Source organism: Magallana gigas, chromosome 7 (genome assembly GCF_963853765.1).
Source record: "Magallana gigas chromosome 7, xbMagGiga1.1, whole genome shotgun sequence".
Taxonomy (NCBI): Eukaryota; Metazoa; Mollusca; class Bivalvia; order Ostreida; family Ostreidae; genus Magallana; species Magallana gigas.
This window is the reverse complement of record NC_088859.1, coordinates 40,792,310-40,864,398: the sequence shown is the minus strand read 5'-3', so window position 1 is coordinate 40,864,398 and position 72,089 is coordinate 40,792,310. Positions and strand designations below refer to the sequence as shown.

The window sequence follows — 72,089 nt, the reverse complement described above, 5'->3', positions numbered from 1 at the left end:
TCTTTTCTTTGGTGGTTCTTATGTGGTATGAAGGTAGCTAGCATTGATGAAAATTACATAACCTAATGATGTTTTTCATCCTTAAGTTACAAATAAGTACGAATATTTCTTCTGGAATGACTGCTACCTTAACCTCCTGTAAGAACTATGGTAGAAAGCATTTTACTGCTTTTATTTATACATATTCCTTGTCATCTCTCTTTCATACTTTAGATTTTTACACCCATGTTATATGGTGAGAATATAGAATTGCCACCACCAATTTTTTAAAATGATTTTAAAAAGTTTGCAATAATGATTTGTAATAATCAATACTTTATATTAAATGCCCAGGCACAGAACAAAAGCCAACAGAGACCAATAAGGACTTAACAGATGAATTAGAGGAGACTACAACTGTAATTATTTCAACTGTAGCTTCTGTTACTGAGAAAGAGGAAAACAAGTCTTCCTCAATAGTGTCTGTCCCAACAACACACATAAAAGACAATGATAACAAAACATTAACTCTCACCCCTAAACCTTCAAAAACTAGTACACCATCACTTGTCACCCCTATCCCAACAAAGTCTACTACTGCCACGCCATCACCTGGCAAACCTATCCCAACAAAGTCTACTACTGCCACGCCTTCACTTGTCACCCCTATCCCAACAAAGTCTACTACTGCCACGCCATCACCTGACAACTCTAACACTATAAAGGCTCCTACTGCCGCGCCATCACCTGACAACTCTAATACTACAAAGGCTCCTACTGCCGCGCCATCACCTGACAACTCTAACACTACAAAGGCTCCTTCTGCCACGCCATCACCTGACAACTCTAACACTACAAAGGCTAAGACTACCACACCATCACTTGACAACCCTAACCCAACAAAAGCTAGTACTACCACACCATCAAATGTCAAATCTCAAACTCCAAAGGCTAAGACTACCACACCATCACTTGTCACCCCTAACCCTACGAAGACTAGTAACAGTACTTCCAAACCATCAAACGCCAAACCCAACCCTACCAAGGCTAGTACTACCAAATCTCCAACCCCAACTAAAACAACAGTCAAACAAGAAGACAATGCACGTACATCTCTCCCTACTTCACAAGATTCTTCTGAAAATAATGATGGTAACAATGAAAATATAAATGACTTAAAAGATCAGAAGACCAGAAGACCTTCAGAAAATGCAGGTATTAATACAGGTAAGTGTAAATGTCTTTCCCAATATGAAATTATTTATTGGTCTATACCTCAAATGTCAGTTTGTTGAAAGTTTGATGTTAATTTTTAACTGGGTTTTTCAAAGGAAAAATGTGGTTTATATTGAAATGGTGAAAATGGTGGGTGGGCGGCTGCCAAAATGGTACCCTTATAATACGGATAAGTCCTCCTACAGTTTTCAAGATAAGAAATTGTTATTTTGTAGATCAATTATACATATATTAGAGAAGTGCATATTGCTTGGATTTTGTTTTATGATAATTTATGAAAAAAAAATATACATGTACCAGCTGTTGAACTTAGTCATTTTTTGGCAAAATATTGCACATAGGGTACATGTACCCTTATTGTCAGGATTACTCTCACTACATTTTTAAGATACAAAGTTGTTCTTATGCAGATCAATTGTACATATATCGGAAGTGTGCTTATTGCTAGGATTTTGTTTTCTGATATTTATGGAAAAAATACCAGCTGTTGAACTTATTTTTTTTTCACCAAAAATATTGCTTAAAGAGTACCCCATTTCTCTGGATAGGTAGTGTTGATCAGTTTAGGGTTGACAAATGGATTATGTGTGCTGTTCACACAGAAAAAAACCCAGTTTGCTGTCACATTGACAGCTTTTCTCTTGTTAGAGCTAATGCTTTAACTTTGGTATCTGTTTATGTTTTTGGACCACGTCTCATCTTTTGGTTACTGTTTTTTTCCAAGCATATTTGAGTGCAAATACAAATGTCAATACATTGGTACAATTTTTTTTAGCACATTCTTAATGGAAATTTAGCTATCTAAAATATGAAATGTAACATGGAGGGTGCTTTGTATACTTGTAAGGATCATGTTCTTAATTTTTAGGATGCCAGCATGGTAAAGGTTTTAGAGCAGTATAAAGTGGGCTAGAATCTTGGAGCTGGTTACTTATATAAATATATACTTGTCTTTTCGCATTCCATCCATCATTATGGGGAATTATGAGAACTATGTCTATTTTACAGGCATGTCCTCTCTGAATCCAGAGTCTGAGCCAGAAGGCCACTTTATGGCCTATTTTCTGACTGCAGTAGTCTTGTGTGTAGCAGGATATGTAATTTTCCACAACAAGCAAAAGGTAAGATAGCCAATTGCCCTTGTTTGTGTGTTGAATAGTTTTATGTCAGAGTACACTTAAGTCTATGTAACATTATTGTTGACCCGCAGCTGTTCCAAGTAATTACCGGTAATGTGAAGTTGTTTGTGTATTTTACATCTAGTATAAAATCATATATCTGGTAATTTTTGCAAAGATCCAGTTTTCGCTAAATTTGTGTCCTCTTTTAAATTGCAAATAATTGAATACACAAAAATTATATCCCAAATCATTTTGTTTAAGAAACTTTTACAATGATTATCACAAAAAGATGACACGCAAAATAAATATGTTACAGATATTCCCTCTTCGCAAATTTTGTGACATGCGAAACAAAACCAGATATACTGTATATCAATTAACTGAAAAAGTGAGAATCATACATCTTTGGTTTGGGTCTAAATGGTAGAGTGGTTGAGAATTTTTTCATCCGTAACTGACCTTAGATAAAAATTCTATGAATATCCCTTTCTTTCTATCTAAAAATAGATGAGTGCATGTCAGTAAAAACATTAATGAAGACTTCTGCTTTTTTGATTGGGAATTAATTACCTTGTTCAGTGCCCTCTGATGTGCAAGGTGCATTAAAATCAGATTATGAATGGTCAGTCCCATTTATAAAAGAACAAAAATAATGGACTAAATAAATATAAGTTCAATTTTGTAACAAAAGGCAAAAAAAAAAAAAAATGCTCACAAAAACACAATATATTGTTTCAAAATTAAATGGCATGTTTTAAACTCAAGTCATATTCTGACAGAAATAAGATTTTTTTTTGGTTTTAGTTTTTAATTAAACTCTAGTTTCATAATATTTTTTAATTAATTCATGAGTGTCTTCGAAAATTTAGACTCATTTAAAGTTTTAGTTAACTAGGACCCATTTGTGTGTTAAACCAAAGGGGGGGGGGGGGGGAGGGGGGGTTATGAATTATAAACTTTTCATTTGACAAAAATTTTAATAAAATTAAAGATTCAATTGAATATAATTAGATTGAAGTTAAACATATGACCTATTCACTATTATTGTGTAAGGAAATCATGTTTAATGATTATTCACTTGAAAAAAAAAGGTATGTTTTCTTTGGACCAAAATTTTATTTCTAGTGAAGTGCATTGAATGGTTATTTTGTTGGTCTCTCCGACAGATTGTGGCATTCATTGTTGAAGGTCGAACTGGTCGGAAATCTTCACGCAGACCGAGCAAAGGTGGCTACCGGAAGCTAAAGCCGAGTGCTGATGATATAATGCCTTCTCTGGAGAAGTCGACAACATCCACTAGTTATGTGTATTGAGACTAAGCCCATCTTGCTGTCATGAGTTTTTGTGTTTCAACTTTAAGCAAAATTTTGAAATTATGTGCAAAAAATTTCTCTTCAGTGTATGAGAATACATGGACAAAACAGATGAAAAAAAGTCGGTCTGAATAAGTATGGTGGTAGTTGTCAGTGTAAATGTCTTGCTTTGATTTCTTAGCATGCTTTACAGCAATCTTAATACAAGAACAGAGAAAATTACCAGCTCATCAAATGGAACTTTACTTTTGTGTTAATTTTCAATTCTTCAAAATAAACTATGTAACTGTGTAAGATAATTGTATAGACAAATAAGACATCACATCAATATCCCTTTTACAATTGTTATGCTCTTCTTTATTGTACTGTGGTAACTATTTTTCATAAACTTGTAAATATGGAACCAAACCTTATAAGAGTGGGAAAAGAGACGGTGATGTATGTGACAGAGTTTATATTAAGGATTGTGTCCTTTTAAACAGCAAGATGAGATTAAAATTCAGCTACCTGCAAAGTTTTCCTTGAAATGAATATTTGTGGTGTAGAGATAATCATTTCCTTGTTTGTATTTTTGTTCAACTGTAAATGTTCATACAAACTGTACCCTGTTCCAAGTTTTTGCTTCCACCACTTTTTGCTTGATATTTCATTAATCATAAATACCCTTGTGCTCAAACTACGTTCATCCACTAATATGAAAAATGTCCAGATTACCTGTTTTTAAAAGCGCCCCCTCTACCGCTTGAAACTTGAATACACAAACCAAAATACATGTAGAAAGTAGTGGATTTTGCATTGCATCAGCCATGAAATAGCCCAGATAATAACGTTGAAAAATTGTGCGAGGTATTCCGAGTTACTAGTAATACCTAATGGTGAAAAGATGTAAAAATTTCCCATTATAAATCTCCATAAAAAATTTGTTTTTATTCTAGTGAACTTCTATGAGTGAAAAATGATAATTTGTCAATGAAGCTATTTTGGATATTTTCCCTTTTATCAATTTCAACTGTATTTCTTCCACAGATATGTGTATTTTTATTAAAATCATAAAAACGTGATGGAAGCCATAACTTGGGACAAACTATATATATATAGTAGGTGTCAAATGTTAATGGATTTGACTTATTTTTATCTCCTTATGTATGCACCGTTGGACACTTGACCGTCAAATTTCTTGTACTAGGTGTTAGTCATTAAGGATTAATTGGAAACATTCTTTAGTACTTGGATGGTAGGAAATTGCACTAGTCCATAGATAAGGATATGGAACCATTAAATCCTGTTTTTGAGAAACCATTGTACCGGTGGTTTCTTTTGATGACTGTGATAAAACATTTGTGTAACTAACTATCGAGTTAAAAACTTGAAGTCTGTTGTGTTTCTGTATCAGTGGGAAATGGAATGTGTAGTTTGAATGTTTCTGAATTACTTGTCAACATACAATACATATTCCAGATGAGCAAGGATTTCTACAATTTCATTATTGTAGTACTGTATTATAAATGTATGTTATATTGATCTTATTAATGGTGTGTTAATGTAAAATATAAACTAAAAAATGAAATTCCACAAAACTTTGCGTATCAGTATTACAGTAAGAAGGCACTTTGGTAAGGTTTTTGCTATTTTATACCAGTAATCATTAGAAAGGCAAGATACAATTGCCCTTTATTAACAAAATCATGCTCAGAGTTTTATGGGTACAATGTTATATTACATGATTACTTTGATGTATATTACAGTTTCTATACGATATTGATAACTTTTACCACTTCTAAGCAGTATCCTGCAGTAAATGTAATGTTTCAAATTTTTTAGAAGTTCTGATTTCTGAGGAGGAGAAAAAGCCCAGCCCTGATATTATTTATTTTGTTCTCTAATCATAACATGTATTGGCATAATGCTAAATGTTATCAAAGAATAACTGTTTTTTTTATTTAATATCAATTCAATCACTATATTCTAGTGTGTAGGAAATGTTTGGTAACTTCATTGAAAATAATTAGTTCATTAGACGGGTTAAATTTCAGCCATTTTTGATATGCATAGCAGTTTTGGGGCTTTTTAAATTAAAATTTTAAATTATTTTTATATTTGACCAGATTAATTTACTTTCAATTATCAATGTTGCAGTGATATATGTATGATTTGTTTTTTTGCTGGGTCACAAACATTACATGTAGTAATTTAGTAATATTCAGAGTGAACGTTTATTATGTAGAGTGAAAGATAATGAGTAAAACTATTCATTATGTTTTTCTATTGGTGTATATATATTAGTATGTTATACGAACATATTACATAATTGTTGATCATTCCATTTGATTTTTTGTTCTGCACAAACCTATGAAATAGGTAACATTGCCTAGTGTGTAGATTTCATTTCAATTTTAGTAAATTATTACTTTAAGTACTACCGGTAGTTACTATTATTTCAAGACATTTTCATATCTGAAAAAAAAAATCAGAAAAAATTCAAAGGTTTAAATTATCTCCTATATATTTTGTTCAAGATAACAAGTTTGAATAATGATTTTTTTGCTTACTATTTTACCCAATGTTGTTTTTTTTTTATTAAGGAATTATATCAAATAAATCAAACTTAAGTTTAATGTTAAACTACTCCAGGTTATTGCAGTGAATCAGCTGCTAGTAATTGACTGGACAGTCTTTAGTTTCATGTTAAATTTGTTTGGTCCTTTAGAAACCTTATTACTTTTTTTATTATTATGGTTTATATAATTGCTAGTATATTTGTGACAACATGTATATGATGCTGGTGATGTAACAGCTTGGTTTCTATGCACATAAGGATTATGTAGGATTTATTTTTGTTCATTACCTTGAATTAAAATGATTCAAACATTTATTTTGCATTGTATTAATTGATACAGTTGAAAAAAGACTATTTTTGAAAGGGAGAATTGAACACAGTATATTCCCAGTGAGTCATATAATTATTGAGTGATGCATGTGTATTCATTATTCCAGCTTTATTTTTTACTGAATTGTCAAGAGTTTTGGAATAGGGTATGGCCTGGCCCTCAACTTAGTTAAATGTGTTCATCAACCATAGACTTTTTGATTTTAGTGGGATTTTTAAAAATGGAAATAAAAGAGTAAACACTCGTATAGATGATCTAAATGATGTAATCTTTATAAAATGGTTCTTTTTCGAGTTTAAATAACAATTCATTTTGCATATATATGGAAGAAACTAAACAGCTGTAAAAACGAAAATGGACTACATGTAGTAATACTGTAAACCAACTATTACAACCGACGACTTATTTAATTAACCCGAAATGAACTGGTTCGCGGCAACTAATTTTCGCGGCCTGTTTTTCATTACAGCTATACTGCAATTGTCAAATACTGGTCCGAAGCGAAATTTTAAAATATTAGCAACAATGAGGCTCTCGCGAAAATTTCTCTTACGCGAAATAAAGTTGGTTTACAGTACACAAATCTCTAAAACAGTGGTAGAATACTCAATATGAAATTTATTTAAATGATTTTAATATACATGTATGCATAAGAAATGCAACAAACAACTCAAATGGTACGTTTGGCACATGAAAAATAAAACAATTAATTTTACATTCTTTAGTTTTTAGTTCCCAATTATATTTAGAAATAAATAATAAAAAAGAAGTATTTTTAAATGAACACATCTGATAAAAACAGCACACACAATTCTTGTATAATTGTAAATGAACACAAAACCTAGACTTATTCTTTTAAATCTTTTTCTCTGAAAATTGTGTGTCAATACATCTTGACACTTCGCGTTGCCTTAAATATTAACTGTTGTAAAATGAAGTTTCCAGACTTTATATTAACACAAGTCAAAACTATTCCACAGTCAAAAAAGTTTACTAGTATCACCCACTATACCATCTTCGCTAGCCAAGTGTCCGATTCGTTTTTCTCATCTCTGAGACAAGATGTATTGACACACAAATACCCCACCGAAGTATGCATTGGACTAGTCAACAAATATTATACCACTTTTCCATAAGATGATTATGATAACAGTTACCAATAGTATTAAAAGTAAAAATATCAAAACTCCAATCATAATCAAACGTCTCCGATGCGCACGCAGCCAAAGTCTCTTTCTTGCCTTTGACGTCACTACAGCGAATTGATTGGTCTGAAATAGAAGTTGTTATTCCGTTAGCAATCCAAACGACCAATTAGTAGCTCATAAATACGACATTAACTTTGGTTTATAATGTTTTAATGTATTTAATTTCGCGTACGTGCATGCATGCTTTTTATAAAATCTATATAGTAATGAATTTTTTTTTTAATAAAATCAAATATTGAAAAAGGATGTACTTGACCAGTGTTAAGAATAATTAAAAAATGTTTTGATTTTTACTTTTCTATGCACCATAAATATGTTAAATTTTGTATTTATAAATGTTACCCCTCTGACCATTTTGAGTCATCTTTAAAACCATAAAACTATATAGATATATATAAAATGACTTGTTTTGCCTATGTTCAGATGAGGTAATAATGAATAGATGACAATCTTGAAATGACATTTTAAAACATTTCCAAATGTCTGTTCCATATCAATCTTGTATTGTTAAAACATATTAACAATCTACAAGTTAAAAATACCCCCTCTTCTAGCCTCTCCGATTTATCCACCAGAGTATCGAGTTTCCCCTCCCGGTCCCTGATCTTCACGAGGTTTTGGTGCATGACCTGAGTCACTTCGTCTACTTCTTGATGAAGGTCCTCTACTGTTTTCAGCGGCTGTCTTTGCTAGGATATGGGAAATTATTTTAAGCACTTATATTCGTTAACATACCAGCATACACAGATATAACTACACAGGCGTACAAGAGATTTTTCATTAACTCTCAGTGTATCTGGACTACCCCCTTGTAATTTTGTAAGATACCCCCGTTGTAATTTCATATTGAAAAGGCACCTGTTTTATCATGTGAATGTTTCATCTAAATGAAATTCCAAAAAAATATGAAATTCTAAAAAAAAAATATGAATGACCTAAACGATAGAATTTTTGGGGGGTTCCAGCGGATATGAAGGTAACATCGCTGCAGTAAAAATATATATTACCCGTGTTATCTTTTTATGCATTTGAATAATCACTACCTTCATATAGCTGATATATAATCCCACATAAAGCGTAATTCACTGTTTATATAAGCAGGTCGAGACCACTATATTATGTGACGTCGGCATAAATTTTCATACTAAATTAGGCATTTGTTTACTTTTATCGACAAACCAATCAGGTGAATGAGTTGCAAGGCATTGTGGGCTACTACAAGTTTCAGTGTATACAAAGCGTATTGAAAATATATACCATTTTGAATTGTCCTTTGGAAACTTATTTTGAATGATTTTTCAGAAATTATGAAATTAATATGGACAATTATGTCTGAACTTCAATTTCTATGCTCACATTTAAAAAATATTGCATTTGAGGACTTATATATCAACATTTTTAAATACCCCATTGTCAATGTTCAAAAGAGAGGTACGTCCTATTGAATTAGAAGCAGTGAGTACCGTTTTTTTTCACGTGATACCCCATATTTGGGACAACATTAGTAGAATGCGCGTTGATATTTTCTTCAGGGACATTCATCAGAATGCTTAACGGATAAAATACTATATGCTGCATAGCTTGCGCTTCTGCGTTTGTATATTTGTGCATTTCTACTACTGTGGCTATTCACGTATGTTAAAAGTGTACAGTTACCTGTATTTATTTCTAGTGTACAATGATAAAGTCACCAATACACAATTGTGCAGTTTTTTCTTATCAAAATCTGTTTGTACTTGTACGGGTATGTTTGTCAGTCGTTTGATACTGATCATTTTTTGAAGCAACAATTGATCAACTTAAACAACAGGTAATGGTACGTAATCTTTCCTTTTTTTTTCTTCTAAAGTAAAAATCAGGATGTACAAACATTCCGGCAAGCAATTAAATATTGTGAATAAAACAGACAAAAACCACGTGCGTTTTTTGAATCGTAAACACGTTGTAGACGGTCATGCATTGCAACTCATTCATTGGATTGGAGAATCTGTTTGCCGAAAATACTGTCACGTGTTAAATAATGCTATCCATAAAAGGTAATGCACCCGACCTGTGAAGAGTACGTAAATTAGTGTCGATCAGCTGAGCACGTTACATTTCACAGATGGAACAATCTATGTGAAGGCTACTATGTTACGTTTCAAATTACATCAACTTGGAAGTCCATAGACAGCCCATGCAAGTTCGTGAAGTTTGTTCGCTCATTACAGCTTGCAAGTAGGTTTTGATCGATCAAGAAATTATTCACGCAAAGACAATATTAAAAAAGTACAGAAATAGCTTCAATTAATTGAATGTAAACATCATTCATTATAGCTTTTTGATTTTAAGTTTATATTAAATTAGGCGATCAAGCATTTAAAGCAGTTTCAAAAGTTTTATGGATTGCTTATTCAATAGCGGACAGGTCGTTTAACTAGATCTTGTACGATCGCCTTCCAACTGGATTGCTACAGAGTACAAAAAAGCTGGTCTTGAAATGAAGATTCATGTGTATACACATGCATGGTACTATATAAATAGTGCCTGTTTGGGAGGGTAACTGTGTCAATTTCAACAGTTACCCTCCCAAACAGGCACTATTTATTTTATTATACTGAATGTCTTGATTTTAAAGAAAAATTTACTGCCTTTCTACAGAAATTAAGTGAATTCTACGGCGAACCGTTCGCGCATAATTTATGCGCATGTAACAATTCGTTGTGTTAACCGTTGCCAAGTGTGTTGCTAAAGCTGAGGGTAATAGAAGGGATTACCAACTGCGTCTAAACCAATCAGATTTCAGTATTTAACATGAGAGTATAATAAAACGATTTATTGACCTATATGTATGAGACATTGATTTTTTTTTTATATATGCAAGTATCTATAAATTTAAATCTTTTGTGATACAAAACTAACACGAAGCTGTTTAATAAGTACCTGAGTTTCCATTTCTATTTCGACCTTTTCTTCCTCATTTTTCTTTTTCTTGAAGCGTGTGAAGACTCGAATCTTTCTTGATTTTACCTAAAATACCAAACAAAAATTGTAAATATGTATTATGTTTTACAACATTCTTTCAAATCATGTTGCAAAAAATGCTTCGCAAATACAGTGAGACTTCACGTGGCTTGGACATTTTTACACTGTGCACAGACAAGTGCAGTCACTTTTTAAAATGGTCCTTTGTTTCAATAAGAGAATGTGCTTGTTTGATAAATAAATTTAAAAGTTTTAAATTGCTTTGTAGTTTTTATATTCAGAAGTTATTATTAATGAAGCGTCTACGAATGCCTTTAGTATTAGATTTAGTAAAACCGGAAGAATTGGAAGAAAACAATAAAGAAAGGATGTCAACTGACTGTTACTGCATTGTTGGAAAATTGACGTGTCTAGAAATAAAGTTTTAAAAAACAAAACGTAAATAGGCACATTTTACACTTGGACATAATGTATTAGACTAGATTTGGCGATTATTATTGTTTGGTTAACATTTCCTGACTAAAAACAATATCAAGCAGGGTTGTTTTTTTTTAATTAAATAAACTGAATTTCAAAATAGGAGAATTGGAGTCTGACATTATGATTATTTTATACAGTCCGTGATTTTTCGTAGGTCGCTTTAGGTTTCGACTAATCAATAAACGGGGTACGTAGATTTCCGTCTTGTCAATTTCCGGCCAGCTTCAGTCGTTGCAGGTTTCGACCAGTCGATAAACGGGGCGTATAAATTAGTTTTTATAGAGCTATGAGTTAACTAAAGTTGAGGGGATCATTCTAGGTAGATGTAAATATATGCAGATGAACTGTTTTTTGCTGCAAAAATGCGCTTTCATGATGATTCAAAATAATTTTCAATGTTACTTAATCCTCTATGGTAAAAAAAAAATTAAATTGTTCAATGATTTCTACTCTTTGGAATCATTTGCCAACTTTTAACACAGGACGACAATAATGTAATGTTTATTTAATCAGGCCATCATAATAGAAACATGAATAACACAAGGTAAGAAGCTACAATATTCTTCTCATGAAGAAGAAATAACATTTTAACACTAAATATTTCCGACAAGTAAATTGCTTGTACCAATAAGCAATTGATACTTGATTGATTGATTGATTGATTGATTGATTGAGTCTTAAAATTAATCTTTTCAATGCCACGTTTACTTAGGAGTTGGAGCCCAGAACCTATCTGCACCCCTCCCCTCCTACGCACAATCACAAAAAACCCATTCAAATCCGCGTTGCCATAGGTGTTTGCTTGGTCTAGAAAGACCCCTTACTGTTTAGAGACTTGAAAATCGACCCCCTGGTCAAATTGGAAGCCCCTAATCATCATCATGATTAAACAATTCACTTATTTGACACTATGTCTTATTCAACTCATTCTTCTCCACAAGGATCTTCAATATTTTCCACATGCCAGATTTTTTCCTGCATGCAGAATCTCTGTGAACGATCGATCGAGCACGACACAGCGAAATTTTATTCCCGATGCAGCAAGTAAAAAATCAATATAATTATTTAATATTTTTTCATGAAGAAATTATATACTTACCATATTGCAGTTTAAATGCTGCTATTTTCCAAGTCCCGCCGCAATGCAGATCGTGAAGGATATACCACAGGTCTAAAAATAGGACCTTTTCTGAAAAAGAAATTAAACAAGAATTATATAACAAAGATGATAGCGGATACAAATAATTTCATATAAAAGGATGGGTAGTTTCAAACATTTTAAACAGCTTTTCACTGCACCTTTCGCCACGTAAAATTATTTTTTCCTAGTCTTATTTATGTCATCAAAGGTTTTTTTTTACTTGTTATTTTGTAATTTTGATTGTTAAGTGTTTTTCTTCATATATAGGCTATGTTTTAAAACATGAAAACACTTATTCTTTGTTTACAACAGTAAAGACAATATTCAGGCTGGGTGGTCAACAAAACCATCAGATATATCTTAAATTCATAAAAATGATGTTTCAAGCAATATTTTTTTACGAACAAAAAACAAAAGTTAAAGGCCTTAAAATTAGCCCCTGATTAAATTGGAAGCCCCTTATCATTATGTTTTATCATTTGAATTATTTGATGGTTTGTCGTATAATTGTATTTGACCCAGTCTACTCCGCCTGAAACTTCTACATACATGTATATATATTGTCAACATGCCAGGAATTTTTTTATGCATGCAGAAACTCTGTGAACGAGGATCGCATGTAGCAATCTCTCTCTCTCTCTCTCTCTCTCTCTCTCTCTCTCTCTCTCTCTCTCTCTCTCTCTCTCTCTCTCTCTCAAGTTCCAAAAACAATCATGAGAAGAAAAATACGAAATTTAGGATATTTCAGGAACGTAGCATCATGAGACCCCCCTGCCCCCCCCCCCAACTTTTTTTTTTTACAGCGAACATTTTTCTAAAATTTACATTTAAAAAAATGAATTATGATTGAAATGCCCGTAATTTGTATGTATACATGTACTTGCATAACATCATATTCTATAAGAATGTTAAATTGATAACTTTCTGGTTTGACAAATAAAAAAAAATAGGAAGTAACAATGGTGTTTAAAGGGTATCTTGAAAGAAAATTATCGAAACGTAATTCACAGCAGTTTTAACAAAAATATTTAAAATGTTTGATCCAACAATTAAAGAAAAATAATAGCAAATGGTGAAATACAATGAAAATGTGAATTAACATTTTGGCACTTGAAAATTGAAAAAAAAAATCTTCTATATTTCTTTTTTAGATATGTTTAACATATTTAGTAAAGTATTTAGTTACGCCATAAAAATGAGAATTTTTTTTGGTCGTTCCAAAAGCCATTAAAGAAGTCGTGTCTGTTTGAATATCTGTTATGTCTGCAAACATAGTTATAATATTTAGTAGTATATAGTATATTGCGCGCGAACAATTGCAGTCCTGTAAACCGAGTGACAACCATACATAATTTACAAAAAAAAGAAGTTAACACACGTGGTTCTTATGTTGAACTCATTGACCGTAAATATAATAAGCAATATACAATAAGGAAAAATTTCACATAATAACTTCATCAGCATAGCGTAGGTAATCAGTTAGTCTGAACTTATTAACTAAGAGAAACGATTTTATTATTATGGTTTCTCTGAAATAAAAAAAAATGTAAAAAGATTTAACACAAACTTTTATTCATGTATTGATGTATTAGAAAATCGCTTTAAACAAACATTATGCAAATCTCTCCATGTCAAAAGCCGAGACCGTTTTATGTAATACAAGGAAGCTTGACTCTATAGATTATGAAAGTAGCACAAAAACCGTATTATCATCAATATAATCGAATGTCTTAAGTTTTTTTTCGACATAGGGGACAATTTACTTCTTCTTCTCAAGGCTGGAAGCAAGATGAAAGATGATGTATAAAGATTATAGACTAACATCCATTCATGTATTGTTCTTTTTACAAAATTACATCAAACAAATTTAATGTCATCCTCTCCATTTCAAAAGCCATGATATGTTTTACACAAAAAGCTTGATTTATAGTTTATGAATTACATGTAAGAGACAAAAACGTACTCTCAGTAATTTATAGTGTTTCACGTTTTTCCCGACAGATAGAAAACAACAGACAAAGCACAAGTGATTTTAATGTAGGTTAACCTGAACGGGCTTACATACTTTATAAAAAGAAACTCTCTCTTGACAATCAAAATTATTACACTGTATTTCGTATAAACTCTACTTGAGAGATAATCAATATCCACTTAAATTAAATATTTTTTTTATTGCGAAAGAACCTTATGACCATCTGATAAGAGTTATGTGCGTCCATTTTGTACATTTGAGGATATGTAAACTTTTCTTGAACTGGTTTGTTTCTGTCCGAAACTGACCAAAACTGTTACCAAAAGATATACAATGTAAAAACTATAAGTATGAGATTCTACAAGTTGTTTTGAATGCAAATTATGCATACAAGACCAGACCATACCTTTTTAATCACTTAAGGGTGATGTGCTGCGCAGTTCAACAGCTGTTTTAATGTATCTTGTATTTAAAATTGACAAATGTACATGTATTTTATTATTTATTATTTTTTGCAATGCATGAATTGTAATTTGTTTTTCTTCAATTTGTATGAATGAAGGTTGAACATATCTTGTTGTCAAGATGGTATATACAATAGGATCAGACACACGCTCTGTAAACTTAAGACGCTATCTCCTGTGAAATTGTTGACATTTACATTAATACGAAAAATGGCAATATCATAGGTCATAATAAGATACCATCAATGTTGAAATTATACTAAAGTAATATACATCGACGAACAAAAATACTATTTATATCAAGTTTTAGACATGAGATATCATATTAAAACCGTTATGATTTTAAAAAAAAATAGCTGAGCGTTAAAAAATATTTTCTGTAATGCTGATGGAGTTATCTCCTCATAACAAAACACGACCGTCGAAAGTGTGTAAATCTTCTATTCTCAAGATAACACTGAATAAATCATTTCGTGGAATATTATATTTTACACAAAAAAGTAATGATAAGCCTTTTTCATTTCTCATTTATCTTTATGATTTGCTGTGCAGGTGTGGTCAACATGTGGCCTGTTGCGACAAGTTATCTCAACCGATGCAACCAACAAAAATATACACAGGTTGTTGGGAAATCAGCATTATAATAAATCCACATTCTAGTGCAGAAGTTAATTAAAGGAAACAAAATAGTTTGATACATTTTAAACGTAAGTGTTTTCAACTTAAGTGCATAAAGGCTAATCCTGTGATTGGAAATAAATAACATGGAAACCCTTTAAAGTATAAAAAGTATATTTATTTGGATTTATCCAAACTACATTTGATATTAAGGTAACTCCATACTCATAAAATTCTCTGATGAAAGTTGAAAAACCGAACTGATTTCAACTTAATCTAAGACTTAAATTTAATCAATTATTAGAAAAAATATACATGTCATCACACTTTTTGAGATGCCAGATAAACATAAACTAAAGCATATTTTAGCATCAAATAACCGTATTTTTTTGGTTAAAAGTAAAATTTTTGCAGGCAGAAATTTGTTTATCTTGTTTAATTTTAATGTCAACTTTATCAGAAAATTAAAACTACAAAAATATTTTAAGATTAATCGTTGGGATAAGGAAAACTATGGCATTTAGACATACAACTGAAAGAAAAGTTAGAAAAAGAGTTATTTCCTCTTAGCATCGATAAAATGTATAAAAAATTGGAAATTTAGGATAAAATTAAGCTGCGAAAATATCTTGAACTTAACAATATTTCTAATTACATCTATGTGATTATATTCACATCAAATAAATAAAACTATCTTGCCCAAATTTTAAAGAACTCAAAGTTTTTCAAAAAATTATGACATCACAGAACACTGGATCTACTTTAACAAAAATGGAATATACATGTACATTAAGGCACGTAAGTTTTTAAAAAAAGTAATGTATTTGTTGCGATGTTGTTGCGTGTTTTAGGGGGAGGAATAGATTATCATACAATTCAAATATGCCAAAAGTTGCTCAATTAGACAACTGATCCCAGTGAATAAACTTTATATTACATTGAAAATTAGAAATATGAAGAGAGAGCCTCATAAGTACATGAAACTTTTAAAAAATGTAAGCTCATTTTGAATGTTACTACATGTAGTAAATGTCGACGGGACACGTTGATTTTTTAAAATGGATCCAGAAAATAAAGTAATATGAGTATAGAAAGTTAAGTACGTGACTATATAAAGGAGACCAACACTTCTAGAATGACTGGATTTTTTCTAAAATGCACTCTGTGTTTACATGTACATGCTCGTTAATGTCTGTGTGTCTCTGTATGATGAGTACTTTAAGATTTTTTTTAATTTTCGGAAATCTTCACGCCGACCGAGCAAAGGTGGCTACCGGAAGCTAAAGCTGAGTGCTGATGATTAAATGCCTTCTCTGGAGAAGTCAACAACACCCACTTGTTAGATGTACAGAAACTAGGCACATCTTGTTATTATGAGTTTTTGTGTTTCAACTTTAACAATATCTTTTAATTATGTACAATAGGTTTCTCTTTAGTGAATGAGAATGCATGGAAAAAATTAATCAAAAAAGTTTGTCTAAATAAGTATGCTAGTAGTTGTCAGTCTTAATACATGTATTCTAAGCATGCTCTACAGTAATCTTGACACAAGAACTGGAATAATTACCAATTCAACAAATGACACTTAATATTTGTGTAAATCGTCAATTCTTCAACATAATAAGCTATGTAACTGTATATGATAACTTTATAGACAAATTAAGAGAGCGCATCAGTATCCTATAAGAAAAAGCTCTTTATTATTGAACTGTTTTAACCACTAGTATTTTCTATGTAACTACAGTACCAATCAGACCCAACCTAACAGAAAGTAAACCCCAACTAAACCCTGGGTTTTCTTCTGGGTTTACTAGAGTGGACCCAGAGTAAACCCGAAGTAAACCCAGAGTGGACACAGAGAGTAAACCCCGATCAGAAGTATACCCTGAAATCAGACGCTACATGTGTATTCGGAATATACAAGGGGCAGGAAGCACAGGCAGTAGGATGATAAGTTAAAATACAGGTCTGCTTCACACTTCAGTGCGTATATTTGACTCCAAAAGCAATTCTCGAGTAAACCCAAAGTAAACCCAAAGTAAACCCCGAGTGGACCCAAATTTTCAAAAAGTAAACCCAGAAAGTAAACCCGGGGTTTAGTTGGGGTTTACTCTGGTGTTAGGTTGGGTCTGATCGGTACTTGTATGTAACCAAAATGTCATTAGACTTGGGAAGCAAACGGTAATGATACAGTGTCCAAGATATGATAACGGTTTGTAACCTTGAAATACCAATATGAGATGTAAAATTTAGCTACCTGTAAAGTTTTATGTGAAATGAACATTTTTGATCTAAAGAAAATCATTTCCTTGGAATATATACCAATAGATATTTAATGTTAACTTGTACATGAAATAAATATTTAATGTTAACTTGTACATGGACTAATTTATTGAATGGCTTTAATCTCCTTATGTATGCACTAGTGGACACTTGACCATCAAATTTCTTGTACTAGGTGTTTGTCATTAAGGATAATTATACCGGGTACATTCTTTAGTATCTGAATAGTAAAAGTTTACACCCGTCCATAGATAAGGATATGGAACCATTTAATGCTCTTGTTGAGCATTGTGCCGGTGGTTTCTCCTCATGACTTGTATGTACTATTGATCTTATAAATGGTTTGTAAGTATAAAACATTTACTGAAGAAATGAAATTCACAAAATATTTCTTCAGTGAAAAGGCACCTTTGTGAAGTTTCTGCTATTTTATACCAGTAATCATTAAAAAGCCAAGATATAATTGCTCCTTATAAACAAAGTCATGCTCATAATTTTGTAGGTACAATGTTTCTTTACATGATTACATTGATTTTCATATGTATAGCACAGTTTTTATACATTTATTAATTAATTTTTATCACTTCTTAGCAGTACATGTAGCATGTTACTATATTTAAGTCACCTGAGTCACTCGTGTGACCTATTGCTATCTGGTTTTGTCCGTCGTCGTTCGTCGGCCGTAAACTTTTAAACATTTTTAGCTTCTGCTCTGGAACTACCTAAAGTAGATCCAGTGTTCTGTGATGTCATACCTTTTTGTAAAACTTTGAATTCTTTAAAATTTGTGCAAGATAGTTTTATTCATTTTATGTGAATATAATCACATATTGTAATTAGAATTATTTGTAGGTTCAAGATATTTTCGCAGCTTAATTTTATCCAAAATTTCCAATTTTTTATACATCTTATCTATGCAAAGGGAAAATAACTCCTTTTCTGACTTCTCTCTCAGTTGTATGTCTAAATGATATAGTTTTTCTTATCCCAACGATTAATTTTAAAACATTTTTGTAGTTTTAGTTTTCTGATAAAGTTGACATTAAAATTAAACAAGATAAACAAATTTCTGCCTACAAGATATTACTTTTAACCAAAAAAATACAGTTTTCTGATGCAAAAATATGCTTTAGTTTATGTTTATCTGGCATCTCAAAAAGTGTGATGACATGTATATTTTTTCTAACAATTGATGACATTTAAGTCTATTAAGTTGAAATCAGTTCGGTTTTTCAACTTTCATCAGAGAATTTTACGAGTAAGGAGTTACCTTAAAGCATTTTGAGCTGCAATTTTCATGAAGTTTTTTTTAAAAAGAAAATGTTAGTTTCTACTTACATGACAAAACTATCATGGTTTTTAAATTTCTTTTCGCCATTTTTGTGAAAGAGGTCGTTAATGAGCCTTTATTGGAGCAAAATAAAATTATTGTCGTCCGGTACAAAAATTGATTTGCTATATGTTTCTTAGAAGAGATATCTTTCCTCTGGTAAAATATAATGATTTTTTTTAACCTTATTTATCATAAAAGTTTAAGTTATATGCAGACTTTTCATACTAGCAGTTTTTTTTTTACAGCAAAATAACATTCTAAAAAATACAGCTCAAATTGCTTTAACCAATAGTAAAAATGCATTATTTTCTTTAAAAATCTTCTCCTCTGCCACTGGGTGTATAGCCAATTAACTAAGTACATAGCTATAACAATGAAGAATGCTTCTTTCAATACTATGAATTTTAGGGCCCCGGGGTCGGGGGCTCTGGTGCTAGGGCGGGGCTCTAATGAATGAGTAATGATTATATAGCGAACATACATTAATTCATTAAATTCTACTCCTATTTTCATAGGCATTAAGCCAATGAACTCAGTACATAGTTCATTGAAGCTGACATGAATTCATAAAAGCATTCGGTCGCCATATTAGTTTCGATCGCTCCTCTGTGATATATACCGGTTGAGAAAGTTTCGGTCGGTTGCTTTCCGATCGAGGCATTCAGGTTGCACGGACTTCTAAATGCATGAACTACACATTGAAGTAAAATGTTTGTAATAAAGAACAAAAGAAATTACATTCAATAAAACACAAAATATATTTATTCTTTGAAATAACTTTAAAGATATCTGCATTATTTTGCACAGAGAGTACTGCCCTACTTTGCATGCATATCGAATACGTGTGTCGTTCATACAGAGTGCATAACGTCTGCATTTTTTGATAACCCCAGCGGCACTACAATAAACCAGGGACGTGTATACTAATATATCTCTGATTAAATAGATAAATGATAGTAAATCCAAGAAAGTAACAACGTAACGTCATTCCCATCTGTTTCTACATGAACGCTCCGTTTCTAAAATCCATGCGATCACTGGCATTTTTCGATCTGCCACAGTGTGTGGTTGGCGCATGCACGATATTATAACATACACAGGAAAACGGTTTACAACTATTGGAGAATTTTTGAATTATCTGTGCCTGGATTTCAGTCCGTCATGTTTCGTCGTTTATTAGATATTTTTCGCCAGTGCAGTGGTTATAATATTATTTTTGTTCAAAACACGTGTTTACACGTCTTTTCGTCAAAGGTAACGTGTTCGGGTGTATGAAATACCTGAATGCGGGGAAGCATGAATAGTGCTCTCGGCCTTACAAAGGATGTGTGTAGCGATGAACAGAACAGAACAAAACAAACAGAAATCGACAACTAATATGGCGGTAGTCTGAGATAAAGGAAAATAATGCGTATTTATGAATTCATGTCAGCTTTAAGGAAAAATGCCTCTTCAAAAATTGAGAATTTAATGGTCCCTGATCAGGGGCTCTTGTAGTTTGGCATAGTAGAAATGTTATTTGAATACTGGTTTTCTTTTGTGAATGTTTTAAATGGTTTTTATAATTACTTATATATATGTGACTATATATTGCAGATGATATAACAGTTTGGTATCTTTGCAGATTAGGATTATTTACGACTAATTTTTTTCCATTACTTTATAAATTTAACGTATTTAAGCATTTATTTTGTATTGTTTTGTTACAGTATCAAAAACATGTTTTGAAAGAGAGGATCAAGACTGTATTTTTCACATAAATTACATTACTGAGTATTGCAAGTCTATCATTAACCCAGTATTTTTTTTATTATTTGTCAAGAATTAAAGAGTAGGATTTGGTCAAGTCCTCAAGTTAGAACGATGTGTGCATCGACTATTAACTACTTCAATTTACTGGGGTATTTTTTGTTAGAAAACAAACAAAAACACTCAGAATGATGTCAATTTTATCAAATAATTTTTTTGTTTTCAAATTTAAGTAACAATTCATAATTATGTATATATATGTAAGAAATTAAACAGGTTGTTTTTTCTGCTGGACTAGGTTCTTATTTCAACATGTCAGTCCAACAGACAAAAGCAAATTGTCTAGTAGTACAGTAAACAAACCTCGTAAAAAGTTGTACGTAAAGTAATATCATTAATTATTAATGTATTCATTCAAAATTTAATATTTATGATTAATAATAATATACATGTATCTATAAGAAATGCAACAAACAATTCAAGTGGTACCTTTGGCACATGACATAAAAAATGAACGTTGACTCTTTATAACACTTTAAGTTAACAATCTTATTTGGAAATGACTAATAAAAAAGATCTATAAAGGTTTAAAGGAACACATTATCTGATGAAATCACCAGGCAATTCTTGTATGATTAAAAATGAACACAATATCTTGACTTATTCGAAATTTTTCTCTGGAAACAGTGTGCCAAAACATCTTGACACATCACATTGTTTCCAATCTTATCTGTGGTTAAAGGAACTTTTCAGACCTTGTATTAACACATGTCAAATTATTCCACAGTCAAAAAAGTTTGTTTATTGCTCACCATATCACACTGACTTATGCATTTGACTATTCAACAAATATTACACCTGTTTTCCATAAGATAATTATGATAACAGTTACCAGTATTATCAAAAGAAAGAATAAAACAACTCCAATCAGAATCATATTTCTTCGATGCTCGCGTAACCACATTTTCCTTCTTGCCTTTGACGTCATCACAGCAAATTGATTGGCCTGAAACAATTTTTTTTCTGTTAGCAACCTTAATGACCAATTAGTAGCTCATCTATGGACAACAGTGTTCATCTACGATATAAACCATGTGTTTTTAATTGGTGTATGATGTCTAAGTGTATTTAATTTCCGGTTTGTGTATGCATGCTTTCTAAAATTTCTATATACTTATAATGAAATAATTAAAATATTATCTTGAAATAGAATGTACTTGACCAACATTTAAGAAATACGTTTTGAGTTCAACTATGCTATGTACCGTAAATATGTTTAACTTTGTATCTATGAATTTTCATCCCTCTGACCATTCTGAGTCTAAGTTTTATCTTTGAAACCATAAAACTATATAAATTTATATAAACTGACTTGTTTTGCTCATGCTCAATTGAAATAATAATGAGTGGTTGATAGCAATCTTTAAATAACATTTCAACACATTTCATATGCGTGCTCCTTTTCAATCTTGTTTTGTTAACACAGAATAAAATCTGCAAAATTACCCCCTCTTCTAGCCTCTCTCCTTTATCCATCAGAGTTTCGAGTTTCCCCTCCCGGTCCCTGATCTTTACGAGGTTTTGGTGCATGGCCTGAGCCACTTCGTCTACTTCTTGATGAAGGTCCTCTACTGTTTTCAGCGGCTGTTGAAGCTAGAAAATGGGAAGGTTAGTTGAAGCACTTATACATTTATTTGTAAACATAATAATTCACACAGATATAACTACATAATTTTACATGCGGGTTTTTTATTAACTCGTTTTATATCCTGACCACTCCTTTATAATTAAGTAATATACCCCGTTGCAATTTCAGGATTAAAAATGCGACTGTTTTACCTTTGTAAATTTTTCATCTAACCGAAATTTTACAAAAATATACGATTAATTCAACTACACAAAAGGAGCATCCTATGGGAATGTATGTTACTATGTATGTATGTTACTATGTTTAAACTTACTCTGAACTACAGTCTGAAGTCAGCCTATGCAATGTTGTGAGTGCTCATCATCGTTAACATGTATGTTTTGATTGATCAAGAAATAATCTACGCAAAGACAATATCAATAGTACAGAAATAACTTCATTTAACTTTGTGACAATTATTTATTATAGCTAACTGAATTAAGATGTATATTAAATTATCTGATCAATGCATTTCAAAGCAGTTTTACAAGTTAATGGAATGCTTATTCGTATCCGGACAGGTCGTTTTACTGGTTCGTGTAGATGTCAGACTTGTCATTTTCTTAAATTCTATATAAAGTTCAATCGATTTTTTAAAGAACTATAGGAAAATACTTAGTGGATGTAAATACTAGTACATAATATTATATACGCATAGAAGTGTTTTGCATGCCACGGCCAAAATGTACGATCTCTTCCCACTTGGAGTGCAGCAGTGCAGAATCATTTCAATTCGTTGGTGCCAATTTTTTTTTGATTTTATGGTTTTGGTTTTTTGTTGCTTATTCATGGGATTGCACTTTCGTCGGTGCGTTGGTTTTTAGTTTCAATATGAAAGATAACTCTTTCTTAATTTGTTTTCGATTCGTTGGGGAGGGTTACGCAAGAAGGCCGCAAAAATTAAGTCACAGCGAATTCTAATGATTCCACCGTATAAGAACCGTTACGGTAGCTTGATATGACGATTCATTGACTGACTGGGATATACATACATGTATAATTCAATTTTCTTTGCGTTTACCACTTTCTTCCCATCTCTCACCATTGCGCTCTTTTCCGTTCATAGCTCAATGAATGATCGAGAGATTTGCGAACTTCTTTCTGCACAGACTCAATAATAACCCATTGGCTGCGCATCAATACTAACGATTTTTAGTTTTATATATAACATACAAAAAAGAAATACATGTATGAATGGCGCAGAAGATTAACAGCTATAGTAGTATTTTTAAAATTTTGTATTTTAAACCCCTAAAATTTTAATTTTAACAATCATTCATGATGTGATTTTATACAATTTTATATATTGGATACAACCATTTAATATATATTCTTGAATTCTTTAATTAGAGACAAATTTAATCAATATAATGAAGAAATATCAAGAACGATAACTCCAAATAACAAAGAAGGATAACTCTAAATATTTTTCTGGCAAAGTGTCAGGAAATGAAATATACATACACGTCTGCAAGAATAATTAATCGTTTTTTCGATGGAATCGGATGAGCACGGAGATTTCAAAGTAAGACTAGAAATGGAAGAAAACGGTGAAAATTTAGATTTTCTGCAAGAAATTGATGAGGATATTTTTTATTGATGAGATGATTGATCCTTTTTCCACACTCAATGATGCATGATGCTTGTGCGTCCGAAAATTCCGAACGCAACACAAAATGGGGTGTTAAAATCGTACAAGGTAATCATTTTTCTTTTATCATAAAATATATCCCGACGACCATGGCAGTGCATACCTGTTTCAACAATCGCTGTTCAAAAAACCAAACCACAAATGTATCAGCAAAATCTTTTATAAACAATTCTGTTTTTCAAAATTGTTCAATCAATGTAAATGTAAAGCCAGATCAAGAGTAATACACAGTAAGCAACTGCTGAGTAAATCACTCCGCGTGTTAATTTCATGACCTTGTTTGTTTCTTGTTAACTCTTGCTTTTTACAAATAAATTTCGCTTAAATATACAACATTTGTGTTTGAAATTGAATTATAAGCATTGACAGTATAAATTTTTTTGTTCATCGACAAATGAATCTAAAAACCGCACCGCAAACTTTTTTATGAAAGCCTTTGGCTTTCATAAAGTTTGCGATGCGGTTTTTAGATTCATTTGTCGATGAACAAAAAAATTTATACAGTCAATCCAATAATAAACATGAAAAACACAGATTTATTGACCTATATGTATGAGACGATGATTTATTTAAATGCGTGCATCTACATTTTTTTTATAGTGCAAAACTAACACATGAAGCTGTTTGATACCTGAGTTTCCATTTCTGTTTCGACCTTTTCCTTCTTTTTCTTTTTCTTGAATCGTTTGAAGACATGAATCTTCTTTGATTTTGATTTTGCCTAAAATACGAAACAAGAAATAAAAATATATATAACTTTTTTTTAAAACAAAAATTATTTCAAGTCATGTTGCAAACAATGCCTCGTATATACAGTAAGACTTCAAGTGGCTTGGGAATCTTTACACTGTGCACAAACAAGTACAGTCACTTTTTGAAATGACCTTCTATTCAAAGGAAGTATGTGCTTTATAAATCTGAAAAGTTTAACATAAGTTTGTGGTATTTATATTCAAATTTTTAAAAACATAATATAAATAGGCACATTTCACACTGATACACAATGTATTTAGCGAGATTGGGATATTTTTATAATTTGGTTAATTATATTTTCTGACTAACTTTAAATAACAATATAAGGCAGGGTTCTTTGTATTAAAAAGACGTGCATTTCAACGTCAACTCTAATTTGTTGCTATTTAGTATGAAAGGCAAAGAAAACAGTATCAAACAAATAAATTATCATTTTAAATATCCGGACGCCTCCTATCCGGATAATTGAGACTTCACTGTACTTATTTCATTAACTACTTCATGAACCGTTAAATTACATTATTTTATTTAAAGGTATATGTGGCGTATTTGGAGTAAAATTTTTGACATGTGTTTGAGTAAAAATGAACATCGTGCTTCTTATAATTAGATGTTTCACAAAGTCTATGCCCGTTAAACATGTTCTTTCTTTAGTTATTTGTCTTTAAACTTTGCTACATGATAAATATTAATGTTATCCGCCATTTGTAACGCCACTGCGCATGAGTGCGGGAAAACCTAGCATTGAAAACACGATGGAAGAATACTTTGTTTACAAATCAGAATCACGTTTTTCATGTCTTAAATTAGATAATTCTTATATCAGATGATACCTGAAGCATTATTATTCCGTTATTCATTATCGTAGAACGATGAAAATTGCTAATTATGTGTAATGAAGATAAAACACGATTTTATCATCAACGACACGGTAAAATGAGTGAATACCCCCCTCTCCCTGAGGGATGCATGTACTGAGAGTATTTATTTATTCTTTATTAAAACATTCCTCTACATGTAGTTTATAATTTATAAAGTACATGTAAAGACATGTAACACATGGAGTACTACGAACCTAACAAGCAAAACCCCTACAACTTCATGATAAACTGAAGTTTATATCGGCTTTAATTCCAATTCCATCATTCTACATGGTCTCCGATGACAATCTTCCCTTTATTCCTATCCTTGTCAGTCTGTCTCATTTTTCATTTTTTGCCAAATCTGTCAAACTTAACGGTATATCTATCTTTCTTGTCGTCGCTGAGATAGACTGAGCGTGGTATCACGTGACCGATTTAAGGCAGGGTTTATTCAAATGCTGGATTTACTATCGACTCCGTAATATTTATAAAAATTATTTATTTATTTCTATATCTTTTTAACCCGAATGATATAAACTGCGTTATTTATTGTGAAGATATATCTTTATATAACTTATTTAAATAAATAAATGAATCAAATATTTCTAAGCATGAAAAAATACGCCACATATACCTTTAAATTATTTTGAACTGTATTTTTCAGTTTTATTTTGCTGCAAAAATGTGCTTCTATGATGATTCAAGATAATTTTTAATGTTACTTAATCTTTCATGGTTAAAAACAAAATTAAATTGTCAAATGATTTACAACGAACTACTCTATGGAATCATTTGCAAACGGAATTTGCACAGGAAGACATTGATATAATGTTGATTGAATCAAGCAATCTAAATGGATTTTCATTCAAAAATATGAATTACACAAGGTAAGAAGATACAATGTTCTTCTCATGAAATAAGTAGAAATTCCTTATATCAATGATACTTTAATTGATTGAAACTTGGTGACCATGTTTTCCATGCAACGTATACCAAGGAGGTAGAGCTTAAAGCCCATCCAACCCCCCCCCCCCCCCCCCCCTGCACGCCAACCAAAAAAATCCAATTTGCGTTGCAGTAGTTTTGTGTTTGGTCTAAAAAGAACACTTGCTGTTTATTGGCTTGACCTGTTGTCAAATTAGAATAATCATGAATCAACACTTCTATGTCTTATTCAACCCTGTCTACTCCACAATGAACTTCCATACCATTCCATGCCAATTTTTTTTTTCATGCATGCAGAATCTCTGTAAACGAGCACTACACAAAGAAATTTTATTTCTGATACAGTAAGTACATGTAAATTGTTAATTTCACGAAGAACTTATCTAGACTTACCATGTTGCAGCTGTTTCTCTTCCAAGTCCCGCTTCAATGCAGATCGTAAAGGATATTCCACAAGTCTAAAAATAGGACCTGAGTCTTTTCTGAAAATATATGTAAACAAAAAATAACATATCACAGATAATAGCGGAAACTTATGATTTCATATAGCGGAAACTTATGATTTCATATAAAAAGGATGGATATTTTCAAAAAATCACGCTTTTGCCGCACTTTTCGCCACATAAACTTACTGGTTCTTTGTAAATGTTTTTATAATAAATATTCTCGTTCTTACTTAGTGCTTGTTGGCATGTATAGACAAGGTTTCTACAGAATCTATTCATAGAAGTTTCGGTTGCCATTGATGCTGCGTCTACGGAAGCATATAGTTGCAGTAGGTTATGTACATATAGATCTAGAAAGACCCATCAGAGCTCGAGGTTAAAGGCCTAAAACCCAACCCCTGGTCAAATTTCAATACCCTTTTCAGGGGCGGATACAGGATTTGTAGTTAGGGGGGCGTGGATAAAATTATTGAGGCAGGGGGTCTGGGGGCCGCCTTGTGGCCCCCCTTGGGTCCAGGGCAAAGCCCTGGTGGGGGCCCAGGGGGCGAAGCCCCCGGAAGCTCCTGGGTTTTCGTATATTTTGAAGGTTAAACCAGGCTCAAAATAGTGGTATTTTTTCAGTACACTTTACACAAAAGTATATAACAATTTGACACATATTGTTACTTATACCTAATACATGTATTGGATTAAAAACAAAATATTTTAGGCATTTATGAACTCCCAAAATTAACCAGGTTATCAAAGTTACAACATTCTAATGACGTTACGGTATCAGACCCCCTATTATCTGTTAGAAATATCTGATGCATCAAATCTTCAATATTCTTATATTAAAATAGTCTATTTACCTAGAAAAAAATTCAAAAAATATACAATTATTCAGAAATTTCTGCTTGCATCGCAATATGGAAATGACAGCGCAGTCTACACTTGAAACAAAACTGCTGGGATTTCCAGTCGATTCTTGGTCGAAGCCCCAAGTTCAGGGCCCTGGGGAATTTGATGCAGCCACCATAATAAAATGACCAACACTGCTTGTTTTAAACACTGTTTAATTGGTTTGTTATCAGAACCTGTCAACATGCATTAGGATTAGATGTTTATAGATGTTTATAGAGCAGCAGAATTACAGTCAGCATGGCACAGCTAGTGTATCAATGAGGTGTAATATTGAGTCAGGCATAATTATAAATAAAGTGAAACACAAAATGCTAACTTTTCTAAGTAAAATTTATCAAATCATCTACAGTCATGCATACTTTGAAAATTTTAGGGGGGGCGTGCGCCCTCCACCCCCCCCCCCCCCCCTTAAATCCGCCAGTGCTTTTCATCACGATTTATCGCTTCAACTATTTGATGCTTTGTCGTATTCAACCCAGTCTGATGGCCTTGAAATTGTATACATATTGTCAACATGCCAGGAATTTTTTTTCTTGCATGCAGAATTTCTGTGAGCGAGCACCACGTGTAGAAATTTCATTGAGGCAACAAGCAAAAAATATTAAATCTTTTTTTAAATTTAAGAACTTACCATGATGTAGTTGTAAATTTTAGTAGCTATACTGCTATCCTCCAGTCTCGTCGCAATGCAGATCGTGGCGGATTTTCCACAAGTCTAAAAATAGAACCAGAGCCTTTCACATCAAAAGTCTGAACAGCATGTATGCACGTAACCAAGGGACGGTCTTACAATACAAAACTTCGTATGTCATTGAGTATTTTTTTCAAATATTTATATAAAATTCTCTAATTTATATTAACATTTTTCTAATGGGTTAATTTATTTATGATCCATTTACATGTCTTACGGTCCTTAAACTGAAAAGGGTATTATATTTTGTACTTTATTAACTGTTTTGTCACAACTTTGGCTGGATAAAAAAATATGGAACGCAAAAAAAAAATATTTAACAATTCTGAAAATTACAATATTAATGATAGTTATATATGATATCATTTTTGGATCCTCAGTGTATGATAATTGACTTAAGTTATATTTGACCAATGAATTTTTTTCCGAAAATTTTTATTCGTAAGTAAATAAGTATTACCTTAAAGGATATAAAACACCCACTTCTACGTCAAATTGGATTGCATTGCATTACAAAATTGTTGTACGTAATTGATATGATAAAAATCTTCAGACATAAATTAATCGAAACTCTGTTACTATCAAGTGCAATATGTGATAAAAATTTCCATTACTTGTAGGTTTTATCAGTTTTCAATAAGCAACAGTATTTTACATGATTTAGCCTATATTATATTTTCGTTCGTTGCAGAAGTTGTGGTTCTCTATAATCTATTTATAGCTAGAAGTTTCGATTCCCGGTGATGCTAGCGTACATACTTTGTATGATACATTTTGTTTATTGCCATATTAAAATATGTATTGGATTGATCCAATCAAGGAAAATTTTATACTTGATTTTTCATATTTATTTCATTTTTTAAATAACGTATTATCGGTCAGATATATGTTGTACACATTAGGACAGCTGTAATATACTTGAATGTTATGTGATCCAGTACTAGTGATGACCAGCAGAGCTGATTTACCATAAAATTAGGATGACCCATAGAAATCATGCATACTAAATTAACCTTTTAACAATAATACATGTTAAGTAATGCAATATGCAAGGTTATATCACAGCGATGAGAGAATACACTTGTTTGCTTCTACACGCATATCATTTCTAATTTATATTTTCTTTTTAGAAAGACTATTAAACTTTAAGGTCTTACTTAAGCATAACGATGCTGTAATTAGTTAGATTGTTATAGATACAATCAAGATATGTAAGTAATCACGGAATTTAAGATGTGTGTAAGATGTTTACATCACGCCCATCTGAGATCCACCTGATTAAAAACTTTGGTAAATATATAACCTTACCATATAATGGAAGCCAAGGTGATCTTCTCCATTGTTTGAATAATTCCAGGAATATTCTTCTGCTAGAGGGAAAGTCACATGTATTCTGTTGAATAAAACGGATCGACCCCAATACTGGTTTTTCTTGTGATCTAAAAATAAACGTTTCTCTTATGAGTGAATATTACCTATGCACAACAAACGTAGTAAAATGGCGCTTTCCCCGTCAATCACCGAAAACACAGTTTGTTGGGAAATTAGCATAGTGTCATGCATACTTCACAATTTAGTGCTTTAACTAATTATAGAAAACCTAAACACATATAATGCATTTGCGTATTACTAAGTGTTTTAACGTAAATAAAACAAGAGCCTTTTGCTATTGGATATATATAGCACAATGGTAAAAGTACGTATATAATTTAGTTTCATCCAAAGTTACCCGATGTTTACTTATAGCTGGTCACGTAATCCTCGCGAAAACTTCTGATTTGATTTATAAAAAAATAAAATCAACAATTACACGCAGCTGTATGTAAAACAAAGATGTGTGTGGGGCGGGGTGAGGGTCATTAAAACAAAATATTCTCATTTTTCAGGGTCTTTAAAAAGTATGATAACCCTACGTATCAAATTTGTAACGTATAGTTCAATAAATTAATCAATGACTTAAATTGCGTACCGTTGGAGCGCAATCAAAGCGCATGATTATGGAAAACGGAAAAAACGTAAACATGTCAATATTTGATAACTAATCGTACAATTGCTGAAAAATAATATAAATAACAACTAATAAGAAATTATTTTATGCATAATTGCGGTTTTGGGGTGATCAAATTTATCATGAAGCATTTCAGGTTTTATTTGATTTGATCACGCCCCGACCATAATAATGATACCTTACAATACCCAAAAAATGTTTCCTTATCAAAAGTTGCTGCATTAACTAGTTGATCCCAGTACAACTTATTTATTACTTCATTGGAAATTGGAAATGGGAAGAGAACGCTTTATTAGTAACTTGCAAATAAAAAGAATGTAAGGAAATAAACGTACTTCATAATGAACGTTACTACATGTAGTACATTGTAAGTGTCGAGTGAACAATTTAGTTTTTGGAAACGGATCAAAAGAGGCATGTTAATCATTCGATGCCCCATAAAGTAAATATTATATAAGTATACAAAGGAAATCTACACTTCTGGATTCTTTTTCTAAAATGCACTCTGCGTGCATATGCCCGTAAATGCCCCTGTATGCAACATTTAACCCACGCATATTTAAAATTTTATACATACGATGCTATGGACAATAATTTTTTTACATTGATAAACCCTATCCTGGTGTACGTTTATGTGAAATTTTAAGGATTTATCTTTTCCCCCAAGGAAATAAGAGTAAATGTCTCAATAATTTCCGAACAACCCTCGTAATGATAATTGAAAATGGCCTGGCATGCATTGTACATGAACAATAAAAAAAATGATATGATTAAATTTAACTTCTTTGCAAATTCAGTGATTTCAATCATTAAAGAAACACGTATACAGTAAAGTTCCAGAGAACCTTAACTGCATGCTGTCATGCAGGTGCAAACCAAGTTGCAAAACATGTGATATAATTGAGCAAATTATTAAGATAGGCTATTTTAAAACTAATCATTATGATTTTAAGTTGCATGTACATGCACCGTTTAAACCTGCTGTTAGCTCCTCTCGATATCCCCCTGTCATTTGAAGTACTACAGTTGATCATCCAGGACTTCCTATTTCAAATGTACTTAAAGTTTTTCATGTTACATGGCGTTCTTAAGGAGACCTGACTTTTAGGTTTTATCACATACATGTCCCTCAAAGTTATAGCCAGCAATTGATGGAACAGTTTTAGACCTACACCGCAAAAAAAAGAGATGTCGGACAGACAAACGATAGAGACAATAAACCAACAAGTGGACGAGTTGAAGGATGTAGTAAAGGATAACATCGATAAAGTTTTAGAGCGAGGAGACAAGTTAGACGACCTACAAGGCAGGGCAGAGGAACTAGAACAAAACGTGAGTCCATCAGTGACACACATTTGTGGGTTCTTAATCATTGTTTTTCTTGATTACGATGTCTTTTGTAGACATTAATGTCCATGTTGATGATAACGATGATGGCCATTACAACAATAAGATCCGCGACAGTAGCATGGAAATATGAGAGCATTATCATACTATCTAAATTTATCGTGTATCTATGATATTTATAATAGATTGATGAAACTTCCTTCTATTTGTTATATTCGTGCAGGCGAACAGATTTAAGAAGACTGCAAACAAAGTGAAGGTGAAAAAGAAATGGCAGAATCGAAAACTTTGGATCATACTTTCTGTTGTTGTGACAATTTTAATACTAGCTATAGTTTTAGCCGCTTTAGGATTTAGTGGTCAATTAAATGGTTAATTTCGGACATTACTGATTCTTATTTTATGGTTGAACTATTGATAAATTCTTTTCTATGGGATATAAAACCATTTGAATGCATTATTGACGAATTGTATTAGCATAATATTTTCATGGATTTGAATCAGTGGCGGATCCAGAATGTGGGGCCGCGTTGAGCCCCCCCCCCCCCCCACCCCGGTCCATGGCAAAGCCCAGGTGGTGGCAAATAGGATGAAGCCCCCGGAAGCTTCCAGGTTTTTTCTTAACGATGTTGTTGCCTTTATTTATGTCTGTGTTGATGATAACGCTTATAGCAATAGGACCCACGCTTGTATCAAGGAAACACAGAGTATTATCATACCATCTGTAAATGTTTCAAGTATTTAAGATATTTATTGGATGATGTAACTTCCTTCCCGGTATTCAGGTGGACAGATTTAAGGAGATTGCAAACAAAGTAAGGAAGAAAACAAATGGCAGAATCAAAAGATTGAGATCATAGTTGCTTTGGTTACAATGTATGATAATTTTGATAATGCTTATATTTTTACCCGCACTATGAATTGATATGGTGAAATAATTTTAAGTGTCTAATTTCATTATATGTAATAGCAAATATTGATATACTTATTCAAGAGTGACTTGAAAGTCATTGGATATTGACGAAACAATTTATATCAACATTTATAATTACATGGATATGAATAGAGATCTTTTGTATTTTTTTTTTCATTTTCTTCGTATATATGATATGTATCATTGTATATTAATAATTTATTTTTTTTAATGTTGACTTCCAAATTGTCTTCTCAATAAAAATTCATTTTTGTTTACATCCTTTTAGATTATCTTCTGGCATTCATCATGACAAAACTTACCAAGGGAAATAAAATATGAAATTACAAGTGTTTATAAAAAAAACGTAGATGCTGTCATTAGACAGTAATACCAACACCAGGTCCGAGGCCATAAAACTTAGACGAGCTCACATTTGATCTCAGTCTCACTTTTACAAAAGAAATATATAGTGGGAAAGTGAGACTGAGATCAAAAGTAAGCTCGTCTAAGTTTTATGGCACCAGGGCCAAGTGTTTGCTCAAAAATAACACTTTCTTATACCAGATTTAGATTAAAAGAAGGTCACATACAATTTCTGGTATCTTTTTTAAATTGCAATTTTCAAGGATGAGATCCCATCCCATAATACATATGAGTGGTCATTTATGTACATTTTTGGTTTGAACTGTTTGCATGTGAATTTAAGAGGAGGTCCAGGAATTAGATTGTTTGGGGAGGAACACAATTTTGCAGATACTATTGACCCTCAGAATTAAATATATTTTGCTTAAACCTTTTTCACATCTATAGTTCAGCCAATGTTATATTCCAATAAATGATGTTGCTATTTATTCAATCATGAGAGGAGTTGTGAGAACCAGATTTTTAGGAGTGATAAATGTTAATTTTCTGTTACTATTTGACTTCCTGAGTGAAATTTAATTTTTAAAAATCTTATTGCACATCTGTATGACAGCTCTATCATCTCCCAAGAGATGGCATAACTTCTTCATAAATTGTAAAGGGAGTTCTGGAAACCATATTTTTTGGCAAAAAAGCGTCATTTGTTTTGCCCACCGACCCCCGTGATAAAAAAAAATTTTATATACAACTTTGCGTACTTAAATTTTTTATCCAATACTGTGGAATCATTAAAATTCGTGGTGGCTCAATTTTCGTGGTATTCGTGGGTAGCCCCCCCCCCCCCCCCCCGAATTTACATCCTCGACGGAAACAAATTTTTTGAAAGAGTTTATTATCTTACTGATACGAAAAACCGACAAATCCACAAAATGACATCCCCACGAATAAGCAAAAATCCCACAATCCACGAAAATTGACCTCCACGAATCTAAACAATCTGATTAAAATAAGATCTTTGATCCGCTCTGACAAATTCGATGTCGCTACACAAAGATCTGAAGACATCCCGTACAGGGTCACGTCAGAATGAACTTTGTATTAACCAATGAAATCTACGCTGGCAAAGTCGTTAGAGGCTACGCCAATTTGATAAGTATCGAGGGTCTCCGAACGATAAAGCTTAAAATTTACTTCCGAAAGAAAAAGATGTTTGTCTCTGTTCCGGCTTTAAAGAGTCAATACTAAAACTTGACAACGATTTCTTCAATGCTTCATCTGTGTCCGCCATTTTTAAAGCTATACCGAACATGAAATGAAAAGCGTACAGTGATTGGTTAATATGAAAGAGTTTCATTGGCTGACCCTGGGTCATGAAAATTCATTCTGACGTGACCCTGTACGGGATGTCTTCAGATCTTTGTGTAGCGACATCGAATTTGTCAGAGCAGATCAAAGATCTTATTTTAATCAGATTGCGAATCTAAATGATTCCACAGTATTTCAATTTTTGAACTTTCTGAAAATAATAAAAGGCAAACGATTAAGCTCCGTATACACTCAAAAACTTCTAATAAACAGAATTAATAATTTTGAAATTAGGAAATTAAATGATGTGAATTTTTCAACATTTTGTAACTGATATGTCGTCACATCAATAGCACAGATACAATAAAACATCACCGATTGAAATCACTGACCCGTGACAAAACGTCGAAACATAACATTGGTATTTTTCTGCGCATGCTTAAAAAGAAAACAACTTAACATGGCCAAAATGATCACTGCAAACACAACATGTGTTTAGGGTTTGTGTTATTAAATTTAGAAAACAAACATTGTCCTTATGGTCTGTTAGATTAACCAAATTAAAATGAAAGATCCACTCCTAAAGTTCATGTACTATCAATGTACTTCTATTTTGTATTAAAGTAAAGATGTACAATTACCAAGAATCACTTCTTGCATAAACCTATAGACAATTGTGAAGATATTGATATAAATATTTATTGATATGCATGACACAATAACAGATTGTGAGCATTATAAGGAAGATGAACAGGATGTTTTGAAGACACTGATTTTGTTCCTTTGTTGTTGTATGCATGATCTGATATACGGATTGGCGAGGAGACATGGTAAGTTTTAAAGAAATAACATTTAGTCCAACATTTTATCAATCTATTTATTTTTTGTGTGAATGAATAGATTTGCTCTCATCAGCTTTGGCATCTATTGACTCTTCTTAACGTGATTTTCAACATTATTAATTATGAACTAAAGAGTCTTGTACAAAAAAAATTCAACACTCATAAAATGTTATATTATTTATTGAAACTTTGCCAAATCTTTTTTGTAGAGTAAGAGAAAACTGGTAGGTGATTTGTTTCAATTCTCAGAAAGATCCTTATGACCTACTTATACTCAGAAAGATCCTTATGACCTACTTATACTCAGAAAGATCCTTATGACCTACTTGTACTTGGAGTTGCCTATATACGTTTTTTTTTGTTTTTGTAATAAAAGCAGAACCATAGAAGAAATAGGAACGCTCAGTATTATGCCGAAGAACTTGTAAATATCCTTGAAGTATTAGAAAAAAGACAACGCCGTGAGAATACTTTGTCATCTGATCAAAAAGACACCAATGAATGGGAGGTAAACAAACAAACAAACAAAAATCTACAACGACAACAAGCATAAAATTATGTAAATTAACCAAGTTCGTGCTTTAGTATAATATGATATTATATTTTATAAAGATGTTACATTTCTACATCCAACCAACTTCTCATATATTACATATTGCGTATCCTCTTTCCAAGGTTTCTGAATATTGATCTAAACGAAGTTAAAGTACACAAAAGTCATGGTCAGAATTTACTTATTTCATTTCGAAAAACATACATATTAATGAGTTAATTAATTAACAGTAATTGGTTGTAAATTATGCAGAATGATGGAAATGGACATCATACAAAATATTCAGATGAAAAACCTCGTAATTCGGCAGACGACAACAGCGTTATTATTACTTACCGCAAAATGTCGGACAAGACCGATGACGACATGAACACCGAAACAAAAGACGACGATCTGGATGAAGAAATCTACCTTAGGACTTTAGTAATTCTCATTTCATCATTTTATCATGCAATCAATTGGCATTTACACTATTTTCTTCTTTTCAATTAGTGATAGAAATAAGACATTGTGATAAAAAAACAAAAACACATTTTACACATCATTTTCTTCAAAATTACTTTAACTACACTATATTATGCTAAATTTCAACTGACTTCTTCGCTTTGTGATAACTATCAGAATTCTGTTAATTTTTTTTCTATTTTATTCCAATTCCCTTACATCTAATACATATTCAAAGTTCAAAGTCTGGATGTAAAACATCACAGTTTGACCGTAAAGTACTAGCCACCTTGTAAGACTCCATGTTACATGGAAGCATTCTAACACTGTTATAATTTTCTCATGATTGCAGACGCTGCGAATTCCTAATTCCAGATCATTGGTGAGTACATGTATATCTATTTTTTCATGTTCATTTTATTATATTTCTTTCCTATAAAAAATATTAGGTATGGGAGATGAAGTTTTTAACTTGTGGATTATAATCTTAGAGAGGTTGTTTAAATAAGGAAAATGCATTTTAATAGATCATTTTGTGTTGTTAATGTGGCATGTTACATAATACTAGCAATAAAGTTTATAACCAATGTGATCTTATTAATGAAGCGGTCACGGAAAAACAGAACAGGTCTATGGTTAGAAGAAAATGAAAGAGATGAAATTGAGCATATTATTGATGAAATGAATCCAACTAAACTTCAAAGAGAAGACATTGATCCAGATGAATCCGAGGACTTTCAAGTAAACTTTCTCAACATCAATATTCTTTTTTAAGCCAAGCACCATATAAATAAATAAATATCCATTCAGTTGAAATAATTAAATTAAGCATTCCAAATCAAATGATTTCAAAGTGTCTTAATTAAGGTGTAAAAGTAACATACTGTGATTACATCAATATTCGTTGAATACCAATTTCCGTGGATTTCGTTATCAAGTTGATCCACGAAATTAAGCGTTCATTGAAGTGCAATCTCTATTAACATTTTGTATTGATAGGGTCATTGGCCACGAATTTACATATCCTTGAAACTGTGAATTTCACTTTATCCACGAAAATTGATACCCTTGAATATTAATGAAACCACGATAGCAGCTAAAATTTAGCGGAGTCTCTAGCAGATTAGCGTTATCACGATCTAAATCATTCAGAGCTGAATTAAAAAAAAGCCTATATAGTCGTCTCCATTTTTAGACTCTAATAAATTCCCTTTGAAAGAAAAACGTTCTGTAAAACTATTGAACAGTATGCAAATTTTGAAAGCTTAAGAGGGCTGGATGGACCAAGCCATATATAGACTTAATCCATCACCTTGAAAATAAGAGCTCTACATAAAGATATAGGAAAAGATGTCAATGCAATGATATTTGGAATTTTTCTGTACTAAGTAACAGCTTATGTCTAAGAATTTCATATTTAAAAGTTTTAATGAGATCTGATGGATAATTTGTTGATCATGCGATCTCTTTATTTATTAGGATTTTTTCTATACAGAAGAATGATTTCGTGGCTTTCAAAATAATATCTAACATTTTAAAAAAAGTTCAATTGTTTACTATCAAGCGTCCTTAAATCGTAAAGGTTTCAAATACGTAAAAAAAAGTTTTTACTTGGATATGTTTACAAAACAGTGTTTAAGGAGGCTGGGTTGACAAAATACCAATCACCAGATCTACCTTAATTTTTGAGATATGATTTGTAAATTTATAAATTAATATCTGTTTAAAAAAATCTATGAATTTTAGCATTTAATTTTGAGCTCGTCTTCTAATGGAAATCAATACAATTTAAAATGGCCACAAACACCCATGAATGTCGCTATATTGATATGTTCAATTGAGAATTTTAAAATTATAAATAATGTTTTTGGTACTGGGTTGGTAGTGGGTATATGCAAAGCTATAATAACATATGAATAAATAAACTTTGTTGTATATGAATCAATAGGATGCCGTATCTGACATGTCCGCAGTAATACTTGAAGATGCAGGAACAACAACTCTGCCTTCTGATATCAGCAGAAACGTAGGTCCCTGTAAAACTCCATTGAACAATTTTTTTACTTAACTATTGTTAATTACATTAAAAGATGTTAGATATAAATAATATGAGAATTATTTCAGATATTCCGGATGCTAATTTATGTGTTTACAGCAATGATTATTCTGTTATTTCAGATAAATACACATCCAATGAAAAATGCGTCGACAATGAAAGACATGGACAGAAAAAGCCACGGATTTGTTTACTTTTACTATTATTTAGCTGCAATTATTTTTATAGGACTTGCATTATTATATTTTTCCCTGAACATGTTATATAAAGATGTGTAAACTTTGCCATGATTAAGAGATAGTTTTCGGATATTTGCAAATCTTTACCTGGGTTTTAAAACATAACAAAGAATTGTGAACTTTTTATCTCGATAAAATTTTACATTTTCGTTAAGTATTTGAAAAAAGACAAACATTGAGAGAAACATTTTCAGGTAGAGTTGCGTCCCTTTGACCTGTTATTGTACATGTAGGATAAATTTTACAAATACTTTTACTGTTAAAATTACGTAACTATATAGGTCGATGTATTTTAAAAGACTTTTAAAAATAAATAGAATCAAAATATCACTTCTAGATGCACCGAAATATCAAAGTTTGTGCTCCAGTGTTGTACAAGTTCCTTAATTGTTAACTAATGTAGCATCGACAATGTTTTTAAAAGAAAGCAATAAAAGTAATGAGTTTGTTAGATACCAGATCATGTGTCACATATTGTCTTCATCACGTTTTAATAGGATCATTGTTTTTTTATAAACATATAGGCAGAATTGTTGATGCAGAGCTTTTTTCTTCTAAAAAATGCTTTAGAATCAATATCTTTCTTGCTTATTCAAAACAGGTTGGCATAACTGATGTATTAGATATGGATGCTTTTACAATAAAAAGTGTAGAAATTATATAAAAATGTATTATTATTTGCTGCATATCAACAGAAGAGCATTAACTTTATGTGCATTTATATTTTCATAAATAAAGTAGCAGTTGGTGAGCATATTTGCAACATACACCGGACGTTTGCCAAGAACAACAAAGGGTCTATTTAATATATATATATATATATATATATATATATATATATATATATATATATATATATATATATATATATATATATATATATATATGAATACAGGATGCTATACTTAAGATGTGTTAAGGCGAAATAGAGGTCTGACAAAAAACCTTTGTTTTGATTCATCAAAACATGAACCACTCGTTCTATCACCTACTCTCTCTATTTCATACAACGTCGGAGCAAAATGGTATGTCTTTATTTGATCACTTTGCATATGAAATGTAATAATTGACTATTCTAACATATGTTCAGGGTAGAGTTTTAACAAAATACGCTTTATTTTACAGTCACTAAGACGTAAGGATGCCATGGTAAGGATATCAGAAAAATTAAAGAGTTTATAAATTGTTTATCATCATATGTTGTTGTTTTTTTTTAAACATATTCATGATAACACTCGTTTTTTTCTTTTTGAAACAGCGTTCTAAGAGAAACAGACAAGCCTTTGCTTTCTCTGAAAAAGAACATGAAAAAATAAACATTCTTATTGACAAGACACATGATCAGGATCCTCCAGCTGAGCCTAGTCATGTATCCATGGACAAGATAGAAGACATGAGAAAAATGGTCAGCGAGGTAACGGGAATCATGAAAGACAACATAGAGAAAGTTGTGGAAAGGGAGGAAAAACTAAACATACTTGAAGTCAGAACAGAAGAGCTGCAAGCGTCTGTAAGTATTAATTATAATGAGACAAATGGATTTATGCATAAGTCTACAACATTGCATACATACATATTTCTGTTCTGGGTAAAGCAAAGGAAATAGATTCAATTTTTGATCAAGATTGCCTTTAATGTTATGTAGTAGCTGCTACATGTATGGTTCAAACTTATGATAAATAAGTATTTAAAAAATATCTTAAGTTATTAAATAAACGGAGATTGTTAAATATGTTTTTGATAATTAAAAGACTTATTTTACCTATTTCCTTATAATTTTCATTTGTATTCATACATTGTTTCCTTTGCTTTTACTTCCAGTCACAGAGCTTTAAGATAACTTCGACCCAGGTGGTACACAAATATCGTTCCCGCCACAGGAAACTTATATGCGTACTAGTTGTGATAATAGTGATTATACTGTTACTGGTCGGTGGGGCCATCTTCCTGTATGTAAGCGGGGTGTTCTCACAGTCCACACAGGCACCACCAACAACACCTCCACCCAGCAGCAAACTTTTGTCTCAGATAAAGAATGCTTCAACGTCTTAATCTATAAACCCAAAAACTCTCAACACTTTTATTATCAAATGACATTATTATGTTTTCGAGAAAGCCGTAAATCATTATTGCGTGGACCCTGAGGTCCACGCAGAAAATATATAAGCGAGGTTAAACCGGATGCTATGGGGAAAATTCAGCATGCGCATGAGCTAGCCTGGTTCCTGTACGTAATGGGTAGTTCAGGGAACCAGGCAAGCACAGGTTTATTTGAATCGGGATCGGGATACCAAGCGATATGCACATATAAGTTCAAAGGCGCTGTAATTGTAAAGTTGTCGGTAAACGTTACAGAAACAAAGTATTCCTTTTAAAGAAATGATCGGCATGTGATATAAACTGTCGGTATTATGAAATAAGGCAATGTTATGCCGAAACTACAGAATGCATCAAATAGCATAATTTATAATGTTTTGTTGTTTTCCGAATACACACGTAGCTTAACTTTACTTTTATAGAAGGCGAGGCTAGAGTACTTCCCGATTAAAATTATTTAAGCATTTAAGTGTGATTGAATAATTTTGTGACTTTATATAATAGTTGATTGAATAATTATATCACTGTATAAAAGTTTAAATCTCAAGAAAAATGCATCAAAATATGAAATTGATTTACACAATTATAGTATAGCTGTCACTGCATAACGTAGTTACATGTTACGAAGTAGTGAGAATCGTAATGTGTGCGTAAATAGTAGAATTCACCGAATGCATGATACTATGCATGCAATCTTCATTTATATTGATCATAATTATTTTAGAAGAATGAACCCTTTACATTATGAGATTAAAAGTCAACTTTACATAGATATACGTAATACAACGTAGAAATTTAGTGGTTAAAAACAGGGGGCTAGAGTCTGAGGAATCTGTGATAATTTTACGTTTTCACGTTTTCATTGGAAACACATGCAAATGGTCCACGTATTGCAGTCCTTTTTTAAAGGACAGCAACTTGTTTTAAAATCTTTAAAAGACTAGAAAGTTACAGTGTTGTGTTATGTGTATTTCCGTCATTGACTTGTAGTGTACAGTGAAACTTAAACGCATCAACACAAAAATAAAGAAATGCACAACTCATGATGGATATTTCATTCATTTATTTCAATGGATGACAAGCTTATGAAACACGTTTGCAAAGTATATATACACTAGTGTAGTCTTGATAAAACGTGAAGATGCACACATTTATACACACTAACATCATTTTGATAAGCAATAACACATGTTTAACACCCAAACATTAAAAAATTGCCAAATTTAGAAATATAAAGTTTAGTCTTGTTCTAATCGTAATAAAACATGTAGTCCAATAAGAGTTATTTTTGTATCAACATACAGTCTCTTCCGTCCGATTCTGTTTACCAAATCAATGAAGAACCAGAAAGAGTGGTGCTCCGAAAGAAAAGAAAAGGCTATGTAGACATAAATCAGACACACGGAAAAGATTCTGATAATGAAAAAGGAAAAGTTACCGTTAATAAAGAAAACGACAAACATAAGTCTGCGTCAAAGTCATTTCAGTCTTCGGAAAATACAGATAGCAAAGACTTGGTGGTATCTTCAAAGATGGCCAACGAGGGAAGGCAAACGGAATCAATGACAAAGAGACATCAGTCTCAACCAATGCAGGCGAGTCTTACAAAGTCGCGTGACACTTTAACTGATTTGAAATCAGACAAAATCAAATGCTTTGAATCATCTTCAATCTTTCCTGAATCGAAAAAAGAACATAGTTACGACAATACACGCAGAAAAGAATCCACTCTGATATTTCCGGTTGATGTTGACTTTTATGGTTCACTTAGCGTCGATGGTGGAAGTGAGGAGGTGAGAACACAATTTTTCTTAATATTATCTATCAAGAAATGTTTGTTCTTCAATTCTTTATTATCTGTACCATTTGAATCTATTTACACTGATTGTCAATTGTCAATCATATATGTTTGACAACTTCTCCATTAACTTGATTGAACTACAAATGTACCGAAATGCCGGTATCTACAATCTCTAAAACAAATATGTAGACATATAGTTTTCAGTAAACAATGTCCATCTTCGCCTAAATGTATCCCCCATCAAATTGATTAAAAAGTTTACTTCTAAGTATCCTTCTTTTCCGCTGAATCACCGGAAGCATGCGAGACCACAGGATTCCCCTGTTTCCTGGTATTTCCCAGTCGTTTGTATATACGTGTACTCCTTTCATTACTAGTCATAATATGCTGCATTTTGTCTCTTAAAAAGTGAACGTAATTAAAATAGATCATTGGAAGGAAGTTGACAAATAAGTGTAGTTTGGGCTGAAACAGAGAGGATATCATGCACCATGTAATGTTAAGGGATAAGTTATGTAAAGTTGTATAAGATATGCAGAGACATGGTAAGTGTGCCATATATCATTTCTTTCCATTGCATCAACAACATAAAAACTAGATTTTAATTAATAAAATAAAAATGACATGTAATTAAGTGACAACTTCCTATTTTGTTTAATTGGAGAACTGTATTTCACAAGAGGGTGAGGCAACTTTCCTTCTTGATATAACATATTAACTTTATTTCACTAGATGTGTGAGCTAAATCAAAAGAGAGAAATATATTTTGAGTTAATTGCTAAACAAAGTGATAATCCTGTTAAAGAATTCGAATAGACTATAAACGATTAGTACTTGTTTTAAAGTTGATGCGTACGCTGGAATCTTTTTATGATACCGGTATAACAAATAATGAAAATTGAGCAAAATTCTCGCAGCTGTTCATTTATTTAAAACGTGATGCTATAAAGTGATCGTTGTTTATACTGTGTTCATCACTACCATTACTCTAGTTGTGAAGAGTGTATATGAAAGGTCCCTTCATGTCTTTTAAGTTTTGCTTTTTAATGGGGGTTTTTATTATACATTTGTATTTTATTTTGTAATATGTATATGCCTCAATTAGCTTAATTGTAAAAGTTACACTAAACAACAATGCCTTCGTCGATATGAAACAGGAAAATACTTATGTCATGCATACTATTTCCTTTAAATGAATTGTCCCAACTTTTCAAAATACTGAACCGTACTAGTCAAACTGTATCAGAAAAAAAAGGAAATGCAGGATAAACCAAAAGTTTTTAATAGAAAAATTTAATAGGGTACGGGCATAAATGATAATTTTATCCAAGATACACCCACCCAAAGTTTAATTCATAATGAACAAGACTACAAAAGCCATAACTATGAAATATATCACTGTTGTATATACTAGTACTGATGAAAACAATACGGAAGAACAAAATTTAGTTTCCCACTCGTTGTGTTTCGTACATATTGCACTAATATTAAAAATTATGATTGTTATATTTTCAGCCACTACAAAGGCACAATGCTATGGTACGTGAAATAGACTATTGTCCAACTTTCAAACAATATACATTTGGATGCATGAATGTCATGAATCATTTAAGTCATTCCATTCAGTTTCTACAATTAATGTATCACCGCATTTTTTTTCTCTTTTTGGGAATTTTTTTTACTATTTTGTATTTTGAGTGGTTTTATTAATAAAGTATGCTTATGCGATGAATGATTTTACAAATCATCAGAATATTTTACGTTTTAGAAATCACGCAAAAATCGTTCTGGTGTTGCATTTACTGACGCAGAAAAGATTAGCGTAATCAGCAATGTTGAAAAGTTGCAATCCGAATCATTCCCAGAAGCAAAAGACAGGAGGAAGGAAGGACAAAATGTGTCGGACGAGGTTCGAGCACAGGTCCAGCAAGCTAAGACGTCGATGGAAGACAATATCGCCAAAGTTGAAAAGACAGGAAAAAGACTTGACGAAATGGACATCTATGCTTCTCCTCAAGTAACCAAATGTCGTTCACTTGACGATTTAACTGTAGATAAGACAGATGGTATGCGAGAAGAAAACAGGCCGGCTTCAGGGGATCATATTACGATTAGGGCGAAAGAGAAAATTGCAGAATTGCCGCCAGGCAAGTCAAGTGGAAATGTAAGCAAAACCTGGTTTTTAAATGCTCACCAAATATTTAAGATTAATGTAAATATAGTCAGATAAATATTTTTATTCTAAGAAAGTTTGTGTCATGTCCATAATTTAAATTGCCAATTTTTTTCAAATATTTGATATTAATTAATAAAAAACCATAAAATTTGATTATTATGTGTCGCTAATATATCATTGCTATTTGTATTCTTTTCAGTTGAGTTTCAAAGCAAAAATTTATAAAAAGTCAAACCATTTCCGAAAAAAAATATGATACGTGTATACTAAGGATTTTGTTTCAACTTGAAACATATTTTGATTTCGTTTCAAGACATTAATTAATGTATGTACTTGGTTTGATAGGCTTTAATATGTGTGCCTTGTAGAAATCCAATGCTAATGTATTATCTGAACCTAAGCATAAAAAGAAGAAACCAATACCGACTTCTACAGACGAGTCCGAGTCAAAAATTGCTTTTGTCAAAAAGAAGGCAAAGCGAGCCAAGGTGTTTCTCAAAGAGAAATTGACCGATCACTCTAATAGCACCGATGGTTCAAAGCCATACAGACAGAACGACGTAAGACAGATTGCTTTTATCTTGATTATAACACAAGTTGGTAGAATCTTAAACTAATTTCTTCATGAAATGATGAAAAATTCTTCTGTTTTCCTTTTGATTTTGGGTTCCTTGTCGAGTAATATTTAATAGATGAACACATTTAGTTGCTATTTCTATAGTATAGGGCTATTTATCTATATATACAAGTATGTGATTGTCTGATGTGTTCATAAAATTGTCTGTGTGGTTTCGTTATTGTAAGAAATAAGGTGTCTCTCTTTGCTTGAACAAATAAATCCACTGTAACAGTTTGAGCCACGCATACTGTAAACCAACTTTTATTTGCGTGCGAGAAATTTTCGCAAAGTTAGCAAAGCCTTGTCGTCGCAAATATATCTCGCCACGAACCAATCCTTTGTCTATAGTTTTTATTATACAGGTCTGGATAAGGCTTGGTCGCGAACATTTATTCAGTCTTCGCGAACCAGTTTATCGGCAGTTGATCGCGAAATACAGTCGCCGCGAATAAAAATTGGTTTACATTATATGTATAAAAACAACATTACTGTCTCTACATAATGAATGAGAGGATTTGATTTTGCCTTCATTTAATCCTGTTGTAGCACCTTCTGTAAATAAATTTTACTTTTAAAGTAAATGGTTATATGATAAGCTTTTTGGTCAGTTTATTAATTTGATATGTTTGTAGGGTAACAACACAACAGTTTTCTATACCGACGAATCCATTGCTACTCCAATGCCTAAACAACCTGTAGTGTCCTCAACCTGTCAGCAACCGCAGAAACAACAACAGCAATCACAACAACAAGCAAAAACAACACAACTAGACATCCTTCGTAGTCAGGTCCAAGAGGTTACAAACATCATGAAGGACAATGTCGACGAAATCTCCAGACGAGGAGAAAAACTGGAAGAGCTCGAAACGAGGTCAGGTCGTCTGGAGGATTTGGTAAAGGCTTTTGTGGATTTGCAGTATTTTATGTTTCATATCTATAAGAAAACAGTTATATTTTGGTTTTTAGGATAACGCTGGTTTTTACAGGCCTTTGTATTACGACCATTTTCTTTTTTGTCAATATGTAATTTAAAGCAAGTCGGTGAATGCTTTGGTCATTGACTCTCGATTATGCATGTTTTTTTAATCTGCATGAATGTACTTATAGCATTTCCTTGTCAGGCTTATCTAAAATTACACTTCAAGTTGTCGAGAGTGAGTGCGATTATTTTTGCGTACTCGAAATATAAAATTAATCCTGATAGGGTATATATTTTGTTACAAAAACATATATATTGTCTCTCCTTCCAGTCGAGCTCATTTAGTACTACTGCTGCAGCCATACAGAAGAAGATGAAACGAAGAAACCGGAAAGTGATCTGTGCCATTGCCCTTGTACTAACATTAGTGCTTATAATTGTGACAGTTGTTCTCGTTGTGTATTATAATGGATAATTTAAGATCAGAGCAAAAAGGCACATTTTAATGTCGACTTTCATATACAACCACAATTTTGCTCGTAGCATTTGGTTGGTGGTAAGTTCAAAATGACTGCAATTAAGAGACGGGCATGTTGCATTATGGATTATTGTAATATATAATTGTAATAAATAATGTGATTTTAACGAGAATAAATTGTTGTACTGCAAACTTACAAGCTTTGAGCTGCTGTTTTTCTGCTTTGAAAGATCAGTTTTAAGTGGGTCCTTACTCAGCAATATGTTGGTTTATTAGATTAACACCCTATGCAATTTAAAAGTCAAAAAAATTCATGTCAAAACTGATTACTTTTTGACAAGATATCCACAATATTTATACCCCTTAATCTTATATCGTTTATTTGTACCACGTGGATTATGATTGACAGTGATATAATTGACACGTGTTGAAAACTACAAGATCTTCGCCCGACTACCATCATCATGAAATATGAAGATAAAGGGACTCTCTATACGGAACACATCATCACTTTCTCGATAATTTATAAATGGTTTACCAGTTTCGGTTCAGTTTAGCTGATAAAACGAAGATTAACATCCTTACTTTCTTTTTACAACTTTTAGAATATGACTGTATACCCCTATTTGGCTTCATGAACCTTGTATTAGAAAAATGTAATAAACTGATTTTTTTCCAACAATTTCTAAGTGAACTAGTTTGTATGTTCTGAAAAAAAGTGAGGTTGTTATTTTTAGGAGATAGTCCTATAGTACTTTGATACGATTTGCTTTTCTTAATAAAGGGCATACCTGTAACTTACAGTAATGAATCTTACTGTGTCGTGGCAGGCCGAAAGGGAAGGATTACATACGTATTCTGTACCTCTAAAGCCAACAAGCTGTCAATTCAGAAACAAAATCGTTGAGATCTCAAAAGAGCGCCCATTTTGCTTTACCTAACATAACAACTCAGAGACTGAATGATTTATAGATTTATATTTACATGTACCAAGTATTATTTCCTCTATTTCTTACGGAAATTAACTTATAGTTAATTCTTAGCTCTATAGAAACAGCCAGACTGAAATCTACACGCCCCGTTTATCGATTGGTCGAAATCTACAGCGGCTGAAACTGACATGATTAAAATTGACACGCCGTTTTATCGACTGGTCGAAGCCTACAGCGACCTAAGAAAAATCACGAACTGCACGAGATAAGCATGATGATGTAAGACTCAAAGTCTCACAGGAGAAAATTTGGCTGTTTCTTTTAGCTAACGTACTTTTGTACAATAACAGTTAATTTAATGAATTTTTCTAACTTTTCATAATCAATTTATTAATTAATTAAAAGAAAAATGTTAATTTAAACAATAAAATGCTTTCCTTGATGATTTATGCCAGTTATGAAGGTAGCGATCATTGTAGGAAAAAAAATACATAACCCGCTAACGCGGGTTATGTATTTTCTTCTGCAGTGTCGCTACCTTCATATCCCGAATGAATCACCGAAGAGAGCATTTTATTGTTTAATTAATGTCAAATTTGTTTTGTTTTTCAAAATTTCATTACATTGTTTAAAAAGCGTTAGTTATGATCAGTGACGTAGCATCCGGGGAGCCAGGGGGCCTGGCCCCCTACTTTTTTTTGCAGCAAAGATTTTTTTTAAATTAACATATAAAAATGTTTATTATCATGTAGTGTCCCCCCCCCCCTTTTTTATAGTATGTAAAAATTGAAATGAAAAAACGAAATTAAGACAGAAAAAAGAAGTTATGGGTAGACTACTACCCCCCCCCCCCCTCAACCACGGATTAGGATTTTTATGATATTGGGAATTTCCTATTTTTTCTTTTGCTTGTCAAGATTTTTTTAATGAGTCTGCGCCCCCCCTTTCAAAAACGATGCTACGTGCCTGATATTTAAAAATGAAACTAAATAGTTTGTATCTTTTCAATCAAGTCATAGGCGTCGGAACCGGGGGGGGGGGGCTAGGGGGGGCTTAGCCCCCCCACTTTTTTTGCAAAGTTATACCTAACCATTAGAAACATAGCATGATAGAGGGGTCAGCCCCCCCCCCCACCCTTTTTCTCGCAGGAAAGATTATTGTTCCTAAATTTACCTTGAAAGATTTGAGAAGTTGCATTCAGAAGCATACTAACCCCCCCCCCCCCACGGATTTGGATTTCCATGATTTTGGGAATTACTTTTTTCTCAATATTTCTGAGGATTAGTCTAGCCCCCCCCCCCCCCCCCCCCCTCCACTTTCAATTTGCTTCCGACGCCAGTGCAAGTTATAGCAAAACAATACAATTATTTCATGATATATCAAACTGAGCTATGATTTTCAAGCCGATAAAAAGATGGACAATAGAAGTATAGTTCTAATATCTTAACACAGCAATTGAACTATGCAATAAAAACAGTGGTACATTGTATACATCGTGTAATGCAAGTATGCTTCATAAACAAACCGCTCTTCTACTGTCCTAAAATTCGATTTAAATGTATTAAAACATGGCATGGATATAGCAATTCTTGTAAATAAATAAAGGACACAAAAATTTAATCACTAATAAATGATCGGGTTTGGACATATTTTGACGATTTTTTTCCGAATTGCATCATATCAAACAAGCTCACTCCGACTTCACATTACATTGAATGTTTTGTAAACTATATTTGATAAATTCGTAAGTGATTGAGATTAAGGTACACGGACATACAAGTATGGACTACAGATAAAGAAATTGTTGTACGTCACGAGCCTTCTACGGAAGGACTGAGGTACACTGATAAAAATATAAACAGTATACGGCAGTCAACCGTATCCACACACACAACTTGACTTCGGCAGTCCCACAGTAAGATGCAACGCTTTATCACGTGAGAAATTGATCCTCAATTGTCAGCTGAGCACTATTAGGTCCCAAGGGGGACGGGAGGGAAGAAGGGACGTTACCCCGGAATGAGAGAGAGGCTGAATCGTACCCGGAAATGGCTCTACACAAGGTAAATATAAAGGGTTTGTGGTTGTCATCTTTAGTTTCACGATTGATTTTTTCATTTTCATTTTCCGTATCGATTGAAGCGTCGCGAGTTAGAGTAACTTCCCTTCTGTAGAAAGTCTTTTGTGTCCTGTTATCGCTAATTATCTGTGTGCCTCGGGCATCCTTCACCTTGATTATCGCACATTATCAGATGACCATTGTTAAATTTCTTCTGAAATAAGCTAAGGAATTTCTGTTATAGGATTACTTGTGGGGGGGGGGGGGGGGGGTTCTGTCACTATGTTAGCATCAACACCAGTCCACAATAACACATAGTGTTTCACTAGCTTGAAATATATCGATCGATTATTCAGATATAAAAGTTAAAGTGAGTTTCATTTTTTTCATGATATTTCTAAATAAAAAGCTTTACTTTTTATCGTCAAACAAAAAAACCCCCGAATATTGCCGAATAGGTTAGTGAATTGCAAGCGTGCAACTACCTCGCCATATTTGGTATATTAATAATATATCGTTATGTAGGCGATTACGATTACAATAGATTTTCGCAACAGATGTTAGTATGCGATCGAAAATGAATCAATACCAAGCCAAAACATTGACTCTATGCATAAGCCGACTGTATTCTCTCAAATGAGTCATTCTCTGTAGCTAATATAAAAGCACGTATCCTGAATATCGTTTGTCTGCTATGCAACTGTATTACTAAATTTAAAAAAAAAAAACGTTCTGTGAACTTCATAAAGCATTAATAGTTACTCATTAATATAACTTTTAAAGTCTTCGGTTTAACAAATACATTAAAATTATTGCACCTGGTTTCACATATTCATTTCGTTTAACATTTTCATATTTGACACTTTATTTAGCTGGGTGCATGCATGGCAACATCGATTTAATAAGCGATAAAGTCATTGTGTTTGTGATATACATGTTATATCATTAAAAACTATTTAGACTTTAAATCATGATGGGTATACATAAACAAAATAATTCTAAAAAAAAAAAAATCAATATTTTTGACTAGCCTTCAGCAATTCAATGACGGTTTTTTGAACTGGTTTAGCGAGGTTTGTTTGTCGGTCTACACTGGGAGATATGACAATTATACTAAGCCGTTTGAGATAGATGGATCGCCTTTAAAATACGTTGTTTATGGAAAGGTTATAGGACAAGGTACCACAGATTTCCTGATTTGGATATTCAAGATACAGGCTTTTACGCTTTCAAAAATTTGGATGATCATATTCATATTATCTTAGGTACTTATACTATTATCTCCACAATGTGAAGATTTCCACTTAGTAATCTTATACTTATATTTTTATGTTATATGATTCTTTTTTATGTAGATAAAAAGTGTTCAATTGAAAATGTATAGTATGGCTTTATTTATAACCATTCAAATGCATTTTGCATGCTATTTTAATAAAAATTCGAAATATTCTACAGTATACTGAAGCTCCGAAAAGAGCCTGGTAATGTACCCTGAATTTCTGGGAATTAACAAGAACAAGGAACAAAATATCAAGGAAAATTATATAAAATTGAGGAACGTCTCGTGTCTCCTTAACTTCATGTTGTCCGAGACAGCCGACCTCAGAAAGATCAAGAACATTTCACAAATGGTTGATGTATGGTTGATTTAGAAAAATAGATAACAGAATCTCGATTCAACACCATCGTCGGATACCCACGTGTGATCGCGTCTTTTACTTATCACCGATATACACGACGAACACAGCACGGCCATGTCTTTATGTTTTTATACTTTTTACATTTGAGTTATCTCGCATGCATTACTATCGTTTTTCCTTTTATTACAGGCAAAGTCTGATGATGAGTTTGAAATCATTGAAATGCAGGTAAAGTAATCTAAGCTGATATATATGTTGATGAGATATATAGCATTGTCATACATATATCACTTTTTATTTTTACGATTCGAACTCCTAGTAATTAATTCAATTTTGGGTCGATGAATAGTTTGATAAATAAAAAAAACTGAATAAAGAGTACCCGAGATGTGATGAAATAAACCAAAATCATTTTCTGTCCTTTTTTGACAAATAAGACCAGAGAAAGTATCTACATTATTTTATAAATATATATGCCGAGGCACGTTTTATACTACAGTGTACAATGTCATGTAACTATTTCAGTTCGTTCTTAAAAGCACATAATTGTCAAATCGGCAATATTTTATTCTTTTCAACGTCATTGTTATCAAGCATACACTTATCAATAAGTGTTAAATAGACATGATTCTGAATTAATTTTACAATATGTAACTTTGTATGCAATATTTTTTGTTGACTAGGATGTAACGTTAAAATTTTTACCATTAAAACACATATTTGTTTCTAGGATTGTAAAGGTATAGATGAGGATGGATTGGAAATGACAGACATGAAAAAGGTTTGTATATTTAATGTTGTTGATAAGGAATGAATCCTGTGTCGTATGCTTTTCGAATTAAGGATCCTCGACACCCCGTGACTTCTACTTTTTATGACAGTACGTCACAACATGGCGATTTTAGATCATTGTGAAACAGTTTATACCACCATTATTTGTTGTCTATTCGTTTGGCGCAGTGGGTGTTCATTCAGTCTACCAACTCGCAGGTCTCGAGATCGAATACTGCAGGGGGTGTATTTTCATGAACAGCGGTAAAATTTAAAAAGTTGATTTTTCCCCCCAAAGTGAGATTTTTTGGGTCATTTTCAAGCCGAACACATGCTTAAAATCCATATCTTTAAGTAATTTAGAAGAATTGGCTTGCAGGCAGAACTTTTCCCAGGTGTATGGAGGACCCTTAACATTTCCTGATCTTATACTCGTATGTAGAATCTCTAATTTTAGAAATTCCTCTCTAATATTTGTAATCATGTATGCCCTCTGGACCCAAAATTGGAAATAAAACTATTATTATCCCGATGAATTTTTAGGAGTGAAAAACTTTTTTTTAATATTTGACACCAGTACCAAACTGATAAGTCTTCATTAAAAGGAATTGACACTGGTACAAAGATTTTCAATGAGTACCTCGCCTTGTTTAATCAGTTGGTCTAAGATGTTTTGATTCTTCAGTGCAACACACTCCGGATGTCATCTCACAGATGACGCAGATCGACCGCTGATGCCAAAGATTGGCCAATAGTATGATCAGAATGGGGAAACAGAATAAAGAAGAATTAATCTTTATGTTAAGGCTTCACATTTATCCCTTTCAATATCAGATCTAGAGGCAATAGCATTCCGCGTAAACAATATTTTAACAATTTAGTATAGTAAACTCGTTACCACTTGAGAGATAAACAGAAAAATAAAAGCTTTGTTTGTGTAGATGAGGGAGTGTTTCACTGGTAATACAATCGAACGAATTTATCTCACTGTTTGAAAAATATCATATCCGCTTAGTTCCACATTTCTTGTCACCGAAAGGCAATAAATTTGAAACTGTTCGTAAAATCTTGTTGACAATCATTGCACACAAATACAGACGATCAAACGCAACGGAAGAATACACGCTGTTATGATGCTTTGTTCTAAGATAAAGTAAACCACTTGTCTTGAAGAAAAGACGTTGACGTGGGATGTAAGAAATATCAGCTTCTTCCACAAGAAAATTCCGCTCTGCAGAGACAATATTTCACTTCGTTTAGAAAGGGAAATTCCTTAATGTAACACAGTTGTTGAATACGTTCAACTTGTTTCGATAGAGAATTACTTTTGCAATCGTTCTTGCCTTTCGCTCCCATTTCATTGAATGTAGCTCTCTTAATCTGTTTTGCTGCATTTTAAAAACGCGCTAATCTTGTGTTATTAACAAAGAAAAATGTTTTGGATAACGTAGACTAGCACTAGCTTGAATTAAACAGCTGTTTTCTTACTAAAACGAAAGGAAATTAGTTTTAAGCATGCTTTAATGTATCCCATTTATCCTGTAGTTGAATAAGTGGCTTTTGTAAGAAAAAGCATGTGTCTACCATCAATACGAAATCCCAGAAGATATGTTTTTCTTTTCATAAAGAAATTGATGGTTCTAACCTGATTTAAATAAAATCTAGTATTTGTATAACAAAATGTGTGTTCACCGACAAAAAATAAAGGTCTACTTTAAATATTGGTTTTGCTTGCATTGTACATTTGTACATATCTCTGTTAATAAGAAGTCACTGCTTATCAAACATTTCTCGGGCGTTGAAAGGTGGTCTTATATCGAAATGTTATGAGAGGGGAGTGAATTTAACTTGAAATCTTGATTTTCAATGGCAATCTTTAAATACCACAATTCACAATAAATTAAGGTTATATATCAAAGAAAATCAAAATATGGTTTACGTGGTTTTTGGTTTTTTTTTTACTTTTCGTGACTTTTTCTTGATGCATCATCTATAGCTTCCCTCAAAATGTGTGGAAGCAGCAAATGCTTAAGTTTTTCTTGAATCACAAAGGAACGTTGTTTGAGGAGCACACCTTGTGGCATCAGTGTTTGGCATTGTTCGCTTGAATAGGTCTCAAAGAAGAGACATCCAACACACCGACAATGCTACATGTATTTCCCGAAACGGACAATGTTAATGTATCACCGTGATTGTTACTCACGTATGATGTTTAATTTTCCAATTGTGATGAAAGAAATGGCTTGTCCAAATTATCTTAAGTTTGTTGAAGTCTAAGATAAACTCAAAGTCCTAAAAACGCTAAAAGGTCGCTTAAAGGGTCGAATTCACACAGATGATGTTTTCATTTCCTCACCTTAGCAATTGGCCAAAGCCATGACTACTGATAGAACCTTATTTGACTTCTTTATTTCCTAATACCAAATGATATGAAATAACAGCAAGTAAATTTAGGATTTTAAAGATATGTACCAAAATCCAAATCCAAATTAAGTTTTTCAAATATCTTGTAAAATAAGGCTTAGTTTTGTCAATTATGCTGATGTGATTTTTTTTCTTTCAGCCCAGATCGCCAAAGTCACCCAAGATACACATCTCCAGAACCAAAAACAACAACGAGTCAAGTCATAATGAAAATATCGAACTTTTGCACGAAAGACGAGACAAGCTAACTAATTTAGCAGCTTCCTCGGAAAACCTGGCAAACAAGGTGAATCTCTTCAACACTTACTGTCACGCTATGTCAAGTAATCCTAATCAGGAAGTCGACATCCTTTAATCACACATTGCGAAACGTATTATAAAAAATTGGTAATGACTTTCCCTGTGAAAATTCGAATGAAAATATATAATGCTGAGTCTGGTCTATATAAATGTGACTTTGGGAAATTAAAAATGCACACACTGTCTTTTAAAAGATTTTGTTTTAAAAGTAGAAATGATGTTTACAAAGGTTTAAAAAACACAGAGAAAGATCAGTATCAAAAACTAAAAGTCTACCAAAATCTTTTTTTTTAACTTGCATGTTTATTGTATGCAATAGTACAAACTATATGCCGGATAAAAAAAACTGCATAATAACATATGAAAACGTTTTGATTACAAAGTTCATGACTTTTGTATTTTTGATCTTCGAGGAAAAAGTTCGAAGAAAATAATTATCTGAGAATTTTCAAGGACTTTTTATTACAATATTCAGATTTTTTTCTACAGTCCATGATTTTCTAGAGGAACAACAGAATGCCATAGGTAGTCTTAAAGGATTTTCTACATGGAATAAATCTTGTCTATAATTTAATCTACCAGGAGCTATTTATATCGTATATTAAATTTCTACTGGTTATTTTTAATGCAGGAAATTATTTCTTCTCTAGGTAATAATATTTATTTTATTTTCTCATATTTTTCTACGGCGAGACATACTAAAAATATAGTAGTTATATATTGTACAGAATATATAATATAAGGACATAAATGAATTATTAAAGGAAATTATTTTATACACGGCAACATATATTTTCGCTGCACTGGTACATGGACGTGTCTCATTTCCCGGCATGTTACAACTAATCCAATCATTGTCACAAGTTTCATTCCAGGAACTATTGAGATGATTTCGTTTTGGGGTTACAGTAAACACAATTTATTATTAAAACACAACAATGGAACACGTTTTAATTTCACCAATCACTTTTTAAAGGGGCATGGTCACGATTTTGGTCAAACTTTATTTTTCCTTTTTTATTATTTACAATGCTTTAGAAAAGCATTTCTAATGATCAAATGAAATTTGAGAGTTAGTTGTAAAGTTATAAGCAAGATACAGGGCTCACAATTCATTGTAATGTAAACAAGGTTCGTGCCCTGTTTTTGTTTACATAGGTTCAATATACCAGTAAAAAATCTTTTCCAAGCTGATTTGTTCATCTTATTCATTTTAAGCATAAATGAACAGTTCCTAACGTTTAACACAGTCATTCATAGGTCTAAAATTGGAATTTTCCCTTCAACATTCAAAATGTAAACAAAAGCTTCGGTTACATAGCAAAGAATTGCAAGCCTTGTACATGTAACGTGCTTATAACTCAACAAATGACACTCAAATTTTGGTTGCCTATTAAAAATGTCTTACTAAAGCATTGTGAACATTAAAATCGGGGGAAAAAATTTGACCAAAATCGTGACCATGTCCCTTTAACATATATGTCTCTTGTAATCATTTTCATTTTGAACTTGATAGTTCCTAACATCATACATACTCACCTATCTTCCAGTGAGCTTACAACATACATAAGAAATATATCATACCTTAAATATCTTCTAGTAAGCATGTAATACATGTACCTGTTCACCTATTATATCTGAAATATCTATTTTATCTATCTATAACATTGTTCCAGACACAGCAATACCGAGACAACATGAAGGCTGTTAATAAGACCATGGCCAGACGGTACAGGTTGTCCAATCGGCGGCTCACCATCGTCATCGTCGTTCTCTCAGTTCTTGTGGTGGTTGCTTTGGTGGTAGCTGTGGTGGTACTCACAAACAAACCATAACTGTTCCATCAGCCTTCTCTTGCCTTGCCATACGGAATCCTTCGTAAGATACCAGCTTTTTTTCGAATTCAATTTTTTTTAACTTTTTTATTGCCTTACACTCACTTTTTATCTAATGAATGAATGTTGTGTGCGGGTTTTTTATATTTCATTTTTTGATCAACATGTAAGTGAAAAGTATTAACTCCAAGTTTAATACATGTAAATGTTAGCTTATCGTTTGGTTGTAAAGGTCACAGTATATATATATATAGGTGTCAAACTAGTAAGCAAAGCTTAGCTTTTTCTAATTGTGTGTACATTCAATAACTGGCAGTATGGTTATTATAGTTATGACACATAGTATATCTATAAAGTTCCAATGGTTGCTTAAACTTTCAATATTTTACAGTGTACATAATATGCAAGTTTACTCATTTTTACATTAACGTTTATATTTGTGCAATACAGTTTTTAATATTTGTCGAATTCTAATGTGTTTTTTTCTGAATAAAGGGACTGTTTATAAAAGGTTTTTTTTGTTATTAAATGACTTCTTATGATATTGAATCGATTGATTTAAGGAATAAGAATCCATGCTCTGGGTACAATGAGGTGACCAAATATGGTCGGGGGATGATCAACTTCAATAGAGACCGAAGGGCTTTATGATAGATTTGACCACGCCCGACCGTATTTGATCATTTCATAATATCCAAAGAATTATTTCTTATTACTTATATTTACGTGTATATAATTATCAGCAATTTTACGATTAAATATTAAAGCAATCATTTATGAGCTGTATTGAATTATACATTACAAAGTTGAATTCGTAGTGTTATCACAAACAAAACACTTGAAAATGTAAATATTCTTAAATAATAATACGGGCAGCGAAGAACAAAATCCGTATTAATGTTTCTAAATTCGACGAAGAAGCAGAACCATCAAAGGAATCAACTGACAACACATCACGTGAAAAATTCTATTTAATATTTGTAATTAACATGCGTTTTCAAGATTAACATACCACTAGTTCTATTAGTTTTTTTAGCTTGTGTCGAAAAGTTTGATCCCTGACTACCTAGAGAAGACAGAGGAATAATATTGACTGGCTATGCTTGAAACGGTTTTCAAGACATTTATAAAACATTAGAAATGAATTCAGAGCAAAGTAAGGACGGAATATTGGATCTGTTTCATAGTGTACAGGCACTGTACACTTGCGGTGCTTATCTTGTGTGATAGAAATTGTCAATCAAAAACTTCATTTTCTGATGAGTATGCTAATAGGGCGCCGACACTGCAAGTGGGGATTGTGGAATGTGAGGAGATAACGCAAACCATATCACGTTTAACGTAAATATTTTAAAATATTATTGGATTTTTTTTTGAAAGTGAAATATATCTGATAACATGTTTGGTTATTTTACCAAAGGAAAATGTGTCATATGAATGCAATCTAAAAATAATTACATGTCTATAGTAAAAATTAAGATGAAAAAAGAACATTTACTTTTTAACGTTCATGAACAATATCAAACGAAAAGAAAAAGAGGATACATCAAAAAGTCATTCTGTAAATGTTTTCTTGTCTTATTGATTTGAAAAATTTTCTAATCAATTCTTTTTAATAGTTCACAGATGTTCAATATAGATTGGAAAATAAATGAACATGTAGATATTATTTTTAATATTTGGGTTTCATAATTATGTTTACCTCGATGATAACATAAAACAGGTACACGTGTTCATTAACACCGTTTATTGACTTATCGAGTGTTTGTCGTGGTGTTTCATTACATAAACCATCTGCTCCCTCTGTCTATCACATTGCCAAGAAAGACGAATGCTGATTTATCCTTATATTTATCCTATGATGCTACAAATACTTTTATCTTTTTCATGATTTCCTTGAACAAATACACAACTGTGACGTACCTCAAGTGCTGCCATTGAGAACAAATTTAAAGTTATTTTATCAAAACTTTCACAGCTCTCTAAGATAAAAGAACAACTCCTCCTGAAAGATGAAAATAAAGTACAGCACAGCGAACGTATTTCTTTACTGAAACTTCGTTTATTGCTCATCAGATAAAATAAACATCATTTTTCTCATTGAAAATAAAACTATTAACAGTTTACGAATTTAGTGATACATTAAATGGTTTACTTTATGCCCCTTGATTTGATATAAAGATAATTGCACTTGTTTTTGTCACTTTCTTCATTTATTTGACGTTTTGTTTTAATTGTATATACTTCTCCAAACGCCTGTTTCTTCTCTTTTTTGTATTTTTAACGTGTTGTTTTTCTATTGAAGTTAAAATAAAAATGCGAATTCGTGATTCATTTATCTCGATTGTAAGCTTTTTGGTTTTGGATGCTCAGTTATGTGTATAAATGAACATCGTGCTTCAAGGTAGGCAAATTATAGCTTAGACTTCGAAGTGTAATGAAATATACCTAAACTGTTGAAAAATCCTTCCGATCTGTAACATTAAAGGTCAGAATGTCAATTTAACAAATGATTTCTTGATTTATTGTTGTGCAGATATGCAATAAAATATGCTATATCTAGCAAAACAAAAAACAAAACGAAGTTTGCCTACTATTAATATCATTTGATTGCATCTTCATAATCTGTAGCAAGTTAATTAATGCCAGAAAAGATCTTAGAAAAGAATGTAGGATATTAAAGAGACTGAAGATAGATAACAATCCATATCCTTTTTAATATCACGATTTCATTAATGGTAAAGGGCTCGTGCGGAGGGTTTTGTCAAAACAGGGTATTTTACCGTAAATTTGATTATATACAGTAGTAACATACCGAATTTCTAGAGGAAATTTGATTATATACATTGCAGTAACACCCCGCACGCTTCTAAAAAAAAACTAACACATAATTTATACAAGTGTCTGATTACAAATATTTGAAATCGGATTTTTAACCAAAATTTTACACAATTTGCGGAGAGTTTGGACAAAAAAAATCATGCTTATAATTGTTTTTAAAGTTACGTTGTGTTTTGCAATGACTACAAATAAATGACGATTAAAAAACAGTAATCGTTTCACTTTGCCCAGAAATATAATTAACATAAAAATACATTACTTATATACAACTTGTCTGCAACAAAAACTCTCTTGCTTGGATACAATAGAATAGAATAGAAACTGGATAATTGAACCAAGTTTATTGTTCATGTGGGATGTGGCAAGGTCTAGGCTTAAGGAACTACCCGCTTCCCCCACTTGGTGGCGGTGGCTTCACTGAATACATGCAGTGCATGCATTCACTTTCGCCATGTGGATGAATGCGCGTGTTGTTCCCGATCTACTTGTGCACAATTGATGTGCTGTTGAAATTATTTGATAATGACAATTTGAAGTTGAACAATTTTTGTCTCGGGTTGCCGTTTACCGGAATCTGAGTTGACCAAGTTGGTGTTTTGCATTTATATTGATTGCAATTGTTGAAGTTGTAATATTGTTTTTGAGCCATTTGCTAATTTTTTATGTTGCAAATATTTTCTTTGCCGTTAACCGGAAAGAATAAATTTGCACAGTTGGTTGTTTGAAAATTGTTGAATTTTTTAGACAATGATGTGTTTTTGACCATACCCATTTGGTGTCAATGCACTAATGGCATTTCCATTGTAAAATTATGATGTAATTTACAAATACTTTATTTACACATATTTTACTCATTGTCTTGAAGCCAAGACCAAACAATGCCACAGAGGGGGGTAGATTACAATACATGAAAACAATAAATCTGTTGTGAATCTGATTTGGTGTTTTATTTTCATTATTTAGAGTTCAATATGGCATGTTAGAAAATATGGATTGGTTTTATGAGTGCTGACCATGTTGAGTGTTAGCATGCTTCAGGTCTACAATAATAAGATTTATTAATTAAAAAATAAATCAATTTATTTTAGAGTGAAGCAAAGTTTTTTAATTATTCCGGAATTTTTTATTCCGGACATTTGTACAGTTTTGGTTAACGTTTAACAAATTTCCTTTTTGAAAAAGGCAGCAACCGGGATGCACATGAAATAGTTGTGAGAAAAATATTTTCCCCTCCCACCCTTGTTACCCCTTTGATTTGTTTAAATGTAAGAATTTTACTGCGTATTGAACTTTATATTTCAGGATGAGCTTCAAGAAATCATTGATGGGAAAAAGGCTCACAGATTCAGTATTGGTTAACCTTCACAGTTTTTTAATTGACTAAAGTCAATTAAGGAGTCTCGACTAGAAAACCAACCACTTCATGAAATTGCATTTTGAAGAATGTGCTACTTGTTGTTTCTGTCTTCATGCTAGATGAATGCGCGTGTTGTTCCCGATCTACTTGTGCACAATTGATGTGCTGTTGAAATTATTTGATAATGACAATTTGAAGTTGAACAATTTTTGTCTCGGGTTGCCGTTTACCGGAATCTGAGTTGACCAAGTTGGTGTTTTGCATTTATATTGATTGCAATTGTTGAAGTTGTAATATTGTTTTTGAGCCATTTGCTAATTTTTTATGTTGCAAATATTTTCTTTGCCGTTAACCGGAAAGAATAAATTTGCACAGTTGGTTGTTTGAAAATTGTTGAATTTTTTAGACAATGATGTGTTTTTGACCATACCCATTTGGTGTCAATGCACTAATGGCATTTCCATTGTAAAATTATGATGTAATTTACAAATACTTTATTTACACATATTTTACTCATTGTCTTGAAGCCAAGACCAAACAATGCCACAGAGGGGGGTAGATTACAATACATGAAAACAATAAATCTGTTGTGAATCTGATTTGGTGTTTTATTTTCATTATTTAGAGTTCAATATGGCATGTTAGAAAATATGGATTGGTTTTATGAGTGCTGACCATGTTGAGTGTTAGCATGCTTCAGGTCTACAATAAACATCATTTTTCTCATTGAAAATAAAACTATTAACAGTTTACGAATTTAGTGATACATTAAATGGTTTACTTTATGCCCCTTGATTTGATATAAAGATAATTGCACTTGTTTTTGTCACTTTCTTCATTTATTTGACGTTTTGTTTTAATTGTATATACTTCTCCAAACGCCTGTTTCTTCTCTTTTTTGTATTTTTAACGTGTTGTTTTTCTATTGAAGTTAAAATAAAAATGCGAATTCGTGATTCATTTATCTCGATTGTAAGCTTTTTGGTTTTGGATGCTCAGTTATGTGTATAAATGAACATCGTGCTTCAAGGTAGGCAAATTATAGCTTAGACTTCGAAGTGTAATGAAATATACCTAAACTGTTGAAAAATCCTTCCGATCTGTAACATTAAAGGTCAGAATGTCAATTTAACAAATGATTTCTTGATTTATTGTTGTGCAGATATGCAATAAAATATGCTATATCTAGCAAAACAAAAAACAAAACGAAGTTTGCCTACTATTAATATCATTTGATTGCATCTTCATAATCTGTAGCAAGTTAATTAATGCCAGAAAAGATCTTAGAAAAGAATGTAGGATATTAAAGAGACTGAAGATAGATAACAATCCATATCCTTTTTAATATCACGATTTCATTAATGGTAAAGGGCTCGTGCGGAGGGTTTTGTCAAAACAGGGTATTTTACCGTAAATTTGATTATATACAGTAGTAACATACCGAATTTCTAGAGGAAATTTGATTATATACATTGCAGTAACACCCCGCACGCTTCTAAAAAAAAAACTAACACATAATTTATACAAGTGTCTGATTACAAATATTTGAAATCGGATTTTTAACCAAAATTTTACACAATTTGCGGAGAGTTTGGACAAAAAAAATCATGCTTATAATTGTTTTTAAAGTTACGTTGTGTTTTGCAATGACTACAAATAAATGACGATTAAAAAACAGTAATCGTTTCACTTTGCCCAGAAATATAATTAACATAAAAATACATTACTTATATACAACTTGTCTGCAACAAAAACTCTCTTGCTTGGATAAAATAGAATAGAATAGAAACTGGATAATATCAGATAGGTTCCACAAGGGGTGTGATACGGATATGAATTAGGTCAGTGTTAACAGTTTTAACAAAGGACGGTAATACGGTTATTGTACAGTTTTGAGCTGTATTTTATATGAAAACCCCGTGATATGTAATCTAACTTTGGTTGGAGAGGACCGTATCGGGAAAATGCACTCCTTTTCCGCATGAGAAATTAACGGTCAAAAAATTCGCTAGATTAGGTCAAAGAAAAAATGCTGTTTATGCCCTGTACAAGAAATTTTTTACCAAAAAAAGTTTTTGACTTGACCTTGAAAAAAACCCACTTTGTTTAAGGTCAATGAAAACCCTTTTCCCAGAAGTATTCTATGTGAATTTTTGTGCTAAATTGAGCGGATGGGGAAAATATATTTTCAAGACAAGCAAGAATGTAAAACTCATGGACGGACAGACAAACAAATTACTTTTAAGAGAGAAAGAAGCAAACAAAGGCATGATGGGACATTTTTACAGTAAATTTATTCCAATTTTCAATAAGGTATTTGGCAGCAATGGGTAAGGAACGCAAGGAACCAGGAAGAAGGAACTGACATTGAAGTATTTGCACATACGCAAAAGGAGAAACGATGATGAAGGTGGCTGACTACACCTTGAATTAGTTTCTCAAATCAGATGAAAATTACTTTATTATGATTACTTTATTATGAAAGATGGCATGATGCACAGATGTACAGAAGTCAATTAGGCGAAGAAATATGCAATATTGGATATGATTTTCAGACAATGCTTCAGTAAATATGAACATAACCCCACGCGGATTCGAACTCGTGATCTGCGGTTTAAAAGCCCGATTCTTTTACAACTGAGCTACATGTATGATGATATTCAACCAAATCGATTGGTACAAACAAGTTTACAAAATATAATCATAAATCGCCATCTTGTGACGTAGTGTCACAAAAAGTAAAGTTGGCAAAACATCAGGATATTAAAAATAGAACGTTTCCATTTAAGAAATGATTTGAAACGGAAAGGAATGAAACCGGGAAAATAATTCTGACGAAGGGGTCAAAGGGGACTGACTGGATACCACCGAAGATAGGAAACTTTCAGAAAATGTAGCCTTTTCCTTCCTAGTAATTTAACGTGAATTAAAAGTACAAATCAAATAAGCCAAAAATAATCGGAAGCAATGACCAACTCTTAACTGAAGGCAGTAAACAACCACACTAGAAAGTTTGGTGTCTTCATGTTAAATTGGGTTGCTGTGGTTTCTGGCTGACAATGTGGATGGCTTTACTGAACGTATGAAAATCACCTTATTCTTGCAAACTTAAACAGTTATACAAAGTGCCTGTTTTATTATCTATTGTCAATCTGTTTTATTTGCTATTTTAAAGTAACCTATGAAGAAATGTTTACGTGTCCTCCCAGCCTTATATAATAAACTGCACCATTCAAAAGTGCGTATTCACAAAACCTGACACAAAGTCACTGCATCACGCACTCAGATATACCTTATTGTCAAATTGACATTTCATTTGATATATTGATAGATTCAAATTTAAAGTAGAGGCCCTTTTCAAAAACTATATATTCTTATTTTAACAACCGTTACATGTTTTTGAAAATCACTGACATTTCTCTATACATGAATGGGCAACTCACCAGGTATGTGTACACGAGTTGTCAACTTGAAATCTTTCTCCCCCAAATTTACGTGCTGGTATTTTATCTTATAGCGATTGATGTTGTGTAATCAGTTATATTTAAAGTGAAATTTTAATCATTTTTTTTAAGAGGTCAATGTTTAATTTTTCTACAATTGTTTGCGAATAAAGAAATTAAATAGATAGCAGTAGATTATCAAAACCAACGATATGAACGTAAAGAGGGCAATGAATAAAAAAGGTCCTTGAACCATATTTTATTGCATATCTCTGGTTGACGTTTTAACGTTTCTGCCCTGTGGTATACTAAGTCAACTTTTAATCTGGTGACGATGCACTAATACACAGGAGAGTCGCCGCTATCAATAGGGACCCACGGCAATTGTTTTCCTGTGCAGTGGAACTTTCCGTGTTACATATACACACCAATTAACCAGCAGAGAGGATGTGATCAAAATTGCAACGCATTAAGTAGCATTAAATTTGGGATTTAGAATGAATTCCAAACAAAGGTTATAGAAACAAATTTTTCTGATGAATGTTTTAGCCCATACCCATATATTTCTTTTGATCTAAAATAACCCCCAATGATACTAGCGGCCGTCTTTATCATTACTTCGAACATCACTTTTATCAGTAGGCAAAAGAAAACCGATGTGTTGTTTGTTTCAAAATGGGACATTTTCTTGTCTTTTGAAAGGATTTTATCCAATTTTGCTTCCACTAAATGCCCATTGGCATCCAGAGTGATTGGGAATGACAGTGATAAGAGTATTTATTGGAAAAGCTAGTGCTGCTTGTCCATGTGAATACCGATCGATTGTGTCCAAAGGGTCAATGTATAAAGAAAAAACATTACTGTATTTCTACAGGTGAAAAGGCTTCGTTTAGCACCATATTGCAACAAGTCCATTTCCACCAAACCAGCTTTGATATGATAGTTGCGCCATACTGTTTTAATGTTGCCGATTCATTGGCCAAATTTGTTTAAGTACGAAAACAAAAAATTCCATATTTCAAATTGTGGATAAATGAAACAAATATATTATCATAGTCATTTTATCCGGATATTTTTTTTAATCAAACCAATACTTATATGATTCTTTCTTTCTGTAAGTCATGCATATTACATTTAAGCGTTGACTGTTTATCTTTAAGGTTGCACAACACTATTAATTTTTACTATATATTCTTACCAAAATTACGCAACTTTAGATACGGGTAGCAAGTTTAAAACAAACTTCTGGGTAAATTCCTCTTTACAACTGTTAAAACAATTGTTCCTAACCAATTTAGTAGCCAAAAACACACAGCCATCCACAAAGGCACGAGAGTTTGTTTACATCAAAGTTACACATGTGCTTGAAAATCATGTCCGAGCCCTTTCACACCCCTGCCTAAACAACTGGCATCAAAAATTCAAGTGACCTCGTATTTTTACAAAGGTGGGAAAATCAGGCATTTTACATGTTGTTTTTTATCTCAAAAAAAGTACAGTCCCTGTCGCTGGCGGAAAACTCCTAAAAACGAAGGGGAACTCGGGAATTATTTTCACTCAGCCATGTTTTGACGTGAACCTTCGAAAAAATAGTGTTGTGATACCTTTAGATGGCATTGGTCCTATAACACACTAAACTAGCATTATTAGATAACACATTACGTAAGCTATTATGTTTCCAATATTTATGAACAAACATGGTCGTAAAATGCCAAATACATGTATGTAAGTGTATAAGGTTACACTACATTCTTCGTTTTAGAACTACAATCTCTAATGCCAGGAGGCAAAACACAATGGAGCGATTCGACTTGTATGGGGATTATATGAGTGGGGGAATACTAATCTTTGCTCCTACTTGCAGTGTCATGCCATTCTAATATTCTAATAATTACTGTCTCAATCAGATATTTTTAGAACAGTTAGACGTTTAAAATATGTAATTTACTAACTAATGGGGAAATGCCCATGAAATATGAACACATTATGAATTCTACAGTTGACGATAAATATCATTTGATGATAAGTTCCATCAATACCAATCATCAATACCAATCGAAAAAGGGTAACTGTCCTTTTAAAATTTAAATTATACATGCAAGTGCATTAGACTTGTTGGAATAACTGTTGAGGAACGGAGTTGGGGAGTTTTGTTGAGTACAACTATTCGTATGCTTACTAATTATCCTCGCAGGTTGTCATTATTTCAGATTATTCAATTTATTCAACCTCATCGGTTTCACTTCATAAATACTTCATGACTACCTCTATATTGCCGCTCTGAAAATACAAATTAATCATTTATTTTTTTTATTCTTTAAATTTCGTAATTCTTTGAAACCTTTTTAATCAGCATATGATGATTAAGTAATGAATATCTATTATTTGTTATTGCTACTGTGAAATACATTTTGTTTATTGCTTTAAGACATCCGAGATCATGATACATCTGTATATCTACACGTAGCTTTAATTCGGGTTGTGGTTTATTCAAAGAAATAGTGACCTTGTGGGATTTTTTCTCAGAGTACATAGATTTAAATGATAATTCTTAATAATAAAACTCTGTTTGTGTAGTATGTTTAAGATTATCTTATTATAAGCTGGTTTTGAAACTAATCGATTGAGGTCAGCAAACAAGTTTTGCAGGAGGAATATTCTTGCACTCCAGCACTTGTGGTTTTTTTAAAGTATTATTGTCAAACAAACGAAAGAAAAGTCGTAAATTAACAGCTGTCGATTTCCATTTAAGCTGACGTAAATCATCACCCATAATAATTAAAGATCTGTTTTTACTAAATACATATCAGTATAATGTAGATCGAAATCAAAGACAAAATTTCAAAAGAAGTCGGTGCTAGACATGTGGTTAGAGGTTGATGAATTCCATTTTTCCTTTTGTTTTGTTTTATTTTGTTTAAGACCAATACCAACTTTCAAAAGAAGTCGATGTTAGAAATATGGTAAGAGGACGATGAAGTTCTTTTTCCTTTTGTTTTTTGTATCAATCGTATTGATCCAAATACTGATATTAAAATTTATGGCATTCTAATGGCGACTGATCTGGTATTATGCGGCTGTAATTGGAATTTATAAGGGCAAAGTGTGTGAAAACCACTGTCTGTGTTTATCGGAGACAGCAAACACATTGCATCAAGTCTCACAACATGGGCAGAACAGGGACAACATATCGTGTTATATTCAATTTTCATGGAAAAATCATTCGTTTCCCGTAATTATTTAGGCTTTGTGTGGTTTATGGACGATTTTATAACACCTTTAACGGTCCATAGGCCCGTATTACTAGCGATTTTTGTATTAAAAACTGTCAGACTTTATTTACATGTTTTGTTTGTTAAGGCTCTACAAAGTCTGATTAAACTATAAATGCTTTCCTTGGCGGTTCATATGGTTATGGAGATATTTAACATTGCAGAAAAAAATCTTCAATGTCTATCAATAGCTGTATGTTACATAGAAGTAAGAAAAACTCAGCCATATGTAAATGATTACTATTATAACCATTTTTAAAGTATGTAAACTGTTAAGAATGTAATTATAAAACCTGATTTAGTCTTACGTCAGGCAAAAAACTACCAAGACCTAAAACTTGTCGCCAATTTTAGTCTGCAATTGTTTTCAACGATAATTTGTATTATTAACAAGTTTGCATTCGATTTCGTTCTTAAAGTGGTTTGGGGCATCTGTCGATATTAAGATAGATAAACTACATTGTATTCAAAATACTTTTACCGATTTAGAATTTTCAAATTTTACAATATTTGACCGAAAATAAGTTTTCATCTTTGGTTTTTTTTTTTTGGAAAGGTAAAAATTATAAATGCCCCAGCAGGAATTGAGCTTTTGACTTACAGATTTATAGTGAACGCTCTAATCCATTGCGCTACGCTGTTGGGTAATTGGACAGCAAATATTTATAAAACTATACTTGTTTTATTGTTCATTTTGATAAATTCGGAGTGTCCCATACCACTTTTATTACATGTTTCAATCGGTAAAGGATGAATATATACAATCGGTAATGGATGAATATATACAATCGGTAATGGATGAATATATACAATAAACCAACCTTTATTCGCGATGACTTTATTTTACCGTATATTAACTGTTTGCGCGACTATTATTCGCGATTAGACTTGAGGACTATATTGCAGCAAGAAATTTTTGCGACGAAGAAGCTCTTGCGAATCCCGGGAAAATTTGTCATATGCTGGTTAACAGTATTTAACATTAGAATAATTTCACGAGTATTTTGAGAACTACATTGGTGAGAATTGGTCAAGTATAACATTGGACTAAACAGCATTCTATCTAAATTCCTGGTAGTACATGCGTATTTGAAAAAAGTACAGTTGGCAATTTTTTAAGTTTACATGAGTCATTAGAAATGCAGCCTCTAGTAGTGGTTAACTTAAATCATATTAAAGACAACTAAAGAATATGAAGCCCATTTGTCAACTAGCTTTTCTATTATATCCAGATTTGTTTTTCTACAAAAGTGTTGTTTATTAAATAATTCAGGTGTCATGGTTGGAGAAAACTGCATTATCTCAAAGTACCGTTTCTACAAAAGGATTATAATGTCCCTGTTATTTCTATATGGTTATTTGTAATGTCTGATGAATAGTTCTTATCCTCTTGCGCTACGCTTGATCAAAGGTACCAGAAAAAACTAACTAAATTTGTTTAGCCTATATCTGTTAGATTCTATTTTATCTAGACCGTTTAAATGCTTTTTAAATAATTATAATACACGTCACGCAAATCAAATTTTCTGATCTGCTTTCATCTAAAATTGTGATCCGCTGACATGCACTTTTTAGAGCAAACATTTCGTCTAAATTACACAGTTGTATAAAGCAGTCCAAATTTGCAAATCGGAAAAGGTAGTAAGCGGACTGACAATGATAGCCCATGTATAGGTTTTTACGTCAGCTTTCATTTCCATATTCAAAGGAACTTTCAAAAGAAGAGGCGGCTCAAATTGTCTATTATAGGTTTGTACTCGGAAAATGAATAACAATCTTAAAAAATAAATATGCATTACCTTTATTGATATAGCAGTTAGATCAAAGGACAGTGAAGACTAGACGATATTAGATGTGGGTGATTTACATGGCAAAAGAATATAGATCAAAGAGCTTCTTCTTCACCTATTATAAGAACTAATTATACAGTTAGCAGGACTCTATTTATCTCATTGTGTATTTTCTTCTTCTCTATCACGAATTGTAATGATATCGATATCATTGTCCTCTTGTTAACCAGCATCGTCTTTACCCATGATCCGGGGCCCTTGCAACGTTACTATGTAGTGCAATTTCACTGGGATCTGCAAGTATGCCTATCTAAATCTGCGGCCACAAGGCGAGCGTAGTTTTTTTTTCTCAATGCCAATATTTTTTCCCATTTTTAGACGGGGTCACGTGACCCCGTCTATTGGTTTACTGTCAGCCGAAGTCTCAAACCAGAAGGCACGCGTAGAACACATGAATTGGGTCTACGCGTAAGAAAATAGTGCAGAAAGTTTTCATGCATTTCAGTAAATATGTATTATAAAAACACGCATTAAATCTTTTTAAGTCCTCTGTGTATAAACAAAATTCTATTCAGAAAATAAACAAATAGTTTTGTTGATCAAAATATTCTTGCTCGGGTTCAAATGTGGAATGAGGCCCTTTTATTTTTACGTAACTGAATGCACAGCGCCGTTGACGATTCAGTTGGTGTACGAGCTCATTAATCTATAGAAGAGGTTGAAGGTTGAATCGAAATTAAAGTTCCCAAACGCAATGTGCCATTTTTGAAAGTTGTGAATTTTATTTTGACAATCTTTCACCTTAATACTAACAAACTTCATGCGCAAGCCGAAGTTAAAATCGGGACGGGTTATACACAGATGTTTTACAAATTAAATAGGTGTTTCATTGGCTTCCAGTCTACTTGCGGTATGACTGCTGTTCGTCTCTAAAGGAATTTTGTACAAAGAAAGTAAAAACAAATCTGAATTCGCCTTCTCGTTCGTTGGCTCTTTAGTTGGTTAAACTGAATTTAAATTTTAAACAATGCATTGTAAGCAAAATCTATAATTGATTATACATTTTGGAAGACTTTTACATCATATAATATATACAATCTTATCGATTGAAGAACCAAGTTAAATGTTAATTTTCATGTTTTCCGGCTTAGTTGGAATCAGGCTTGGAGTGAATTACATTGTAAAATAATGCATTACCATTACTTCATGAATTAGGGCATTAAATTACCATTACCATTACACATGTACTTAAGTTTCTTGAAGTAATGCATTACATTACCATTACATGAGTAAAGTAATGCATTACCATTACTTTGTGAAAAGTCAATAAGTTTTTAAAAAGTAATTTAACTAAATAAAGAGTTTTTGTAAATATTTCATAAATAAAACATGCTTAAAATATTTACAGGTTCATGTTCATGTTCACTATCAGGTTCAAATTTAATGACTTAAACAAGATTGCTGTTGCACTTGTAGTTCTCAAAGTAAGGTTGGTCCCGTAACATTTACACGCTAATTGCAGGGTTGACAATCTCTGTTATTTATGTCTCTGATTTTCGGAGTATGATTTTAAATGAAAGGAACAGTTATATCGTAATTCGTGTAGGTGATGCACGAGTTTACACAAAAAGTAGTAAGTGGCGAACGGATTTATTTTTACCTATTTTTACCTATTAATTTTGCCTGAATCACAAATGAAGAAAATCGCGTCAGATTAGTCGGTCTTAAAAATCAAAATGGCGACCGTGACAAATCTTTTTATTGTCAAAGTTCTTGGAATCTTATTGTTAAAAAAAATATTTCTAACGTCAGGTGCCTGTGTTTGTTATCGGTATACAAATGTTCACTTTGTTTGTTAATTCAGCAGTTTGAGAGTTTTCGGGATTTTCATAAAACTTTTATAACGGATACCGTCCGACTATTGGATTTTCCCTTGGATCACAAAATTGAATAACTCTAATGATTAAAATTATCTACTTTGATATAGTTGTTTGATTTTCCCGGTTAGTAGTAATTTTTAAAATTTTTCCTTGGGGTCTTATTTTACATAATATACCGTTGTGTCAATTTTCTATATTTATGAAGGCCGGGATTGAGTAAAATTTAGACAAAGTATTACAAGTCAATTGCAAAAAAGCCGAATTAACATAGATTGTTACAAATAATTCAAACTCATAAATTTTGGAAGCATATTCGAGGAAATCCATGACAATTACAAATTCAAACTTTCAAGACCCCGTTTTTCAGTACTCTCAGTACTTTGATTTCATGAAGGAATATACATGCATAAGAAAGAGAAAGGAAATACGGAGACTTACATTGAGTTTGTCTTAGATTTATGCTCTTGGAGCCAGGGTTTCGTTTCACAAAATTGTCTCTATATTTGACTGGCTTGTTGCCGTCGATTTCTTGATCTACAATGCACTGCATTGTACAATGATTATCATTTCTTACCAAAAACAGCCACAACGTCCATAAAGTCCTTAAACGCCGTCCAATTTTTTTCAATGCCTAAAAATTTTTTATTTTTAAAACAGACTTTCGAATTGATTGATAAATGGAGGATCTCATTTA

At 32.3% G+C, this 72,089-nt stretch overlaps 6 protein-coding genes and 1 long non-coding RNA gene across 9 annotated transcripts in view; 5 read left to right on the top strand and 2 right to left on the bottom strand.

Moving 5' to 3' along the window:
• The window catches only part of LOC105329808 (salivary glue protein Sgs-3), an 11,059-nt gene extending 4,538 nt beyond the window's left edge, over window positions 1-6,521 (top strand). Inside the window, exons 2-4 of the mRNA XM_011431249.4 lie at window positions 334-1,206; window positions 2,224-2,336; window positions 3,503-6,521. Coding sequence (XP_011429551.3) covers window positions 334-1,206; window positions 2,224-2,336; window positions 3,503-3,649 — 1,133 coding nt within the window. The 3' untranslated portion in view covers window positions 3,650-6,521. The remainder of the gene's footprint in view (window positions 1-333; window positions 1,207-2,223; window positions 2,337-3,502) is intronic.
• A 303-nt stretch (window positions 6,522-6,824) lies between these two features.
• Window positions 6,825-12,426, bottom strand: LOC105329809 (uncharacterized). The gene is made up of 4 exons (XR_010708008.1): window positions 12,289-12,426; window positions 10,668-10,754; window positions 8,288-8,434; window positions 6,825-7,808 (listed from the first exon to the last, which is right to left on the bottom strand). It is a non-coding gene; the product is annotated as an uncharacterized lncRNA (long non-coding RNA).
• An 8,511-nt stretch (window positions 12,427-20,937) lies between these two features.
• LOC105329810 (synaptobrevin-A) lies at window positions 20,938-30,208 on the bottom strand. The gene is made up of 6 exons (XM_011431253.4): window positions 29,997-30,208; window positions 28,629-28,712; window positions 27,042-27,130; window positions 24,719-24,808; window positions 22,256-22,402; window positions 20,938-21,755 (listed from the first exon to the last, which is right to left on the bottom strand). Exons 3-6 carry the CDS (start codon window positions 27,042-27,044, stop codon window positions 21,588-21,590), a joined length of 408 nt encoding a protein of 135 aa, XP_011429555.3. The 5' UTR covers window positions 27,045-27,130; window positions 28,629-28,712; window positions 29,997-30,208; the 3' UTR covers window positions 20,938-21,587.
• Window positions 30,209-31,767: 1,559 nt separating this feature from the next.
• Window positions 31,768-33,234, top strand: LOC109618951 (vesicle-associated membrane protein 3-like). The gene is made up of 2 exons (XM_066067347.1): window positions 31,768-32,028; window positions 32,267-33,234. The coding sequence occupies exons 1-2, from the start codon at window positions 31,885-31,887 to the stop codon at window positions 32,417-32,419; spliced, it is 297 nt and encodes a 98-aa protein (XP_065923419.1). The 5' UTR covers window positions 31,768-31,884; the 3' UTR covers window positions 32,420-33,234.
• A 141-nt stretch (window positions 33,235-33,375) lies between these two features.
• Window positions 33,376-39,585, top strand: LOC136270251 (uncharacterized). Of its 2 annotated transcripts, none has more exons than XM_066067344.1 (8): window positions 33,376-35,457; window positions 35,679-35,693; window positions 35,849-35,977; window positions 36,275-36,445; window positions 36,819-36,848; window positions 37,073-37,207; window positions 38,415-38,492; window positions 38,645-39,585. In XM_066067344.1, exons 1-8 carry the CDS (start codon window positions 35,455-35,457, stop codon window positions 38,798-38,800), a joined length of 717 nt encoding a protein of 238 aa, XP_065923416.1. In that variant the 5' UTR covers window positions 33,376-35,454; the 3' UTR covers window positions 38,801-39,585. The 2 variants fall into 2 exon arrangements, with proteins under 2 accessions (XP_065923416.1, XP_065923415.1); XM_066067343.1 differs by having other exon boundaries at window positions 35,846-35,977.
• Window positions 39,586-39,637: 52 nt separating this feature from the next.
• Window positions 39,638-47,043, top strand: LOC105329812 (uncharacterized). The gene is made up of 9 exons (XM_066067337.1): window positions 39,638-39,786; window positions 39,887-39,910; window positions 40,020-40,271; window positions 42,163-42,651; window positions 44,175-44,198; window positions 44,428-44,823; window positions 45,204-45,395; window positions 46,087-46,347; window positions 46,705-47,043. Exons 1-9 carry the CDS (start codon window positions 39,784-39,786, stop codon window positions 46,846-46,848), a joined length of 1,785 nt encoding a protein of 594 aa, XP_065923409.1. The 5' UTR covers window positions 39,638-39,783; the 3' UTR covers window positions 46,849-47,043.
• Window positions 47,044-49,623: 2,580 nt separating this feature from the next.
• Window positions 49,624-57,325, top strand: LOC105329813 (uncharacterized). Of its 2 annotated transcripts, XM_011431257.4 has the most exons (5): window positions 49,632-49,846; window positions 51,672-51,710; window positions 52,213-52,263; window positions 54,817-54,963; window positions 56,654-57,325. In XM_011431257.4, exons 1-5 carry the CDS (start codon window positions 49,832-49,834, stop codon window positions 56,810-56,812), a joined length of 411 nt encoding a protein of 136 aa, XP_011429559.2. In that variant the 5' UTR covers window positions 49,632-49,831; the 3' UTR covers window positions 56,813-57,325. The 2 variants fall into 2 exon arrangements, with proteins under 2 accessions (XP_065923417.1, XP_011429559.2); XM_066067345.1 differs by lacking the exon at window positions 51,672-51,710 and having other exon boundaries at window positions 49,624-49,846.
• The last annotated feature ends 14,764 nt before the right edge of the window (window positions 57,326-72,089 follow it).

What these genes read in the sequence shown, in the direction of transcription:
- LOC105329810 (XM_011431253.4), bottom strand. An exon ending in AAACAGAAATGGAAACTCAG is followed by an intron (nt 22,403 to 24,718) that starts GTATCAAACAGC and finishes CCCATTTTCTAG; the next exon opens with CTTCAACAGCCGCTGAAAAC. An exon ending in GAGAGAGGCTAGAAGAGGGG is followed by an intron (nt 21,756 to 22,255) that starts GTAATTTTGCAG and finishes AAATTGTTTCAG; the next exon opens with GCCAATCAATTTGCTGTGAT.
- LOC109618951 (XM_066067347.1), top strand. Translation starts at nt 31,885, where the DNA reads ATGTCGGACAGACAAACGATAGAGACAATAAACCAACAAGTGGACGAG. An exon ending in CAGAGGAACTAGAACAAAAC is followed by an intron (nt 32,029 to 32,266) that starts GTGAGTCCATCA and finishes ATATTCGTGCAG; the next exon opens with GCGAACAGATTTAAGAAGAC.
- LOC136270251 (XM_066067343.1), top strand. An exon ending in AAGACACCAATGAATGGGAG is followed by an intron (nt 35,978 to 36,274) that starts GTAAACAAACAA and finishes TAAATTATGCAG; the next exon opens with AATGATGGAAATGGACATCA. An exon ending in AAATCTACCTTAGGACTTTA is followed by an intron (nt 36,446 to 36,818) that starts GTAATTCTCATT and finishes TCATGATTGCAG; the next exon opens with ACGCTGCGAATTCCTAATTC.
- LOC105329812 (XM_066067337.1), top strand. An exon ending in CAGAAGAGCTGCAAGCGTCT is followed by an intron (nt 40,272 to 42,162) that starts GTAAGTATTAAT and finishes ATCAACATACAG; the next exon opens with TCTCTTCCGTCCGATTCTGT. An exon ending in CAGGCAAGTCAAGTGGAAAT is followed by an intron (nt 44,824 to 45,203) that starts GTAAGCAAAACC and finishes TGTGCCTTGTAG; the next exon opens with AAATCCAATGCTAATGTATT.
- LOC105329813 (XM_011431257.4), top strand. An exon ending in TTGAAATCATTGAAATGCAG is followed by an intron (nt 51,711 to 52,212) that starts GTAAAGTAATCT and finishes ATTTGTTTCTAG; the next exon opens with GATTGTAAAGGTATAGATGA. An exon ending in CGGAAAACCTGGCAAACAAG is followed by an intron (nt 54,964 to 56,653) that starts GTGAATCTCTTC and finishes ACATTGTTCCAG; the next exon opens with ACACAGCAATACCGAGACAA.